The sequence below is a fragment of the Tetrao urogallus genome, assembly GCF_951394365.1.
Source record: "Tetrao urogallus genome assembly, chromosome: 18".
Taxonomy (NCBI): Eukaryota; Metazoa; Chordata; class Aves; order Galliformes; family Phasianidae; genus Tetrao; species Tetrao urogallus.
In genome coordinates this window covers 1960312-2032400 of record NC_136831.1, presented here as the reverse complement: position 1 = coordinate 2032400, position 72089 = coordinate 1960312, and the positions used below count along the sequence as shown (strand labels likewise).

At 40.4% G+C, this 72089-nt stretch overlaps 1 protein-coding gene across 1 annotated transcript; it reads right to left on the bottom strand.

The window, feature by feature from the left end:
- Window positions 1–12455: 12455 nt before the first annotated feature.
- ANKFN1 (ankyrin repeat and fibronectin type III domain containing 1) lies at window positions 12456–65811 on the bottom strand (the record flags this gene model as incomplete). Its single annotated transcript, XM_079544212.1, has 17 exons — window positions 12456–13252; window positions 14458–14677; window positions 16999–17165; window positions 20301–20469; window positions 22196–22346; window positions 24023–24189; window positions 26254–26469; window positions 29254–29370; window positions 29967–30099; window positions 31264–31363; window positions 36866–36973; window positions 40297–40387; window positions 41555–41652; window positions 52848–52961; window positions 54455–54649; window positions 59219–59429; window positions 65626–65811. The coding sequence occupies 17 exons, from the start codon at window positions 65809–65811 to the stop codon at window positions 12456–12458; spliced, it is 3240 nt and encodes a 1079-aa protein (XP_079400338.1).
- Window positions 65812–72089: the final 6278 nt, after the last annotated feature.

Here is a 72089-nt window from a genome sequence, read left to right as displayed (position 1 = left end):
AGGGTGGGATTTTTAAAGCACTCGACTCCAGCTGAGTTCTGCCAACATCTGGCCCTGCCAAACGCAATCCCAAAAGAGCTCTTATCTGTGCTCTTACCAGGGCCATCCAAACTCCAGCACCCTTCACTTCTTTCAGAAGTGATGTGTTGTCTCAACTTCATTTCCAAACACGAGGTTCCGTTTATTCTGTAGCCCTAGAGCTCCTGTCAGTGTTTTTGCCTGTCCCCCATCATTTCACACCAAAGCATCATCAAACTCTGCTTATTTGCACTTTCAGCCTGTGCCTTCTCACCAGTAAGAGTACAGCCAGAGCCGGAGCTGTGTATTTGCTCAAGCTGCACCATTTAAGTCACGATCACTCAGGCTGCCGATAGCTTTCTCACCCCTTCCCACAGGTGTCCTCTGGCTGCTGGCTGCAGTGCACAGCACCAGGGATGGAGGTTTGCTCCACGCACAGCAGGTGAGCGTGTGGTGGTGAGGTCACAGTGCTCACTCTGGAGGAATCCAACCCAGCACAGCTCCTGCTCCTGCACACAGCACTCAGGCTCTGGATTTTTGCAGCCTCTTCCAGCAGAACTCAGCAGACTGAGACAGGGACAGAAAGGACAGAACACATACAGCCCAGCTACACCAGTCTTCCCACAGCTGTTGATTTTTATCACAAGAGGGCAGTTACTATGTGTTATGAAAGTTCAGAAAACACAGTGCTGGCAGTACACTGATGAGCATCACGTGGCAGAATTTGGGGAGTCCGTAACCATTAGGGGTGAATTATGCTTCGTTTCAGTGGCTGTCCACGGGCAGGCTATTGAGACCAGGTAACGGTGTCTGCTGAAATACTTTCTAAATGCATTAAAGCATGGGAGACACCTGTTACATCATCCAGACTTGAACAACCCGTGCTGAACATACCACATGTAGGTATGGCGAACTTACAGGGGAATGGGGACAACTGGTTCTTTCCCCACAGATTTCATATTGAAGTAGGGAACACCTACACAGTATCATCCAGTGTGAAAAAGCATTCTAAAGGTACTTTTAAATTTAAAAACCGCCCCAATGCAAAAAACATCTTCTACAGGAAAATTTGCTATTTCAAATGAGATTGTTAAGCTGAAAACCAGATTATTGCCAACGTGGAAAGCAATCAGGGAGCTGACGCTCGAGACAGCTGACCTGTCTCTACTTTTGTGGCTTCAGTGGACGCTGAAGTGAAGCCTCAGTTTGTTTTTAAAATTAGTTGCCAAAAGGAAAATATTTTTTCTCAGCATTGGTTCAACTGATTTTCTGTAAACAGATTTAACAAATAATATATATAACATGTTGAAAGTAAAATAATAAATCTGTCTGCCATAAAAGCAATGGAGCTCTCACCAGCTTGCTCATTAGCAGGCCCACGAGCATGAAATGCACTGGTTTCATACTTGCTCCAAAGTGAAAGTTATCACGGAGTGTATAAAGGACAGTCTATTCTAGTTCTACTATTGCTTTCTTCAGTTGATTTTAAAAATACAATACTGGACACTGGATGAAAGTGCTACAGAGCACAGATCTGTGCGTGAGACAGCTTTCCTCTGAAACGCTCCTTTTTCTGATACTGTGGGAGTTTGCTAAGATTTACTTAAGGAAAAATATTACCGTTCAAACTCCTGCTGAGTAAATGTGGTTTTAAAAGCCTGTGGTATTAAGCCTTTTATCTTACACTATTTTACCTAAACTCTTACCCAATCCTCTCCTCTCAGACGCAGATATCATAAGAACTGTGCTCGTTGATTAAGTCCAGAACAGCACATTCTCCATGTCAGTTATTTGTATTTTAACAAACAATGCAGTTTCATAGCCCCATCCTTTGAAAGCCTCCAGGTGTTGATGGCGGCACGAAGCACAGCGCAGCACCAGTTCTGTCTGAACTGACACAGCAAAGAGAGCGCCGACTTTTTTGAGGTGCAACGGCTGGATGTGGAGGGAAGTCAACAGCAACGAACGCTGAAGGCACAGACTGCAGTGGTGCGAAGGGTCAGCCGTGAGTCTGACCTGCTGCAGCCACAGCTCCGTAATTTAATTAACATTTACATTCTAAAAAAGCCCAACCCATTTGCAAGTACTAAGTAACACAGTAAATACGGAACAAATTATCGGCAACAGCAGGGGAGATTTAAAATACGCATCTTGAGTTTGGAGCCGCTCAGAAACCCACGGCGACGCGATCCATCAAACACAGCCACCCCGCCAGCACACAGCCACCCCGCCAGCACACAGCCATCCCGCCAGCACACAGCCATCCCGCCAGCACACAGCACCTGGCGGGCGGTGCGGGGGCTGCAGGCCAGCCGCTGCTGCGAAGCCTCGTGCCCGCATCGCACAGCGTCTGGAGCCCGTGGGGCTGCAAAGTGGTGTTTTTCAACTCTTTGGATTCGGAAACCCGCATCCCTTCTCTCAGGAAGGCCGGGCTGCCGGCACGGTGTGTGAAAGGCTGGGAGCTGCGCCTGCCCGGCCTGCTGTCCGCGGTCACACCGCCCGCTGCACCTCACAGCCACCGCCGGCCCGCAGCGCTTACCTGGCGGCAGCGGTCGCACAGCCGAGCTCCTGCGGTGCGGCCCCACACAGCGCGGCCCTCTGGGGTGAGGCCCCGGGACTGGGAAAGCACCTCGGGGTTCCGTCCATCCCACTCATTTACGGACACTCGCGTGTCAGCAATCCCGTGAAGCCCGTGGAGCACACCGATGCCTCAAGGCAACCGCGGGGCGTCTCGGGCCCTGCCCGGCACCGCCGTCGCCTCACGCTGCCCAGCAGGGGGCGCGGCGCGGCTCCAGAGGGCGGCCATGTTGCGCGCGCGAGGCTCAGAGGCGGGAAGCGAAACGGCGGGAAGCGAAGCGGCGGGCACGCGCTGCCGGAGCCGTGCACGCGCTGCACGTGTCGGCCGCAGGGCGGGCGGCTGCTCTCGACGCGAGGTGCCGCTGCGCGCTGCCTGAGCGGCAGAGGCGGCCTGAGCGCAGAGCGCTGTGCGGCGCTGAGCAGCCGGGCAGGGCGAGGTGCGCTCGGACCTCCTCCACGCCCAGAGCACCGCAGTGCCATCTTTGCCTTATTGCTGCCCGTGGGCGCAAAGCACCGAGCGTTTGTCAAGCTGATGTCGGCGCTGTGCGTTCAGGCTGGGACCAAACCCGTACAGGAGCGCTCGTCGCACGCTTCCAACCAAATAAAATGACACGTCACAGCTGAGAACTGTGCGGGGAAACGTCCAGCTCAGTGAGACGCAGCCAGCGGACGGTGCTGCAGCAGAAGCCCGCGGTGATCGTACGTCTGGAGACGAGCGGCGTGCGGCTCGTGGGCTGGAGCGGAGCCAGGGTTGAGCCCCAGTAGTCAAAGCTGGATCCTTGGTAGCACTCGTGATGGGAGGTCAGCGCAATGAAAGGGCCCTAGCAGTTTGAGAAGGAACACAGCAGCACCTCTCCTGATGGGAGGTCAGGCGCAGTGAGCAGGAGGGCCCCCCTCGTGCCGGCAGCTCCGTTCCAGTGCTTGGCTGGGCTCCAGAAGATTAAAATAGAGCCTTAGACTGTCCCCTCGGCAGCACTGCCAGCCAGAGCCCTGACAATCCTGGGGTTGTACTCAAACGTGAGTCCCGTGGGAGCGTGGGCTTTACCCGAACAGCTGAGGCACTGACTGGTCGGAGCAGGCAGGGCTGCTGCTCCTGTGACTCAGAGCGGAGGAAGAGAGGGATCAGGATGGAGCCGCGAGAGAGGGGGGGATGAGAGCGAGCCCACAGGGCACACGGCGGGAAGGAGCGAGTGTGCCCCGAAGAAGGATGGGAACAGCCTTGTTGTGGGGCTGGGTTCACAGCCTGCGTCGCCACGAGAATACATATGCAGCTATTCGAGCCCGGGTCCTGGTTTAGCTCCGTTCCGTCACCCCTTCAGGGGGAAAAAATTGACAAGCAAAAAGGCGACATTTTCATTTCTCAAGCATTTTTAAAGCAGTATGGGAAAAGGTAAAGGCCACGCAGGTTCTCATGAAGAAACTCCATCTAAGTGGCAAAATCACCAGAAATGTCACAGCTGAGGGGAGGCAGAGCCACGTTGCTGTGCGTGTGTGACTGGCTGGTGTGAGCACTGACGGTCAGCAGTGAGGAGTGCTCCAGGCACCCGAGAAGCAGTAGCAGTGGCAGAAGTCAGCATGTCTGACGGGTGGGATTCAGGCCAGCCACCTCTTGTGGGTCTGTTAATGGAGGCACCCACACTGGACAGGTTTTGCTCTTGTATTTTCACAGTGATTACAAGCAGTGCTGACAAACACCATGCTGGCATTGCCTTTTTTTTTTTTTTTTTTTTAAGAAGTCAAATTTGGTTGGCTGAAATAAATCTTGTTGGAAATATCACACTGTTTCAGTCACAAGAACGCCCACCTCACCAAATTCAAAGATTTTCTTTGGATGTTTCCAAGAGAAAGCATTAACATGTACCGGTAGAAAAAGGCTGTCTTGTCTTTAAATGTACTTTAATATTAGCTTATAAAGCTCAGAAGTTGCTGTTCAGTTCAGTGCTTTTTTCCCTGTAAGTAGTAGCAGGTGAGTAGCAGAGGGGAGAATGCAACTTGATTTTTGTCCTGCACATTTGCTATAATAAAAACGTACTTGAAAATCACAATAATTACATGCATTTGCACAGATAAGAAGCAGAAGTCCTGCTGGTTAATTAGAGCTAATTAATTAATATTTATAAATAAAATAGAAACTAAGAAAAAATAAGTATTTTAAGCAGTTCCTTTTGAAATGAGCATGTGATGGTTTGAAAGGAGAGTTTGAAAACTCTTTGGGAGAGAGATTGGAGGAGGTTATTTATAACGGTTTTTTGTGTATTTGCTAAACAAACAAACAAACACAAATCAAACCCCAAATATTTATTTAAAGGCAGAATTAAAAAATACATTAATAGTTTGTTCGGAGAGATGACAGTTCATGTAAGTTAATACACTGGAATGGAACAAGATGGTGATCTTTTGCTGTCAGAAGAACAAGTGAAAAACATGCCTGTAAGAGTTTGCTGCCTTCTTTCCAGTTGGCTTATAAGCATTTCAGTAAAGCAGCGTATAAAGCAGAGGCAGTTATAAAACAGCACTGTCCTTTAGGAACCCATGGCAAACTTGTTATAAAGCTCTGTAGGAATTAGCTGTTCACCTACTTATCTTATGTAAAGAACAACTCTTAGCTCTGGGCAAGCAAAACATGTCAACAACCAGGCCAGAAAAATGCATGGTACATGCAAAGTGCATCAAAGTGAGTACATGCACACAAGAAACCCTTCTTTACCTTGTGCTGTTTCTCCTATTCAATTTCTCAGTGTTACTGCACACAACTAAACACCTGCATGTTGGTTGTTTTTCACTAACTTAGCAAATGTGGTAACAATGTTTTGAAATGAAAAATCAAGGAAGCAGAAGTGACCAACATCGTAAGAGTTACTTTGCTCCATTATTGAACTCCACTTGGGCTGCATTTTGGTTAAAATATTTTCCATGTGTGAAAGTACCCACAGATATTCCAGTTGGAGGCACTGACTTGGCATGTCATGGCTGAAATGCAAACATCCACCATCACTTACATTCCCATATATACCTGTGCATGGATGATGTGGTAAGGATGCTAGCCAGAACATGGTGTCCCTGCTTTGTCACAAGCTCTCTGTGACCTTGGCCATGTCACTTATTCCAATTCTGCCATTATCTGTACAGAAGGGAGAGAGTGCAGGAGGTGTCAGGAGGCTCAGGCAGAATGGCAGCTAAATAAATTCAGCAACCTGTGCATGTTTGAAACAAGGCAAACCCAAAGCAGAATCCCTCCAATTTCCCTTCAGCATTCAAAACAGGCTTGTTCTTATTTCTCCTGCTTAAATACACTAACCCAGATTTATACTAAATGAGAAATTTTGTGGTGCTTTTCTTTTCCTCACATAAGGATATGTGAAAAACAGAATAATAACAGAAGAGTGTGTTTCTCTTTATAAGGTAATTCCTGCAGTAGGTAATATCTGGGGTGTTTCTCGACTACAACCAGATTATATGTACTCTCAATGCAGTGTGTTTACAATGTGGCTTGAAAGCACAGATTCACACCAGGAATGCACAGCGGATTCTGCCTGGCTGTCCCTGTAAACGTGCCCGGTGTGCAGCCCTGGGATGGCTGTGCTGTCACTGCTCTGATGCACAGAGGTGTGCCTGTATGACGGCAACTTCTGCAGGTGTAATGCACCGATGGGAAAGATGCCCTACGAATCTGACTGCCCAGATATCACGCCTGCATTAAGGCATGCACATTTATGCAACGTGATTTTCAATTGCTGCTGTTTTTGCTGGGAGATGACTCTCACACACAGACTCTGGAAGCCATGCCTCTGTCTGGCAGATTTCTGACTATATAGACCACAATAAAAATTTGGAGACCGTATTTGAAAGATTGGCCTTAGAAAAATTCCCTTTCCAATAAAAATAAAAGAATTCAGAGAAGAACACAAACTGCAGTGGGATCTGCACTGACTGTAACGCTGGCATACGTGGATACCCGATGATGATCACACAGAGCCTATTTCAAAAGGGGCTCGAGCACACACGGCGCGTAGGGTGGTGTGAATGCACAGGCTAGCATCTTTTTTGGCTATTGAGGGAGCAGACTTGAAGGACATGATTTCAGATCGTAGGAGCGGTAAGAACACAAGAGCACTCCAGGTCTTCTGAAGTTTAAAAGAGCCAGGTTTCTATGATGGCAGATCAAACAAAAAATTCTGTTAAGAACATTTTTATGACAATGATTCACTTGAATAAACCTAAGACTTCTTTTACCGACCAATCTTCTTTTCTAAAATAGTATTTAATATCTGAAGTTATAAAAAATATTTGTAGTCTTGAAAATTATTTTTATTGTCTATTTTATGTACTATACATGCCTCTTTCAGGAATTATTAAAGAAGCATGAGTCATACGGCACTCATTTACTCTTGGCTCATTGCCATCCTCAACATATATTTTGCTATTTTCAAACCATTTGTAGGTACATATGCATGAAAATATTGTTGCGTCAAGTCCCAAGATCACAGTTAGCGCAGCATACATTGTTCCTCCACATATTTACAAAGTTTTAAAGCACATAAAATTGTGCATTATTATATACCGAAGTTTAAACTTTAACATACGCTTGGTCGCATATAGAGCAACAAGTTACAATAAAAATCTGAACAAAGACAACCAATAAACAGCCAAATTGCTATGTACAAACGAGGCAGGAAGCAATTAAACACCGCCTTGCACATTTCACTTAAATTACTTTTTCTCTGAGGGGAAAAAAGCAAACAACCCCTCCTGCCTCCCTCAGCTCCCCGTAACCCTGAACAGCCTTCATTTCTTAGTGAAACAACTGGAACTCCGGCAGCACTCGGTGAACATGACTTCATTTGCATAATGCGCGAGAGAAATGAGGTCCCTCTCTCAGAGCGCAGCAACGCGTTCTGCCGCACGCTTCCCTCCCAGCAGCACACAGCAGCAGGGTGGGCTCCATCTCTGACCCCTGCTTGGACAACAGCCCCGTTGGCATCCGGGGGAGCGTTCCATGAGAGGAAAACCTTTGTCTTCCTTACACGCATTGGTTTTACACCAGCTAGCTGTGCTGCTGTCGGTGTCCACACGCATCCAGGCCCTCGGCCGGCACTGAGCCGCCTGCAGGCGCGTGGCGCTGCCCACCTCACGGCTGGCTGAGCGGAGTGGAACTGCTGTGATTTACACTGGTGCAAAAGGCCCAGGAGTGAGGGCCGAGGAAAGCAGGATTGGGCCCAGACTGACCTTTATATAAAGTAAAATGCAAAAAGGCTGTGCGTTTAGCTTAAAATATAAATTACCATAGTTCACAGTTGGAAGGTAATTAGTGCTACACCAGTAACTTCCTTTTTTTAATATCAATTTCATACAACCTTAAAAAAAAAAAAAAAAAAAAAAACACACAAAAGAAACAAACAAAAAACCCAAAAAAAAAAATCTCTTCCTATTATTTGACTAGCAAAATAGAAGGCTTTCTGTAGCATAGTGACAGACAAGCTTAATGACACTTTACCCTACTATGGGATGACTGTTTTAAAGGCTAAATCTTGCCCAAGATTTATTACAAAAAGGCTGAGGAAGATATTCTAGCATAGCTCTTATTTCATCCCAAACACACAGTGTGAGAGACAGCCAGCTGGGTAAGAGCTCATCAACATCAATATGGAGAGGAGATGATCTCTGTGCTAGTAGGATCTATGCAGCTTTCAGCAGCACGTGGGGCCTGCTCCAAGGCCTCGTCAAATCAACAGAAAAGCTCCTATTGACTTTGCGAACACTTAGCAGCAGAGACAACTGTAGTTTGTGCCTGCACAAAGGGGGCCAGACTACTGTCCAAAGCACGTTTCCAGAGTACAGCCCTCAGCTCACCTTGGGGAATGGTGCCCTTTTTTGCACAGAATTCTCTGGCCAACAGCTCCGCTTCATACTTCTCTGACATGATTTAGCCTTATGAATTCTCCTTCACGGAATCAAAAGATAAATTATACTTACAAATAAAGTATTCTAGCTATTTTATGTTCTGCTGCAGTGGAAAAATTAGACACCCACCTTGATGAAGTCTCTGTTGCCTGAAAATTCAGTCTCCTTTCTAAAAATACTTCTTGCTGATGGCAAAGTTCAACACCTCAGAGAAATTCAGAGTAAGTTTCCAAGTTGTGTACTGTATTTTCAGATACACTATACCTTTGTTGTTAGTAAGGCTCCATTGAAGTTTTACGTAACAGTCATGAGCCATGAGTTTAAACACCTTAAGAGAGTTGACCAGCAACTTAATGCATTTCTTTGTTCTATAAGAAATGTAAAGATACATCATGTCTCTCCAATACACTACAAAATGTTCAGGACGTAATATTACATCCTCCTCCTCCTCTCCCTTTAACGTTTGTATTTAAAAGTATTCATGCTTCACCAGTGAATTATTAATTATATATTTCTCTGTATGTGCCCTTACTGTGTAGAAAATCTACTTATTTATTAATATCTAGGCAAAGCAAAACATGTACAAGCATAGGAGATAAATGCTTTTGAGCCACAGGTTTCTTCAAGCAAAATGTCCATCTTGCAGATGCAAAGAATTATTAGTGTAGAGCTCGCAGTTCGCCTATATCTAGCATTCTATTAGCAGAAACAGGAATGTTTTTAGACCACAGGGTCCACTGGTTTCTTGTGGGGTCATAATGTTAGAGAGGTATGGTTTTTTTCTGGCCAGTCCAAGTGATGCCTGGAAATTAGAAGGAGCTGGGTTCAGCCTAGGAGAAAATAAACTCCCAGAAAAACACAGGACAGAAGTTCTGTGCCAAGCTGTTAGCTAAGAAAGATGCTATCCAGAAGTTTGCAGAGCCGAAGTACCCACTTCAGATCTGAGCTTCAGCTGATGTACGTGGGTACAGACTCAAGAGATTCTAGAATGTGCTGGGCTATGAAACTCAATACTTCCTGTGTCTGTGCGTGAATCCTCTGAAAGGACCCTCGCTCCAGCCAGAGAAAGGGTTCCCAGTGATTAAAGCAACAGTCTGTGTTCTTAATTTTAATTTGATTTCTTACTGAGCCTTCACTCTAAGGTCTACTCGGAACAGTCACTCAATGCTTCTGTGCTTCTATGAGGTGAGGTAACAGTGCTGTGTTTCTCAGGATTCCTCAAATCGCAGTAGCTGCTTGGGAAACGTGTGAGTGATCTTCCTACAAGAACCACAGAGGTGTTATGATTAGTGTTACCACTATGCTTGAAAGGCATCTCTTTCTACTATTTATCTATCTCTGGGATATCAATTGAGAACAAAGAACAGATATTTCTTTCAAAAGATAACTAAGTGCTTTCTAAGCAGAAGTATTTAAAGTCAGAACTATTTTGACTTTTACAGTTGGGAAAGAACCTCAGTCTAGAGGCAATGGGATCAAGGAGGGATGCCCTGCAGGATGTCACAAAAGCACCACTTCCATATAGCAAACTTAAAATCAAGGTGCAGTAGATTCTGGCTGGCATTTGCACTCCCAGAGTCAAATTCTGCCTTAGCACACACAGGAAGGCAAAATTAGGGAACAGTCAACCTTCTTCTCAGTTCTTTATTAGACACATGACTACTTCTGGAAAAGCCCAGCAGAAGGAGTGGATAAAAGAGATTTTACATCCTTATCTGTCCAGCAGTGTGTACCTGTTCTTCTGCTGAAGGTTTTGCTACTTCATGCCCTCACTGTTCTGTTTGTCCTGAAAAGCCAAAGCAAAGCAAGGTGGGTTTCATTTTAGGAATATCATCATGTTTTGTATCATCACATTTTACAAAAACAGCCTCAGCATACTGTTGTTTTTGTACTTCAGTAAGCAGTTACACAGCAGCTTTGCTCAGAGGCTGAAAAGGTCAGGGGAGCCTGGGCTAGATGCTGTATTCTAGAAAATTGTCTCTCCCTGACAAACTGCCTTCTGCTAACAAACATAATCTAATATAACAAGCTGTTGCTGCCTTCAGCAATGGTAAAACATCACTGTTTGGTTCTATGGTGTGTGAGTCAGGTTTTCCCCATGCAATTTCATGTGGCATACAACATACAATGCATGTCCTTCTAGCTGCAAATTGGCACTGAGACTTTTGCTCCCCCATCTTCTCACCCACAGGAATTTTCAGTATGGGTCTTGTTTGGAGCCTTTGGAAGTGAATGGAAATGTTTCCATCCTCACTGAGGATTGGATCACATTATGAATATCATTGGTGCAAAAAGGTAACTTTCCTCTCCCCCCAAGAAAGAGAAATTACAAATGTAAATGCCTTATAGAAAGTTTCTGCGTTTATATCACTGCTTAAGCTCTTTTTGGCTTCTGCATACTGACCAAGCATGAAATAGTGAATAACATTTATTTTTGAATTTATGGATTGAGTTCACAGGGATTTTAATAGCACTGGGGTTATGGAAGTGCTATTTTAATAAGGACCACAGATCATGGGCCCAAATCCTTACCTTCACCTCAAGGACTTGTAAACTCAACTATTTAACTCAAATCTCTTTATTGGAGGCCTTAGAATGTATCCACCTGGAGGCTGAAAAATTGAAGGGTAGAAGGCTGCGCAAACATGGAGTGAGGGAATTTAACCAGCAGGAATGTGGCCCATAAAATTAAACTTCAAGAACTGTATAAGAAAAATTAAAGCTTGTGCAACAGCTGGGGTTTCTCTTCACGTTCGTTCATTTCTCAGTGACTCAGATGTTATGGTTCTCATTAATACAGATTTCTTTGTTGAGATCATCTTCTGGAGTACTCTAAGTCTTATTCTGGTTGCAAATGACAAAGTTGTGATCTGCCTTTAGACAAATACAGCATGCTAACACTCTTTTGTTAGCTAACACCGCTTTGCACTCTTCTAAGGATGCCAATGTTTATTGGTGACACAAACAAAACACTGCAACTTTAAACTGCACCCCCAAATTTCCCTAATGGCAACTGCCAGAATATCCCAATTTCAGACATAGTGATCAGATACCCCTGAATATACACTGAAAAATCAGGAACAAAAGTAGGTGCATTTTTTTCCAGTGGATGTTTGAGAGTCTCTGCATAAAGAAATGCACACTTGTGTGTGGGTAGAGGACCAAGCTTCTCTTCACTCCTATTCAGACCCTGTGTATATTCATTCTGGAGAGACTAGACTCGTTCTGTCTGCTTGTGACCTCAAAGGTTGACTCCTGTTTAATCCTTTACAATAACCTGCTACTCGTGTCATTTGAAATCTGAGCTTCTGAAAAAACCCTCAAACGCTGTGATAATTTTGTCAGGCTCTGGCAACATTCAGAGATTGTGCATGCAGTGTTAATGATGACTGGATTTTTTAGATACTGAAAGAATGCTCAGTTCTCTATAGTGGCTAGACACTGTGGGATAACTGTTACTAAATCAGTTAGCACTTCAGTGACATGCAACCTTAATCCATTCAAAAGGGCTGAGAAGAAGAAAAATGCATTGGAGATGCTGGAGAACAGGTTCATAGAGGCTTAGGAAACAGTCCTAACGTGAGGACACCAAGGATGGTACAATTTCTGCTACACTGCAGTCAGAACCACTCATGCTTAAAATTTTGCATGCTTAGAGATATCTGGAAATTAAGACAACTGCAAAGACTGATCACTGGATTTGCAGCCACAAAGCGTCCTGTTATGTGCGACCCTCCTTGCAAAACTGCTGGTACAAGTAATACTGCTTGCATCATGGCAGGTACTGCTGTAAGACTGGGAATGTGGCGATGGAGTCAAATGATTAGGATTCTTCTGAGTGACACAAGTTGTCATTTCAGGAGCTGGACTTCCAAAAGTAGTTTTGAAAGTATGGCCCTATATGCATAATGCTCACTACCTCCTTGTGGAGCAATGGGAAGCAAAGCAGAAGTCTGGAGTTACAGTGTGCTGCTGAATACTTCTGAGACAGCAGAACCCACAGCATCATCTGAACCCATTTTCTGTTGCATAGCACTGTGCACATCCTCATTTTCTACAGACTGCATGCTCATTGCCCAGGATTTGCCCTCTTCACTCAGAAATGTTGTTTTATAAGGTTCCACGTGTATCCTATGGACATTTTGCCTCGATTCCTCATACTTGCCTTTTCCATCTTCTGGAAGGCTGGATGCATGAGGTAAGAAAGTGCTCCGTGACTCACCAATGGGAAGCTGTAACTGCTCACTGGAGGTAGGTTCTTGAGATAAATCTGAAGATCTCATGAGATGCTGAGTATACACACCTTCAGACAGAGAGGCAGACTGTGTCTCGCTGTGCACACGCAGCCAACGATGATGCTTGCTGAAGTAGTTGTAATGCTGATGTTTCCCTAGTCTCTTTTTCCCTAAAAAGCTCAATGGCTGCCTGGAGCTAGAGGACTTGTCTATGCTTTTTGATGTGATCCCTGACATCGTTAGATTGCTCATATCCTCTGTGCAATATTCAGCATTAGAATCAAAGGCACTACACTCTGTCAGGCCTTCTTTCAGTGTTAGGCAAGGCTTCACGTCGTGGACTTGGAGAACATCAGGGGCACTACCGCCCAGGCCACTGCCTGCCTGCTGGGATATGTCGTGTGGGGAGGAGTAAATCAAGTCTAATTCTCTGGGGCTTAATGCATCACTGGAATCATAGTCACTGTCAGTCGGAAGGAATACTTCTGAACAGCCTTCTTCATCTGAGCAGGGCTGGGAATCTGCAAAGAGAACTGATTAATAGCAAGAAGACGAGCACAACACAGAAACTGCCTAACAGTTACTTCCTTTTTTCTTTTTTCTTTTGGTCTTAATTAGAATAATATCTGCAATTCTAAAAATATACATTTGTTTCCTCTGTGGAATTTTCCATGGGCCTAGGTGACAGCAAAGACAGTAGTCAGAGAAGATTTACAAATGTGTTAAAGAGGTGGTGGTAGAATTAGGAAAAGCAAAGAGGATTCATTATTCAGTTAAATACAGGGAAGAATTTGAATTGGAATTGGGATTAAGTTCTGAAAGTACCTGTTTTCTTTTACTTTGCTTTCACCAAATTTCATAGAGATGAAGATTTGGGAGAAAGAAAATCTAATCCACTTTCTGTTTTTTATTAAAGATGTTAGCTGAGTTACTACAGACAGATACCCCTGTAACTGTGAGCAGGGTGCAACTGTGCGTGAGGTGAGGCATGGAAGTAGATGAGCAAAACAACCCTTTTCCTTATTGGCTGCATTACTGTGTTCAAATCCAAAACAGATATACTTAATATACTTAATTCAGATTCAAATTTGTTGACCAAAATGCACAGTGGCACTGAAATCACTGCTGTCTTTTGGTGTTTGAAGGATCTATAACAATAGAATGGATTGATGCTCCATGACTGTGCACCATTCATATTAGAAACAAGGAAAAAAGTGGAGATTTTATACCGTGCTGGCTATTCACTTCAACCTAGTGTAAATTACAGTATAGTGCAATAACAATGAAGTGAGCCCATGCAGGGCAAGGTAATGCTCAGGGTTACATGGTGTCACAGCTAAGGATTGTTCTGCATGCATGCTCTGTAGAGCAGGGAAATTTTAGCACAGGGAGAAGAGCTGAGAAAGAACCACTGTACGTAGTAATTCTGGAGGACATGAAGAAATCAGTGGTTTGACTTGTCCCTTTGAACCTGTTCACTAAATGATCAGGAGTGGTGAGGTGACAAAGTTGGCTGCTGATGAGCAATTCAAAGTAAAAACATTATTGTAAAGATTGTAGAAGGATCTTGAGATACCGAGTGGTAAAGGACTGGGAAAATGATTGTTGAAGTATCTTGGCAGGAATGGGAAACATTTAGTCCTTTTATAAAATGAAATTCAAGAACTGTTTTAATTAAAAGTGAATTGAAAGATTTTGCATGATGAACAAACAGAAGTTCTCTTACCGCTTACAGCTTTTCTCCTCTGACTTCTAGCCTCAGGTGAGGAAGGAGGTGAGGGAAGACAATCTAGATGTGAAGACGTTGAACTGACTTTCTTTTGAGAGTGTTCTTCTGAAAGATTCACAAGTTTCTTTATTGGTAGCCCAGCTGCAGGCTGCTTGTACCTTGCGTACTGCAGTGCTTCTGTGATCCATCTCATTTCCCTCCAGATCTCATCAACTTGCTTTTGAGGAAAAAATTAGTGAAAAACTACAGTTATGTCTGCATAGTAATTCTACCTCAGCGTGTACTTGTGAGTACCTAACCAGGTGAGCAGTCGCTGTCATCGGAGAGAAGCAGGTTTTAGTCTGAACTGCCTTTGGTTAAGCGCTTTTTGTTTCCCACTACTGCAGAGTCTGCTTAAGGCCTAGATTTTAAATAAGGTATTTGAATGGAGAATCTGTAGGTAGGAGGGATAAATCTAGGCCTAAGTTCCGACATGGAAATAAATGAAAACTGTCTTTTGATGGAGGATGAAGCTTAATCAGTTTTGTAGCGCACTTGAAAGTTGGTTTCATTCTGCGTTGGGATGAAATCAGGATGTCTCAAGGATTCTTGTGAACCCACAATTCCACTGAGAAGCAAAATGCTCAGATCAAAACCAGTTTTCGAGCAGTAGAAGAATATGTGTGCACGTGTGTGCACATGGGGCATCACAGCAAATCTGTGAGACAAACTGCAGTTTTTCTCCCTTGCTATTCTGGTCTGTATGCATTTTAACAGTATAAATCCACACAGGACAGTTCTAATTCATGCCTGTTGATGGCAATAAGAGACAAGTACGAAAATCAATTGCAGAATAAGGCTTCAAGCATTTAAGCATAGAAAAGATACAATTTAATTTGGGTCTTGCGAGTCTTTCGATAAAAGAACACCGTCAGTGTCTTGCCAGTGAGCTAATTCCAATAGTAACCACAGATGGTTCAGGTGTTTGTTCACAATCCAACTTCATTTCAAGACTTAAGTGTAGCTCCACAAAAGGAATACAATTGCTTGACCAGTTAGTGAACTCCTCATCTGGTTGATTTTGGAGATCTTATATTTTCCTTCTGCCATCCTCCTTCAGCCCTGAACAAAAATCACACTGCTTCCAGTTTGTGGAAATGCAAATCCTCTGAATTTTCTCTGTGATGCCATTCTACAGCATCTCACAGGACAGCGAATCAGTCGTTTTAATGAACTGTAGTTCTTAAATTATTTAGGAATGCTTGAAGCACTGTGCTGTATAAATTACAGTGACTAGATATTTTGTCTTGCTGTCTAACATTCTGGGAAAGATGCTGAGTACCTTATCTGCTGTTGTGTTGTTGTTGTTGAAAAATATTTTTACCTTTTAGCTGCCCCGACTCCTTTTCAGAACTGCATTCACGTAGACTCCCTTGCTCTTTACAATGTTTGGTTTGTGTAGTAACTTCAACACTGTCTTAGATCTAGGATCACACAACTGCTCTCGTGGTTTTGTGGTCACCGCTGAAGATTGTGGTATGTGGTGGGCTGAGATATTTTTGCCAATAGGTGGAATACAGCTGGTTTTCATTTAAGAGGAAACCTGACAAGGCTAATACACTGTCACAATAACTCAGCACAAAACGCGGAAGTTTAAAATATTCTCCTGTATTTTCCCAGCATGATTCTGTGATTTACACGCGACTTAAAGACTCTGGAGAGAAGGAACATAGAACTGTCTAAAAAGTGTGTATGTATTAATATACGTATATTCATTTTTGATGTGAAAGGTAAAAGTTTCCCAGATACTCCAGCACAGTGGGGAAAACCAGATTTTCTGAGTGTGAGAATGGGGAGATGAGGAGGAAGGAGATAGTGGAGATGTGAAAGCACAATGCTATGCTCCTCTCTGCTCCTCTGCAGGTTTCTAACAGCTCCGAAGTAGACTATGCAAAGGGGATCTGAATTCAGAGCAAGGAAAAACAGAAATATTATCATCTTATTCATAATTATGAAGGCCAAATATGTTATTAATGAGATAAGTGATTGCATTGGCCCCTGCTCCAACAGAAGTTGTCTACAATATAAAAACATGGAGCTGTAAACCGATCTGCACTTCACTAGTAGAAAGACAGATCAACCAGGTGCACAGATGTCCTCTGGACAGGGCAAGGGTTTTACCTATGAGTAATCAATTACCAAAATGGTTTGCAAAAGTGCAGAGAAAAACTATTACTGAATAGAATGCCCATGCATGGCAATAGCTTACCTCACATTCGATGGCAGCGTGTTTTACAAGCAGGCTGACACATTTCTGTGTAACAGCCTAGCATGACCGTCATTTGATTTTACCCATAAAAATCCTTGTATAAAAGCAACAACTAAGGAAATCATGTTCTGGGTTAGAATTTCATAAAAGCAGAATTGCGCTTTTGATACAACTACTCTTTTTATGACGTCTGTGAATAATTCTCCATTTAGATTTCAAATTACACCCGATGCAGTTTTTAAGAAAGCCACCTTAAAATCTCCTTGGAATAGTCAGAAACAGACGATTACCTGTATGTAGTCCATAACTTGCTGGTGTCTTTGTTTGGCTGCAGCGACTTCACTGTCTGAAATTGCTTCCCTCAGGGACTGCTGGGTTTTCAGAGAGTCCAGCTCTATGACAGCAGAAAGGCGGCAATACAGGCTTATAAATTTTTCCTTGTAACAGCAAAAATGAACTGTGAAAAGACCAAGTGCAAAGGAAACACTGTTATACTCTGGTTATGAAATATGAAATCCTTAGCTCTCAGAACACAAATTTTATTAAATGTAATTATTAACTCTCTGGATGGGTTACTTAAAGCTGGAAATAAATAATACAGGCTCTAGTTCTCCTCTCATTTACACTGGATTTACTCTGTTACTTCATCAATTTCAAAAGAGTCATTTCTAATTTATATCTATGTGAAGGGATAATCAGGCCCTCAGTATGCAACTCCTGAGGCTGTTTTGCCCTCGATAGCTTTAATCAGAAGGCTCTTTTCTGAGGCTCATCATTTCTTTTATCAAGCAAGCAGTGACATGACTGGAAAACTGAACCCTCTTTTTTCTTTTTAATTGGGTGTTTCAGAAAAAAGTACCATTTTGGAGGATGATAACTTTCTTTCGGCCTAGGCTAACATAAATCAGTAACTCAGATGTAAATGACAGCATTAAAAGCATTTCAATGACATCACAGTTCAGGTGAAACAATTAAAACATTGTTAGTTGTTATCATGTGCTCCCCTCTGAACTGTTGTGCAGCAGGGCAGTGCAGACAGCTCAAACTGACATCTCTGTGCTGTCGGATGCAGTAGCACAGAGCTGGGTGAGCTGCCACTGAAAGAGCCAAGAGATGGAACAGCTACACGGAGCTTCACAGACATTAATTTGCCTGTCCTCTTAATGCCATGTTCTTCCAGAACCTCATGTGCTCAGGCAGAACTTGCCAGTGATCTCTGCAAGCTGCAGTACAGACATATGAAAGTTGCTGAGGGAGAGCAAGTTTTCAACGTAGTTCGCCATCACTGCAAGCATACAGTGTGATCTTGTTATGCAGTGAATGGCAGCTGGCTTAATACTGCTGCATTTCGGGAGGGGGCATGATGTTTTGTAGGGTGTTTCGAGTGCATAATTTCTTCTTATCATAAATAGAAAAACATAAACTGTCATAGATCTATTTATCCCTTACAACCAGCATGATGAGGAAAAGTAATAATTTCTCAAAATGAGAAATCCGATCCCAGAAACATCATGCACGTAACAATGAATGCAGAATCTGAAACAGAAATCCCACCAAAAAAGGTGAGTGAAAAAGAATTCTGCCTTCTGGTTTCCCAATGATGCCTAGATACTGCAGGGATCTAGTCTGAATAGTGTGTGGTCTCACAGCATATATGCCATATGTGATGGACTCTTGAGTGAATTACAGCCGCGGTTTCAGCTTCAGTGCTGAAGTTTCTGGCCTTTGTGGTTTTAAGTCAGACCTTTTAATGTTACTTTAACAAATGTTACTTCAACGTAGTCTTTTGTGGTTATGCAATTATATAGTTGGTAGCCACCAGCTAATGGGGAATGGAAGCTTCTAATATTTGAGATGTGAATCACAGTCACTTCACAGAACATCAGGGATACATATATAACAAGTCATGTAGAAAATGTCATCTGCCCATGGCTAGATGATTGCTTACTTGAATTAAAAAAAAAAAAAGTAAAATTCAGCTTTCCATTCTGACATGAGCTTCTTCCCCACTGCAGCAACATTACTCAGCTGAGGTTTGCAGACAGACTGCTATTTAAGAGATGACTCTTTGCATGTTTATCTGCACCACATCATTCCACTCTGTCCATCGATTTCTCAGCTCAACACAAACTGCATTCCAGAAGCAAGCATAACTCTCACCCATGGTCTGTGTACCACACGATGAGAGTTAAATAGTTTGCAAGACCTGTAGTACAGAGACGAATTTCAGCAGAGGTGAATATACTTCATGCATTAATTTGCACAGTGAATGCAGTAGTCACCGTTCATAGGGAGAAATAATATGCTGAATACACAGAGTCTAACTGTCGACCTCAGGCTGCATGTCAAGAAGACTGTAAATCTGGCTTTAGGGCACTACTGTCACATCAAATGCCACAGCCATGTGACCCAAAGCTCTGAACTATCACTTCTAGTTCAATTACGTTAGTTCTCTGTTGAAGGGGTAACTCTGCCTTGGCAGAATAGAGAGCAGCTCACGTATTGTCTGTTTGTAGCACTCCATAATTTTATGGCAGCTCCGCTGTCATCTGTCCTCCCACAGCCAGCAAAAAACCCAGAGCTGTCATGGGCACCCATCTCTGCGCCCTGGCAGATGTGACATAAACACAATCGTATGCTCCTGCCTGATTCAAGTAAGATTTGTGCTGCTGGATGATGGGAAGTCACCAATCTATTGTGCCTGCAGACCCCCAACCTCAACTAAAAGACCTTCCATTAAATCCAGTTACTGTTCTCCTCCACCAGTGACTGCCAACACCCAGTGATGGCGTATAGGACACAAGATGGTGATAGTGGTGGTGTCTCACCAACACTTGAGAGACACGCAGCACCGAGGACCCGCTGTCATATCACAAAGTGGCTCCCTGTGTACTGCCTCCATCAGTTGTGGCTCTTATTTTTCTCTCTCTAAGGTAGAGGCAAGAAATAATAACAAGCAATTTTACAGGCCAGAAGGAAACAGAAGAGCCTAATGTGTAAGGCTCAGCAGTCCCCTTACTCCTCATATTCCTTCTACGAAGGACTCTAGCATATCTCACGATAGCAGACTTTTCCTGCTGCAGCAGTAGGACTGAGAGTCCCACATTCTTTCAAGAATCAGAAAGAAAAGGATGACTGTGATCTGGGAAACTCCACTTAGACCCTTAACAAAGGTATCTATATGTAAAGGCAGGAGCTGCAAAAATCATCCTCTTCAAAACTGGTTATTCCTGTGGCAATTTAGAGGTATGCTTTTTATTGCGTCTGCTTTGACACTCCAGCATTGCCATGCCATTTTTCTTTTTTAATTCTGATTTTTAAAGAGCATCAACTTCCAAACAAGTTTGAAGATACATTCTGGATACTGTGGGCTTTGCTCTATGCTTTGCATTTCAATAACGATTGCTACAGTATATGCTTTAACCGCTCTGCTCCCTCTGTAACTTGTACACAGTTATAGGTAGTGTTGTTGCCAAAGCCATCATGTGATTTATTGACTCTCCACTGGGACAAGGGGGAAAACAGATACAACTTTGTGATTTTATTATAAGGAGACTGGGTTAATATTTCTAGGTGAAGCAAGCTACTATACCGAGTTCAAACATCTGAAGAGGGAGGTTAAGAAATCCTGAGTGTGGGGTGTAAGGATTATTCTGTCCTGGGGCAGTGCAGACGTCGTCTGAGGCGGGGAGCAGGAGAAGAAAGGAGACATTGTGACCCAGTTCCAACACCTCCTGTGTATACAGACGGAAGTGCTTAGCCTGTAGAGGGACACGCGCGGGGGAAGAAATAGGAGAGAATTACAACATGGCACTTATATAAACAACACCCCAAATGATATAAAACATTAAAGAAAATTTGCACAACATCAAGCTTGGAATTTTTATAAAACATAAATATTTGGGGGGGGGCTCTAAATGTGGGTTCATGTCACTACATAAAATAAAGATTTAAAGCTGCAATGTTCCACGCTAAAACAACACACACAGGCACAGCCCCCCTGAAAACAACATTTATGTTTCTTATTAGGCAGAAAATGATCACATGCCATGTGCTTTTCAAGATTATGATTGCATAATTATGTGAAAACATGAAAATGGATTCAATTAAAAACCTTTAAGATTCAATTTAGGGTTGGTTAAGAGAAATATGCAGCTCTCCCTCAACACAGCACTGAAAAGGTTTAACAAGTGCTGCAGCAGGAGCGAATGGCACACGCAGCGCTTGCCTGAGGCTGCTGCACAGCTGCACTTCTCTCAGGGAGTGCAACAGCACCACTGTCCACGATTCTGCCTACCACAAAGACAACAAAACTGCACAACTGCACCTGTTGAACAAAAAACCCAATTTGGTAACACAGAAGTTCCATCCTGAGTCATCAAAACTTTTATAACTGCGCTTAACTGCAAGGGCAGGTTTACGTCTATCCCTTGTGCTCAGCAGATGAGCTTAAACGCTTTGCTGGGCTGCAGCCTATAGAACAAATTGCACGTTGCTTTCAATATTTTATTCCCTAGCTCAAAAAAAAACCCCAAAAAGGTACAAAAGCTACAACCTCCAAGAAAATACACTGGTGCAGGGACCTGTACAAAGCCCTACCGGATTAGTGGCTGACCACAAGGCAGCACACCACCTGTCTTCATTTTGGATTTACTTGAGCCTTACGTAGCTCTTCCTAGGCTAGAATGTGCAGCACTGATGGATTCCTCTTTAAAATAAAGCCAGAGCCTTTCAAAAACAAGAATTGTTGAGCCAGATTAATTCATTTTAAGGCCACAACTTTTTAGCTGCACAAACAGATTTTGAAGTGAATATAAAGATGATTTACTTCTACCGTAAGCCCTCTTTACCCTTGTAGACCAAAATAAAGTGGAATTTGTGTAAACAAGAAACAAACTCCTTTCACATCATAGATTATCCTCTCTGCCTTCTTTATTTATTCAAATATGCATCTGTTCGTAAACGTAAAGCCAGAAGCCAGATACCTCTCCTCACCCACAGCAATCTAGAGGTCTGAGCCTATGTGTTTTAGGAGTCTTTATTTGTGTGAAAGAACTGCACAGTGCTGAGCCTTCAGTAGCCTTTTGTACACCCTCAGTGTTACCTCCAAAACAACCATCATTTGCCCCTCTTCCCTGCTAAAATACCTGTCTTCCTTTGCCAGCTGGGTAAAGGTGCTCACAGCTACTTGAGTTTCATGCAGAAGTGCTTATTTGCACCTGCCCAAAGTTGTATGCTAACAGATACAGAAATAGGAGCCTTCGAATATTAGTCTCTAAAACCTTCTGCGTTCAAATATCCAGGAAAACAACTAACAACTTGAAGGTGTCTCCCCCCTCAGCTAGAATAATTGAATAGAAAGGTTCTTTGCTTCTCTTTTCTTAGAACATTTACATTTAATTCCTACTCTGAAGTTACATTTTAGCTTTAGCTGTGTTCTTAAGAATTAGTTTTAAAAAGGGTGATAAATACCACAAAGGAAAATACCTGATGCAGAGGTAGATTGATCTGTTTAAGGAGAGCTTTCACTGCCATCTGGAGCTCATACAAGAACAATTGAGTAGGGCAGTCTGAAGTATGATCCATACTTTCCACAGATTCTGAGCCAGAAAGTGTTTGGATCCATTCCCACTCATCTCTGTATGTTGAGTTGAGTTAAAATTAGAAATATAACAAAAGTTCAGTGCACAAGAAGGAATTCAGTGTATGTGCATTCAGGATCTGTTGATAGTTTAATCCTCATATAGCAAAACATTCTAAAATTGTGCAATTCTGATTGTTTGTGGTTGAAAATCTAGCATAGAAAAACTTAATTTTTCTAGCACGTGTACAGCAGGCTGAACGTTCCTTGCGAACGTCTTAAAGTCCGACGGCCTTTGAAATATGTGGCTAAGGCTCCTCACTCCAGGTTTGCTTTTTCACATTTATTTATTTTCCATATATTAATGTGCCCTGGCAGCCCAGACAGCCAACCATGTCCTGGGCTGCATCAAAAGCAGCGTGGCCAGCAGGGTGAGGGAGGTGATCCTGTCCCTCTGCTCTGCGCTGCTGAGGCCTCACCTGGAGCGCTGTGTTCACAGGTGGAGTCCTCAGCACAGGAAGGACGTGGACCTGCTGAAGTGTGTCCAGAGGAGGGCCACAAAAATGATCCAAGGGGGGAAACACTTCTATGAGGACAGTCTGAGAGAGCTGGGGCTGTGCAGCCTGGAGAAGAGAAGGCTGCGAGGTAACCTGAGAGCAGCCTGTCAGTATCTAAAGCTACAGAACTAGAGAGCTACAGAAAGAAGGGGACAGACTCTTTAGTAGGGACTGTGGAACTAGGGGAAATGGCTTCAAGCTTTAAAAGTATAGATTTGGGTAGGATATAAGGAAAAAATCTTTTATAGTGAGGGTGGTGAGGCTCTGGAAGTTTGCCCCGAGATGTGGTTGATGCCTCACCCCTGGAGACTTTCAAGGCCAGGCTGGATCAGGCTCTGGGTAACCTGATCTAGTTGTGCATGTCTCTGTTCTTTGCAGGGGAGTTGGACAAGATGACCTGTAAACGTCCCTTCCAACTCTAAGGATTCTGTGATTCTAGGATATCTAATTCCATATGGAGGTCCCTTCCAACCCAAGCCATTCTATGATTCTATGAGTGACCAGAAGGGGTGGATCCAGGATCCTCCCCTTCCCGGACCTCACTTAAGGGTTGGCAGTGGAGGCAAGAGCATCTCATCTGGAGAGCCCTGTGTACCTGAAGGTAGGCAGCTTTTTTGCCTTTATTTCAGGCCAAACAAAGGTCTGATCTTAAACCTCAAGAGTCAGAAACTATTATAAATCCTTACAAATGGAGAAACATCTTTTCCAGTACTCAGGAGTTCAACAGCTGATAGCATGTCTGAATATGCTGTATATTTGCTATGGATTAGAGTGAAAAAATCGATAATGCACAAGAGAATACACTGAAAAATGACAAACACCCTTTAGTCAATAGAAAGGAGAACACTGAATTTACTGGCAGCTGAATCATGGGCTGCAGACTGTCATCTTTATAAAAGATGTATGGAAGACTGTTCCCACCACGGCGAAATGTGAGTGACCACAGAATACTATCCTTAGAAACCCATGCGCTCATATGTATTTGTTTTGGACAGAACTTCAGAGCTGCTGGAATGGCACCGGTGCACTTGTTTAGTGCAGCACTGATCTCTCTGGTACACACCTGAGGCAGACTTTGCAGGCAGCTACAATTCTTCAACGACAAAATCGCGTTAGACTTAAAAGAAAAGTTCTCTCTCCATATGTGTGTGTGTAAACTCATGTGTATTGACTTACCTGGAGACATTGCTGTTGTCTCGGATTTTGACATGACAGAGGACATTAGGCAACTTCTGCAACACAAGGACTTTGATTTGATCCACAGAACTGCAGAGTTTAAGGTAACCCAGATACAATCCAGGAGGGAGGCGTTGCTGACTTCTTTTGTGATAGCAGAGTATGTCCTGTTTTGAGAGAAACAGTCCTGCATTAAAAGCCTTATCAAAAAGCAACACATGTTTTTATAGCTGTCTTCTTGTGTCACCAGTATTCCCAATTCCCAGTATTTAAGCACATGCTAAAGCATGCAAATAATCTCTGGTAGTTTGGATTCCCTTGGACAACTTCCTACTTAAAGTCATATACAGGTTCACAAAGCTCTCCACATCATGCATATACTGGCACTAAAAAACTGTGATTTCAACCTTCTACTGTTGTATTTAACTTCAATAGCACGCACCCTGCACTCGTCTGATGTCTTTAGTAGCAAGCTGGGGCAGAGAACTGTGTCAGCTGCGAAGCAACTCAGCAAAAAAGCAGCTGTTTTTTAGCCAGGTAAATTCCCTGTTTCATTTCTGGTGTGTAGATACACAGAGAAGGGTGGCATGAGGAAAAAGCTATCAGCTGGGGAAGGTAGGACAGAGAGGCTGCACAAACCAGCACTGGCACCAGAGAAATGCATGTAGATCTCTTGAAAACCTCTTTCTGTTTTCCCCTGCTATCAACAAGAAGATCTCTGTAAGTATGGGAGTTGGTGGCTTGCAAAGATTAATTAATGACTGTGCTTTCTGAGCAAATATCTTTATCAACAAATAGAGCTCAGAAAGAATGAAAACTGATGGCATATTTACTGAAGCCAGGAGAAGTTTTTAAGGCTACATATAGCTGTCCCCAGGAACTATTCTAAAAAGGATATCTGCTGCCATCCTGAGAAATGTGTGCCTCTGCAGTGGGTGAGGATTAAGACACCTGGCCTTACGCCTTTACTCTTGGAACCATCAAATTATCTTCCAGTGCTTTGCTTGGCTCTGACCAATGCAATTAGACCCTCATTTTCACAAGCACTTCATGAACAGAATACCCATTCGATGATTAAACAAGTAATACAAGAAAGGGTGGGCATTAGATAGGAATGTGTAAACCATTAGGGGAACATTTTTTCCACTAGGATCTTTGTGGAAATTTGATCATGGCCTGTATTTTGGGTTTCCTAATATAAAACTTTTGCCCAGATTGACATTTTTCTACACCTTTAACACATTTTAATACAGTAAATCTAACATAGATCAGGTAGGTTTTATTGTCTTTTGGAAATTTTTTAATGTTCCTAAAAGCTGGTAACGTATATTTTGATTCCCTGTCAGTTTCTGGTACCAAAAGCAGTCTCTGCCCAAGAAAGCTCCTCAAATGTGAAAATGAACAATGACAGTCGTTGTCTAGCTGCAGTGACAAAAGAAGGGACTGGGACAATATTTGTCAAGTAGTATTTCAGGTAACTTTGCCACTCATTTGAAGAGAGAGACTGGCTACAGACATTTTCTGAGCAATAAGTTGTTACCTACAGAAAACATGCATTCATCTTTTAACTACACAGATTCAACAGGAATTTACTGAGTCCTGAAGGGCTGGAAACCCCTGGCTGTCAATGATGTCAACTGAGCTGACAACTCTAGCACCTTCTGGGATCAATCCTTACCTTAGTATTGTTCTAAATATGAAGCCTAGGAGTGTGTTATGCAGAATTAAGTAAGGATTATGGTCAGTAAAGAATTCTGTAGCAACTATACCAGGCACTAAGGAACTCTGAACCCCAAAGAACAACTTTATTAAGTAGAACAGTAGATATTATACTTAAATGCAGTGTTCAGGGTTATGTGGAAAAATCTTATGGTGCATAGAAATTGTGTCTGTATGGGTGCTTAAGAACATCCTAGAGAGTTTTAAATGTTTATAGCCCTTGCTAAGGAATGCTATAGCATGGCTTCCCAAAACTGATAGAAACAGCACCATTCTCTGCTAGGACTTTGAAGTAATTTCTTTCTAATCTCACAGATATTTTACATATTAAGGATCTGATCCCAGCCCCACTGGAAGTAATATAAGTCTTTTCTTTCAATGGGAGCCTTGCCACTAGTTTTATTGGGCACTGGACTAAGGCCTAAAATTCTACAAGAATCTTCCAAAATCAGGGCTCTGGCACAGGCTTTACAAAAGCAAATAACATACAGTTAAGAGAGGCAAAGCACTACCTGGATTGTTATAAGCAAAATGTCTAATGCTGTTGGCTCCTCTGGCGTTGAAAGGGATTTCCTCTGGCTTTGTAGTTTGGATACCTGCATCCATTTGCCATTAAAAAATGAATAAAGACTCTCCACTTCTCTTATAGTAACAATCAATATATTGCCATGCCGATCCTTGATTGGCTCATAAAAAACTCTGCCGAGGTTGTGAGTTCCCAGCAAGTTCTAGAAAAGAAGAAAATTATAACATGGGAGTTATTTACTGCATATCAGGAAGGTGCATTTCTTGAAAGTTAACTTTACACTCCCTGACGTCAGACCTATCGACTTCAGTAAAAACCAGTCACACAGCCTTTCTTACGTCCTTGCCCTGCAGTCACATCATGCAGTGGCAAAAGGAGAAGCTACTTTAGCAACTGGTCCAGCAGTGTTCAGTCTAGTGTTTACCAGAGAATGTCAGACTGTCACAAACCAATGCCTTTGTAAAAGGGCTGGCTGCAAATTCACTTCTACCCCCAGATCGCACCCAGTTATGTAAAGGTAAAGGATACTGCCTTCAAAAGCACTCAGTGTTGGTCTAGAGGTGATTCCTTTGGTATCAATGAAGTCCTTCTGCTTAGAACTTACCAAAGAGCTAGATGCATACCTAAATGAGAGATGCAGCACATATCAGTGATACCGAATTCATATTGGAGACTTCAAACGCTTTCTGCTAAGATCATTAACTATAACCTCAATTTATTGTTCTCCGTTTCAAAATGATGCTGATTATTTTCAGCAACAAAAGCAGGAGGCCCTCATATCTGCACTGAATGTAAACAGTTCTGGAGTTGAACTGCGGGCTGTGTTTATGAAGGACCACAAAGGAATTTGAAAAGACACGGACCCTTTTTCTTTTACTTCAGATACCAAGAATGTGCTAGACAAACCAGCAGAAACTAACAAACTACCAAAGCAAAGCTCTCCAGGAAAATATGTGAGGATTAAAGAAAAGTAATTTTAAAAGACTCCACATAAAATACATATTTTGGTCAAAATCCCTTTCCTCACACAGAAAGGCATCTGCTCATAGGTGCAAACATACTCAGTCCAGTCACCAGCCACTGAAGAGATTCCCAGATGTCTTAAAGAAAAATGCCTAACATTTAAAATATGCTCATTACTTCAGGACTTTTCAAGAGCTCTACAGTAAGCAGGGTAGGGATGGGGGTTGTTTAAAATGACAATTCAAATTCACAATCTAGCACACCATATGCTTAAGGAAGTGCTGTAACATAATGGCATTGTAAAGTGATAGACCGCCCTGACATTTTTTTTAATCTGTATGTAGCCAACAATATTTACTTATAAACTTTATTATTGAATTGTTTGCAAACTTTAGATAGTCAGCACGGTGGCTGACCTCTTGGTGACAAAACTCAGCAGTTTTTGCTTTAAGCATCCCTCTCCAAAGCATGCTGCTGGCGCCTGTCCCACATCCTTTTTCTTCACTGTTCTACCTGTTGAGGTGAGCCTCCATCACTGATTACACTGGGTGGTTTTGCTATGCATTTTGTTTGAATCTGTGTGTCCACAGATGGGGCAGATTATTACAGGGAGATGTTTAGCTACCTGTTGTGATGTTAAACTGAGTATAAGAATGTGCCTAAATGGAAACAGATAGATCATTATTGTCACTGATGGCTGTATGCTGTGAATGACATTCCAGCAGAGAGAATGGGGGCACCTACTAATGGGAATTATGGCTAATTCATGCATTAAAAAAAGTTTTGTGTCCACTCTGCATGGCATCCCATCTCTTGAGATTTGTTTGCTTAGTTGTCTAGTGGTAACAGCAGGCAAAATTACAGTCTCTGTTGCCTCTGAATCCACTGGTCCTGTCCCTCAGCAGCTGTGTTATCACTGATCTTTTCCATTCTGTCCTAAATTCCTGTGGAGTCAGACTGTTAACTGCCTCACTAAAATGTATTCAACCGTATAAACTTTACTGAGATCCTTCTATTGGTGGATCCCATTAGGCCACACACTGTTAAAGGCTGGCAGACCCGTGACAATTCCTGTGCTCATCAGGGGACCAAACTAACAGAACAAACGATGAGGACAGTAAAGCTGCCAAAAATCCAACAGAGCAATGTACCTTCTGGGCATATGTGCCATATCTCTGTGCCTCAAGTTCTGTTCTTACCCTCTCTGGTAGCAATTAACACAACGGAATCTTGGTTATCTCAAACTGCAGTCTGTGCACACTAACAATGCTCTCTTAGGGAGGGAATGAAACTGAGCTAACCAAAGGAGCACGCGCTACCTAGGCTGAGCTAACCACACCAGGGGGACCCTTCAGCAGATACAGTTAAAACCGTCTCCAGTGAGAACTCAAAGGACTGGCAAGCAGCTGCTGCTTAGCACAGGTGGTCCTCCAATAAAGGTGCAGCAGGCTGGCATTCCATATATTTCGGGATACTTTGGGGAAATCAGTCAAGACAGGTGGTTGCCCAGGAAGGCTATTCTTCTGTACAGCTTGCTTTGCCAAAAGATGTAAAACAAACCCCACACAGATATTCTTAATAATGGCCACAAAGTATCTGGCTCTCACAGCTGCTATAAAAGCGAGCTTATTGCGTGGACTGGCAACAAGAGAGGGATGGCCGTATTGCTAACGCGTGAGCCAAGCACTGTGAAGATCTCCATTAATGCTGTGACTGTACCACAGTTTTCTGGGTGTTTTTGGTGACGTCATTCAAACAAAAGGTAGGAGAGTGAGGTCTGCATATACTTTTTCTGTAAGGATCATGTCCACACCTTTGTGAATTTCTTTCTTTTCCACAAAAGTAAATATTTAATGACAGCAGTTGCCGTCCTGCTAGAAATGTCACATTACTGCCAGCACGTTCCTCACAAGTTTTACAGTGTCCAAACATTCTCCTAGAGAAATGCTGTAATAAAGAACAATCACTATTGGAGGTTGGAAGGTCATGGAGCTAATAGCTGGAAACAGGCAATGCAACCAACCTGGAGCTGTGCTGCTGCAGAAAGCATCTTTTGCCTGGCTTGAAGTGTTGTTGATGAGGAGATGGATACAGACATATTCTGCCTCAGCCATCTGATATCATCCCACATACAAGACAACTGCAAAAATATGTCTATTCAGTCAGTTTTTGTTCTCAGCTTTTACGAAAGCAGAAATTAAAAGCATTATGGACTTCGAAAAATCAGTAGATGTTCATCTTGAGTTTCTGTGGGTGGCAATAGTTGCCTAGATAAGCATAAAACAGATATCAAATCACACAGAAATAATTCTGTAAACACCGTGCACCTATTAAATCATTTTTTAGACTACTGAGTAAAACTGATTTACTGTTTCCTAGGGAATAAAAAATAGCGTGAAGATACCTTTAATGGCGGCATAACCATTACACCAACTTCAAAACATCTAATGGCTTTTTTCAGGCTCTTCCTCTAAATGTTCATAAAACCTTTCTGTTCCTAGTGAGCAGCCAACAGATGTAGGATCAGACATTTAGAAGAGTTAATTGTGCTGTGGTCAGCGACTCAACCAGAATTTCACCCATACAGATGCTGTTTGAAAATTACATTTTAACATGAGTAAAAGATGAAGCACTTCATCACTTAGCATTTTAATGCGCTCAGAATGATCAGCTAAGGTTTCTGCATGGCTAGCAATGCATTTTTAGAAGCAATATATGAAATTAGGTTCCCATTACCTTTGTGAACCACAGGAAATCCTGCATAATTGAACTACTGTGAGAGTCATCAATTTCCACAATTGGGATCTGATCTTCATTGGTTACCAACAGATTGTCTTTGTAAAAAAATATGACAGATAAGTAGAGTCCCCTAGAGAAAAAAAGAATCCGTGTCAAACAGCTTTCATGTCTATTAACATCTAAGCCAAATTTTTGCTGCTGAATCATAGATTTTAAGTTCTGAGGAGGCAGAACAAATTATCCCATCTTAACTTTTGTGTTTCATAGATCATGCAACTCCAGGTAGAGAATTCTGAAAAATATGTGGGAAGGCTCTCTCTTCAGATGATGTGAGACTACAAGAATTTAAGGAACTATGAATCTGTGCAAGTCACTGACATCAACTTTAGTAAGAGTTTTGCCAGAGTAAATAGTATACAATGGAGGGTTTGTGCTCTCTAGAAATCAAAAATTCTACCAAAACTTTTTATCATTAATGGGCTTAGTTTTGCTCTCATTTACTTCAGAGCAAATCTGAAATAACTCAATTGAAATCAGTAGGGTTATTATGGATTTACATTAGTGTAATTGAGTGTAATTTGGCCAGCATATCTGCAAAACTGTTTATAGAGATCATTCCTTTCAATATTTACCCTTGCAATTAGTTGCATACATTAAGTAGTTGCCTTAGGGAATTTAAAGACTCTGGAGAACTCTTCTGAAAGAATCAAACTCTTATCAAAATACAAAGAAGAAAAAGCAAACTGAATGCTCCTGGCAATGAAAGAAGAAATAACCCAGCCTAAGAAACTTTCATTTGCTAAAATAAACTATCAAGGCAAAGGGTTGTTTGGGTCGTGCTGGGCTGCAAACCTAGCTAAAAACATTAGAAAGTTTTTGACATGCTGCTTGATGCCAATGAGGTATTAGTATCTGCAGAACACGTCATCTGAGCTCTGCATTTTTCATTATGAATGAAATAAATCCCAGTTTCCTTATTGAGCAGCAATGGAGGCTTCACTTAGCAATTCCTCAGTGACTGTACTGTTGTGTTTGCACACAATATTTTCCCATTACAACTCAAACCATTTTCCAAGTAGTAACAATCAAAGATTGCTAACGATTTCAGTAGGAACTGCAGCATTATTTTCCTATCAGATGCATCAGTCTCACACGTATGTAACTGCATCAGGTTTATTCAGACGTTGCTGTTTCACTGGAAGTAGAATTTGCGTACATCTATTTTTAAGGTGCTGTTCACTATTACATAAAAGCAATAACTTGGAATGTTTGGGAGATGAAATGAATGACAGACCGTTTCAGAGTCTTCACAAACTTGTTTGATGAATGAAAAAGGTGCTTCAGGCTTCTAGAGACGGACTGCTTGCGGCCAGTGTTCTGTAATTTGGAACTTTCTAAAATGGAAAATAGAAACAAAACCAAATGCAGCACTTCAATTTGAGATCATAAATCATAAAAAACCTTTGTTTGTTGAATCATACTGATAATTCAGTGCCCACCTTATTCCTTCCAACAGACAACATTCAGAACCATGCTGATTTACACTTGCTTGTATTTTCTTTCTCTTAACAATACTCTTCATCAAATGATTTCTTTAAGTGCATCAAACTCAGACTTGGTGGAACTGCTGTTTTGCACCTCAGACAAGTATAGCTTGAAGCACGTGTTGAGGGAGGATATGAATTTTACACGTGGTCCATGAAATTACATCTCAGCCTTCCAGGATCTGACTGTTTTCTCGTTATTTAAATGAACTACGGATCCCCATCCAGACTCAATTACCAAACATTTTGAGGAACAACCCTCTCCAGTGGGGAAAAATGTGACTCATGAAAGATTCTGAAGGATTTTAAAAGTATTTGCTGCTAATCTGCCTGGCTAAGTGTTTTTGGAGCAACACATTTCCTACTTACCTCCAGTGCAAAATAGAAGGTGTCTATCTGTGTCTCCCTAGCAAGTTCTAAGTTTGAACATTTAAAGAACATCTAAATTTGCTCCTGTCAAAACCCCATCTGTGGAAGCACTCAACATATTTTTAAATGATGAATAAATTTGCACCGTAATTTGCACATAGAAAACTACAAAAAAAAAGACACATTGTTAGCATAATTACCACTTTGCTGAACAGCAAGTACAAAGAGAGCAAGGTTCTACTGGGGCTGAAATCATGCAATTTAGAAGTATGAGACTTATTAGATCACCAAATACGTTGTCCTCCCAGCGCTAACTTACTCTGCATGGCATATTCTGCACTGCAGTGCTCAGTTCAGTTTAAATAGACTCGTCTTAGTCCATGGCTGCTCCTTTGATGCCACTGATCTTTGATTTCTTTTCCATTTGGAAAAACTCATTTGTTTTCCTGCCCACATCTCCTCACTTTTATTTTACTCTGTGCCTTTTTTTTCAGTTTATCATAGTAATGTAAACCAAATGTGACAGGAAAACTCTTGTCTTAGAAATATAAACTTCATCCTAATTATGAAATTCTTATTTTCTTCTACAATTGCAATGGAAGGAATAGAAGCAGAAATTGCTGAAAGTGAAGCAACATAATTCTATATAGAACACCCAAAGAGTGCAGCATTACAATCAGAGGGCACATTACAAAACAAACCTACATTATTGGGCTGTTCAGTGGTTTGGGTTTGGTCCACAATTTTTCAAAGCCCAAAGAAAAAGACGTAATGTAAACTAGATGGAAACTGTAAATTCTCCAATGTTGCTGTCTGCTTTTGTTTGACGTTACAGTATGTCTAGAAGCCAAAAAACATGGAACTGAGATTAGAGGACACTTTGGACCTACAGGAAATGGAACTTTAACAATCTGTTATTTAATTAACTAATAAATAACAGAGCAACCTTTTTACAACAGTGGCAGTAAGAACAAAAGCGGATCCTAAGGAACAATACAATAGAGCTGTGAGCTCTGTTAATAGCTCAGGAGCAAACGTATATTGGCCAAGATCAGAGAATTTCCAGCAGATGGATTTAGATCAGAGCATTCACACTTGGACTGAACTAGGCAATTAACTCTATTTACCACATTAGTTTTTCTCTTCTTAGGTAGGATATATATATGTGTCTTTGCAGTTCACTTAAATTCAACAGATACATGAAAGCAGTGTAAGTTGGTTGTGAGAAATAAGAAAGTTGCATGCTCCCACTGCTAGCATGCATCTGGGGTTTCTGCTCTAGAGGAATGTCTGCTATGCCACGCCATTTCTCTGAGGAGGAAGATCATCTGGAATTCTTTGTCCTATCACTAGACAAGCGGGTGCCTCTCCTCAAGTGGGGCAGATGTGAAGTAAATGGAATTACCTCAGTGCAAAATTATCTGAGGAGAAATCTTAGCCCCACAGATCAGACGGTCTGTGGAACAACTAAATATCACTAATGGTAACACTGAATAATGAAGCAAATTACCAGAAGTGGAGCTAAATCCTATTGAAATCCTAGCAGAGGGCATAAAACGAGGTTTAGAGTTTTTACTAACAGTGGATGAAAATACATCAAATAACTGGAAACTTCCAGAAGCAAATCATACTCGCCTTCAATCACCATAATTTTAGCAGTGCGAACAACTGACTCTGAATAACATGCACAGAGGCAGAATACCATGCAGAAGTTAAAGGCATGCAAAGCCAGCAGATACTTCAGTAGCTTAAGGCCATTACAGATTGCTATTACCTCAACTCAGGATGGGATGTCATCCAAAAGAAAAAACTCTCATGAGGAAGCTATAGCCCTGTCAGTCACGTTACCAGGTGGTGTATTTTGGAGTACAAAGTCAGGCTCAACAGTTGAGATTGGAACTTCTTAAATTTCCTACCCAAACCTCCCAGTCCGTGGCCAAGTTCTCCAGCCTGCTTTGTGTATCCTCACTGCAGTAAAATCTAAACTTTAAAAATGTCCCATGGAATAAGAGATCGTTGTCTTTGTTAAAAGCAATGAAAATGTGATCCCTGGTTGTGAATCAAATTATGATTAGAACATTTTTATTTCAGTCAATCTCTAGTAAAATACATTTCAACCAAATTTCAGAAAGAAGATATCTAGTAAGCATTTTACTGAAGAGTTGGGTTTCTTTCTTAATGAAGCAACACACAATTGCTTAATCCACTCAGAACTGCTTAGGAAGAATGATCTTCAGGAAAAAAAAATACTTAAAAAATACATTTGAAGTGTTGCCAGAACACACAATTGTAGTAATTGGGTTATGATAGTCTGTAGCACGGTATTATGAAGACAAATGGATGACTGTTGTTTGTAATCATCAGGATTTTCCAGAAGATTAAACATATGAAAGCAAAGCTTCCTAAGTAATTCCCTAAGAGATTTCAACATATCACAGAGCAGGTTCAAAAGCAACAGCTGATCTAATTCCAAAAGCTCTTAAACTCACTGTACGTTCCAATGTATTCTTCCTGGTATTTTTGTAAGCTTGTTTTTTTCAGGCCCTGAAATACGAAGCATGGGGCAAAATGCAGGCTTTGGTGCAAAGCCTGAATGAACAGACGTGAGCAAGAGATGTGTGGAATCTGGGCAATTTAACCCTCCCACATCACTAGCATTGGACCTTGTTCTTATATCTCCTTTATATTCTGAAGCTTTTACTCATATCAGCCAAATAATCTCAGCCATTTTAGACTGACTGCCCTTTCCACTTTTTTCACCTCCTTTGCACTCTTCCTCTGCTCTCCTTCAGCCAGCCTCAGCAGCACACCTGGGCAGTCCTGCAGAGGGATCACTTCCAGGAAAGCCAAGGGGACAAGGCTTCAGGTTTGAATTTCACTTCACTTTAATTCACTGTGAATTAGTGGCTGCAAGCAGATTCAGTGGTGTTCTTCAAGCAGTTTCAAACTATTTACTGACACCTCTAAAACAAATGAGGAAAACAGAAGCTACAATGTGCACTTAGAATGAAAGGAATCTGGAAACGAGAAACATGATAAAGATTGCTTCAATGTCAGGCCAGGTCCTCTGCTTAGATACAAAAGCACGTCCACTCTGACTTCTATTCATGACAGTTGAAGCAGGCTTCTGTCTTACGTGCACCAAGTGGAAAAGTTTACTGGGGCTTTTCAGTCATTACCAATAGTTATCTCAGGTCCTTGATGAAACTTCTCAGATGTCGCTGAGATTGACAAATAACAGTCAAATTGTCGTCATAATTCTTAATTTTTCTGCAATTACTTTGTCTTGACTTTTATAATCAAATTCCTGAAATACGAGGGATTGACAGTGTCATATATTTCATGTAAGTTCCAAAGAGTTTTCTCTTATGTTATAGACCTGATTTATCCAAAATACAGTTCTGTGTAATGTTAACATTACAAGCAGTTCTGAGATTCTGATTTAACCAGATCAAGGGCGTTGCTTTTGCTGATTCCATGGTGTAGTACTGCCCTATGGAAGTTCCCACATCCTCTTTCCAACATACAAGAAAATGTTCTGAGCTAAACAGATTCCCTATATTGTTGTCATGTATTATTTGAGCATAAGGAGCTTGGAAATCAGTAACAGAGTTGTCTGTGCTTTGCTTTGAGACTGGAGTTAATTTCTGAAGCAGCGGAATTTTATGAGAACCAGGTACTGGTGTCAAATTCTTAAAAGAAGGGATTTTCTGCATGTTTGTAACTGCTTCTTCTCTGGGCTGGTATGTCAGTAAAACAATTCATTCTAAGAATATTCTCAGATGTTCCATCACTTACTCCCTGTTCACTAGGAAGGTGGCCTGAAAAACCTCAGAAATGTACCAACTTTGGAAGAGAAAAACTGTACCATGGATAATGACTTGAATCACGAAAAGCTATGTAAGAGATGGAATACATTGTTTGTATTTTTACTACCGTGGCCACCTGCAAGTGATAATGTTTGCATGAATTTTAATTAGGGAAACAACATTTTCTTGCAATTTCTCCTTTTCCTTTCCAAGAAACATAGTGGAATAGCTCCAGTTGCTATGGTTACAATGGCTTGTGGCAGACTGTGGATCATCATGATTGTGATGTATTTGCATATAAAGAACAAAGGTTGCATCTTTCCATTTTATCCAGATGATTTGAGCCCTAAGTATTTCTGTGATTTTCAATCAGTTGATGCAGTTTGAAATAACAGTCATACTAAGTGATGAAAAATGAAAACTTCATGGTAGTTCGACTTTTCAGTTTAAAATAAACTCCTTTGCAATGAAGCATTATTCCAGTTAGAAGTTTATTTTAAGAAAATAAATAGCACTTTTCAACAACCCGTATAGAGCACGAGTTTTTATATATTCTTTAAAAAGAATGCCAAGCTGTTGCCTTGGCTCTTGAGCTATTAAAGGCACAGTCTGTTTCTCATGAATGAAGAGCAAAGAGCTGGCTGAGATTCGAACTCTCTCCCAGTTTTGATCCATTCTATTTGAAAATGTAGCAATCTTATCTTCCCACTGCATTGTGCAACTATTTTTCATTATAGATTGGCATCACATCCAGTAGAGTACTTAGTGTCTTCCATTTGGAGGCAGCCAAGTCTCTTTTTTGATCCAAAACAGTTGTTAACTCTCTAAAGTATTTCTTTATATTAAAAAAATAAAAGAGAGACCCTTGAAACATTTTAGCAGAATCCTGCGTAAAACTTACTTGTAGGAAAAAGCACATCAGTAACTGCACAGGGCACAGAGGGAGAAAGGGTGTGTCTGTGCTTGTGTACATTCAAGCTTTCAGATGTTTCCATCCAACTAATTTCAAGGGTTAAGAGCAAGATAGTAAGCTAAAGTGATTCCAGATGGGCCAATATTAATATCTTTCTTTTCCTGATGAATGAGAAGGTATGACCTAGTTAGAAAACTGCTAAAATTACAGGCGCCACAGAGGCTTCAGCTGGTGACCTACCACATAGATATTTATCCTTACCTCTGCAATTATAATGCTGATGAGCTGCTCGAACCTGCTGAAGGAGACGTTCCAGGGCCTCACTATGTCCCCTGTGCCGAGGCTCTCTTCCACTGCAGTCTTTCCAGTCTATTGAACAAAGGAAATAAACAGAAATGAAACACAAAGTAGTAGGAGAAGGTTTTAAAATATTTTCTTGTCTCTGATGTTTCTTGGCTGCAGCGGAGGCTTACATCAGGGCACGCAGGAAAAATGGCAGTTGTTTCAAGGCTGCTGCTGTTGCTTGTACAATAAGCTTCCTTTGCTTTGTGCCAGCTGCATAATTAATCATAATGATGATTAACAAAGAGCTCACAATCAGCTCCCAGAAGCTCCTGTAGTGACTGACGAGACAATGGCTTTTTCTCTTTGGCACATAAATAGCTCCTGCTGCTGTAGCATCAGCGCTGCACTCAGCCTGTTCCGTGCTGACCCTCTGTACCTCGCTAAGATCACAGCCCTGCTCCTCCCGTGTTTTATTGAGGCACCATGAGGCTAAATGACCTTCCTACAGTTACGTAGGAAACTGATGGCAAAGCAGAGGGTGAATGTTTTCCAAGAAGCAGGGGTTTTGTCAGTGGCCTCAGAAACACTGTGAGTAAAAGCACTTCTGAAAACCTCCCAGCACCGAGGCCTGAAGGAAGGCTGGCAATTCCTGCCCCGGCATCATCAGTCTGCTCAGCACTGCACTCATGAGGCAAGAAGCTGTGATTTCTGTCCCACATCCTCTGAACCTTATTTGCCATTAGCTAAAATCTCAGTCTTGATTTTAAAAAGCAGACAACCCCTTCACAAACAAGAGGATGAAACTGTCAGAGAGGAGCTCTTTGATTCCAGATTTGACCCTTCCTCACATCGTTATAAGAAAAAATTATTACACCACAGTTTCCTGAAAGAAAGTAATGATGGATCAGGATATTAAGAGATCTGCCTCCAAGGGAGACACGCTTCCATCTTGCAGGCACAGCAGCCAATACATATTCAGAGCCACCAGCAAACAGTTTGCTCACTCACTGAATATACAGTTCTACTTTCTAGTGCAAGTTCTGTTAAACATTCCTTCCAAAGGACTCACTATGCCAGGAATATAAATTTATGTTTGCTACCATTTAGTATAGCAGCTAGAGTGGTGGTAAGCCCCATAAAGGGTGAGAAGACAATTGCTATCCTGATAGCCTGTGGGCAGTTGTAACAGCTGCAGGCTGGCTATCCTGCATGATGTATGCTTTTGCAGAGATCAAGAGCCAACTGCATTTATAACTCATGTTGGGAGGTCAGTTCTCAGATCTCCTTCGGCAGCCAAGAGGAACCAAATGGAATTCAGCAACACCAAAATGCTCTGGGTCATCAGACCAGGGAGGTTTAGAACAACCTCGTGGTTTCTCTGTCTAGGTGGTTCCCAAACTTTTAGACTCTCCAGTCTGCCGACTGCCTTCAAAACGACATGGAAATCAGACCAGCTTCCCACACTGTCCATGAATCACGTGTCTGTCAATAAGCCTAGAAATTTTACTATCCACTGTGGCTTTACAGAGCAGCTGCAGAATGCCAGCCACAGCTTTCCAGGTAGTTACTGTTTGTGAGAGGGGACAGTGGCAAGCACTCACTCATGCTGCAAGCATGATTCTCTGAGGACATCACTGACTTTTGATGCTCTGGGATTGGACTGGATCCAGATTAGCCCTGGAGCTTTCATTTACCTAGCATATTCTAGCTGCCATCACAAACAACTTTGTACTTAATGTATTCACATTGAATTTTTACCTTAGGGCCATGTTCCTTAATATAACACCGCTGTAATTTCACATCGCTGCCGTCTTGCCAAGCACAAGTCTGCTAGCTTTCAAAACTAATGGTGTAGGTATCTGCATGGACAAGGTTCTGCCCTTGGTACCTGCATCAGTATCTTGTCTCTCAAGCTAAAATTCTGATATTGCTTAGCAAAAAGATTTTATACTTAGTGAGCATCTCACTTGTTGGAAAGCTTGAGCATGTGTCACTAAGGGCATTTCGATGGAAATGCCATACTTGTTGCTGGCTATGTGCAGTGAGCTGAGCCTGTCCAATGTTTCCATGTTCACCAGCAAGGAAAACATACGTACATAGCTACATCCACTGCAATCTGAAGCAAAACTTTCCTCGCAGCTCAAACCTTTGGAGCTGTCATGTACTGTCAGAAGGTTAATAACAATGGACAAGAAATAGACAGGAAAGACAATGCAATGCACTCAAAGCAAATGTTGTATCACACACAGCTACAGCTTGAGATACAACCAGTTTGTCAGGAGTGCTCAATTCTTAGGGGATATTTAGCTGAATAACTGCCAGCTACTGCAGAATAGTCTTGTTTCTCAGCTTACATAAGTTCTGGATTTGTGGGGCCAAATCCTGTGTACTTACTCCTGAGTACAGTCAAGGTAATTGCACGTCACTAAATTATTCAATGCAACTCCACAGTAGTGAGTTATCCACAGAGCCAAGAGTAGAATTTTCTGCCATTACTGTAGCACATTTTTGTTTGCAAACAGAATATTTCTTTAGCCTAGATGCTGGCTTAATTCTATGGTAAACAAGAGCAAAACTGTAGCAAAATAGGATAGTGATACTGCAACAGCTTTGATTATTCCACACTTTCTATTACCACCATTGCTTAATTTTCTCACATTAGCATTCAAGGTTATTAAATTGTTACATTAGCCTAATAAAAGCAAGTGCTAATGCAATAAAATGAAAAATCCCACTTTACTGCACTAATCAATACAAGAGAAGCTGTAATATATTGAGCCAGTTCAGCAACAAATACTAAGTCTGGAAAAGTGACTAACAATAGAATGTGGCTACAGTAGATTAATAACCACAAGTGCAAATTTGCACTGAGCCTGAGAAAACCTGTAAGTCTGAAACAGAAGAAAGGCTTTTGGACACGTCTGCAACATTTTAGTGCTTGCGGGCCAGATCCGACCGACATCTGTGCCACAATACAGTATTCTACATACTGCATGCATCCCATAACTCCACCAACTTCAGAACTGAAAACTACGAGAATGGTTCAGAGAATGGAATCTAGGACACTACAGTCACAATAGAAAATTGCGTATGATAGGTGTAAGTATTTTGGTTTTAGCAGATCAGTTTTGATCCATTCATGTGCTGAAAAATGAAGCTCCATATGCAGAACTCTATTAAAGGAAATGAAGATCAAAGGATAAGAAAAATAAATACACAAATGTGATATTATATATCTTTTTTTGTTGGGGAGGAGAAGTTAAGTTTTATTTATTTCCCTTCTAAGTGACACAGTAATTAAATCATGAACTCCAGTACACTTGTCTTCTTCTGTTCTTTGAAGAGAGAGAAATTCTGAAAAAGCAACATGAATAATCAAACTGGGAGTGCAAACAAGCTCGACCTACTTGAAGGAGAAGCATATGCAGGAGTAGATCCTCGTGGAGGTCCCCATCCTCTCATATTGTATGCTGAAACATGAATGTAATACCTCTGGCCCTACAAAAGGAAACAACTGGAATCAAAACTTGCACTTCACTTGAAATCACGGCTGTAATAACTGGAGAGTAGCCCTTTCAAAATTGCTTTCTTTAAAATCTCTTACGTAGCTTTCAGGGATGTCAAATGATGCCCAATGAACTACTGAAAAACCGCACAATGATTACAGGGCAGGTGATTTGGAGAAGGTCAACAGAAGACATTGATGTGATGTGATTGACAAATTGTGATCTCTCCTATTAAACAATGCTTTTAGAATCAACTTTAAGAATAAAGTCCCATTTCTGCTGTAGTATTAGTCTTGCTATGAGCACAGTAACTGAAGAAGCTCTGCTTGGCCATCACTGACATCAGTCAGACCTTCAGCAAGCATTTTGATGCGTAAATCTAGGCCAATGAAAAGTGCTTCTGAAAGTTTAGCTTTTTGTTTACAGATGTTACATACTTTAGAGATTATGGACAAACAACCCCTAATCACTGCTCCTCATGTGTGCCTAAGAAATAGACTGCGCAAGCTTGCTTGATTTTAACTTAAGATCAGTTACTTTGTTTCGTTGCTGGAAAATGAAGAACAGAGGAAATGCATACCGTGGCTCTTTGTGAATCCAAATTTGCTTGCACAAACAGTGCAGAACTGCCAGTAGGAAGAAGGTGCTCAGACACATGCTCAAAACTATTCTGCTTAAGAATACATGTGAATGTTTATCAATTTTCTCAGTTGCTGACCCAGTTCTTAGCAGTGTAAAACATGTATATGAAAATAAAACAAAAATGAAAATGACTGCCATTAACTACGTGTTCCTGAAATAAGTAGAAGGGAAAGAGCAGTTATTTTAGTTATCTATCATCAGAGTCAGGACTAGAACTTTCACGAGCCTTTGATCTGCACTAAGATTACCCTGCGATCCAGAAAACAGCGGCTTTCATTCCAGTCTTTTTGGCTCCATCCTAAGCATGCCAACTTATAAAACAGTTCATGCTGTCTGTCTGTTCCTTTGTGAATTTCTGATCACGGATACCAGACATATTATGCTTAATGACTGGAACTTGTTAGAAGAAAGGCACTCTGCAGTTGTTACCAACAGCCAAGGATGCAAATTATCAGTGTCTTTTTATCAGTGGGGCAGCAGGGGGCATCAAGATCTAAATGAATCGTTTGGCACTTACTGTTCTGAGACCTGTGATGGTGCATCTCAAAGACTGAAGATTATCCAGGATTATTTCACCAACCAAAGGAGAAAAGTCTTCTGAACAACTCCATTCCACTAGGAAACAAACAGCAGAAGCAAACTGAATCAGATAACAGTCCCACAAAAGGAATAAAAGAACTTCACAGGTTAACTTTTCTCCTAGCAGTTTACCATTCCACGTGGATACTAAAAGTCATGTTTAGCAATAATGTTTAGGAAAACTTTACACAGTAATTAAATTATAACTCTGTGTATGAGAGAGAAAAGCAAAATATTGCTCAAAAGCTTTTCAGGAAAGAATGCTTAAAAGTACCCTGCAATACAAATTACATTCAATCAACATTTGCTCTTAGTTAAACAATTTCCTTTTAAAGAAAGGGAAGCAGTTGGAAAAGAGTAGGTAAAAGATTTGGAGCTGCTAATTCCATTAGGCAGTTTATATATCCAAACCAACAAAAGCACTGCTTTGCAATTGTGTCTGCATATGTAGGCATAGGAAGGGAGTCTTTTGGGCTCCACAGGACCACAAAACTCCAATCACTTAGCTCTGTATAGAAACATCCTCCTTTGACCAGATCCAGCACTCGCAAGAGTCTCTTTATTGATTTCAGTGGGCTCTGGCTCCCTTGTCCGAGCCTGGTTCTGCTGTGGTCATTGAAATCACAGAGCTCCACAAGGACCTATTAAATTTTATCCATTTTTGCAGTGTATTAAGTGGTGCTGGGCTGGCACATCCCTCCCAACCTGTCCTACAGCCTCAATCACAAAGAGTACCTTCACCAAAGCACCAAAGCATTCCCATCAGTTTGTACCAACTGCTCATGTTCCTACTTAACGGGTATGAACTCAGCAATCTTCTTGTATTCTTCCTTATTCATTGCAAAAGTTAATGCAAGAAATGAAAATGGATGCTGACCATGAAAAACTACCACGTGGTTTTAGAAAAAGGGGAACTGATGGCTGAAGATAAGAAAACCACCTTTTGAATTATATGTTAGTAATGACAAGTACTGCAGTGAGAGTTCAGGTTCATCTCAGTCGTACCTGTAGTATTTCCAGACTCAAACTTTCAGGAAAACTTACCAAAAACAGTGAAATTCATTACACATAATAACAAGGGGAAAGCCCACCAATTTTCTGGATTCACAACTAAGCAGAAAATCAACCAATTCAAAATCGGTAGATTCAAAAACTAGCTTATAGATACTTCATTTGCACATTTATCAGAGTTGGATTCCACAGTTGAATGATCAGAAAGTACAGGCACTTCAATTTCAGCCTGTGGATCTTTTATCTTCCCACTGCGTCATACCGGCATTTTCACGTTAAAAGAAGCGATATTTTTGCTCAGCACATACGTTTAACTGCCAACAGGTTTTTCCTAGATTAGCCAAGTATCAATAGCACAACCAACTTTTCCTTTCTCTTCCAAGCCAGTCCTTTCCTTCGACTGCCATTTGTGAATGCAGAGCATGTTCAGCAACGTTTTTGTATTTGCTGAAATGAAAAGGATATTGATTTTGTCTACTGTACCTGAACTTTACAGTGTATATTTTTCTTACTCTCCTTGGGTTTTAAATATCTAATTACTGCCAACCTTAATGGAAGCTATCTCTGTACATTAGTATGAAAATGTAGAGACTGTTACTGTACCATGTTGTAGGTTTTTGTTGACAATGTAATTATAGCAGTGCTTATAAGTGCCATTAAACTTGATGGCCTGTCAGAGTTTCCATTATAAACCATGATTTTTCAGGGCTTATAACTCTGCTCTATTAAATCATTGAGGACATTGTGTACATGCTGCAGACTAAGACATTCTCTATTTTCCAGAAGGATAAATGAGAGAAACCCCTCCTGAAGTGCTGAACATGCTACTAACAGACATGCAGTCATTTCAGATGCCATTCTTCTCTTGGAAGGGTTGTGTAGATCAAACGGTGTCACTCCAGACAGATGCTGTCAGCATATCCTGTCTTCACTGAAATCCTAAGCATGACAGTGTGTTTCTCAGCATGAGGGGCAGGGCTGAGGTTGTGCTTTAGCACAAAACAACAGCCAAGGGTGAAGTAAGCAGCTTTGAATTCCCTTGGAGTTTCTCAAATTTTTAGCTGTTCTATGGACTGAAGAGTATCCAGACATCAACTAGTTCCTTGGACACATCTGAAGCACTGTCATTTTTGACAGCACATCGTTCTCTGACTCATGATGCCATGATATAGGCTGCTGTTCCTTGCATTTTCTGGTTATGCAGAATGCAGAGCTACTCACCCTTGCGATGGACCAGGATCTAAAAACTGTGCAACTTTGTGCAAGAGCAACCCAGCATGGAAACACTGCTGAAGCCTTGCCTACTTTCCAAGAGAGAAAGTGCTGGAAGAGGCTGTTCTGGAAGCAAACAAAAAATAACAGCTCTCTGTGTAACTGAAGTGCTTGGTACTTTAAGAAAGAACAAAAGGCTGGCTGCCCTCAGCGCTTTAGAAGTTCAATATAAAAATACGCAAGTATGAAAACCTGAAGATGAAGAGGGTCCTTTATAAGAGCCCAGGAACAAGAGCTGGTCTTGTAGGCTGTACCAACCGTGCTGCAAAGGACCTGAAAGCTGTTGGGTGAATTAAGGATGGCGCATGTTCCAGTCCTGTTCTGAACACCCCACAGGCCTGCTTTGTCGTGAACGCTGAATGTCTTCGCTGTTGCGGCTTTCCATCTGACACTTCACGTTATGTCAGAGCAGGGCTTTTTGTGTGTTTAATATATTGGTGACTATGTGTTTTAATGAAGGTGCCCTGTATTCCAGAGCTCGCGAATGCACGATGTGTTGCTGCGGTCGCCAAGATAAGTAGTAATTTTTAAATAAACAGCAGTATAAACAGTTACATAAAACTCATGTAAATTGCTGGCACATAATTTTAGACTGGCTTAAGTTATGTAACCTACTTGTGGCCAAGTTGTGTGCGCTTTTTTTTCCTTTTTAATACTCAATTCATACACTTTAAAATAAAGAAGCAAGTTTGTTTTCACCTGTTTCTTTTCTATTCAGACTGAGTACGCCTTAAACAGCTCGCCAGAAAGACTGACAGACAGATAAGGGAAAAAGTGAAGGTGCAAAACACCTCCCAGCTCTTTTGCGGAGTCATTCAGGAAAACACCTTCTCCCTGCTAAAGTAAATAGCTCAAGCCACTGTAGAATTTGTCACTTCTCTTGGCATTTATTTTGCTTGCACTTAAATTATTCACTGAATTGCTGAGTAGATTAATTAGACCCAGGGACATGACTTAGGCTGTTAAGTTGATAGCATCTATTGAATAGTGTGCTGAGCTGCAATTCTGGGTTTTACTCTTGCATTTGCTACTAACTTGTTGTGATTTTGGGGAAAGCATTGTGTCACTATGACTTTTAACCCAGACTCTTAACGCAGCAAGGATTCTTTCTCCTTCCCTTCCTCCCTGTGTCCAGGGCCCAGGCTGAAGGACACTGTGATCCTAGCTTGTGTTCCCAAGGGCCTCCAAACAAATAATTGCATTGTTTAACAGCTTCCTTTGAAATGTAAAACTGAAGGAGAGCCCTAATGCCAGAAATCCCTTCATGCCATCTTTTGCTGCCTGCTATCTTTATGAAATAATTGTAACAATTGACACTTGCAGTGTCTTAGCAAGTTGAGCTAACGAGGCAGTCAGGAGGAACCAGCTTATTGGTGCACACAGCTCAGATAGACACCAATATTCTTGATTTTGTTCACATTTTGTCTGTTTAGTCAGTACCTCCTAGCTGCATTGAGCTAGCCTTTCCAGGTTTAATTTCAAAAAGAACCCAATTTTTGCAGACTTGGCTTCAGGTTTTCTTTATGTCTCTTGTGTTTTGAAATTCTGCAAAGAATGAGAGCAGAAAGACAAGTTATACCAACTGTATAAGGGTGCTTCCATTAGGAAAAAAAAAAGTTTGGCACTGAGGAGTCACTTTGTGTTCCCATGGATCTGGTTTTCTGCATGAAGGATGTAAGCCATCCATTTATGCACATTCAATTGCACCGTCTGAAATAAGAAGAATTCTGTTTGGTTAGAATGTAGGCAGGGACAACATTGGTTAGAAAGCTACAATGCAAACTGGCACTGTGATAACAACCAAGATTTGTGCCTTAGCTTTCCTATGACAACACAGCCCACTCTGGCTGTGGAAAGGAAAGTGAGAAAAATACACACTAGAGCTGTGAAAAGGGAGAATAAATGGGGTTCTTATGCAAAGGCTTCATGTCCTAGGAAGGTATAGCAGGCTTGGCTCTGATCTTATGAATTTCCACTCCCAGTGGATTCGTTCCACTCATGTAATCTGTGTAACCAAAGCCAGTGGGGAGGTTTATGAAAGTAAGGACAACTCATTTGTGTGAAGCATGCATGGCTTAGGCTCAGCTTCTTCCCAAACCATAATACATTAAAAGCTAATTAATAATGACTGGTTGGGCAAATGCAAACAAAAAAGTAATCTATCAAAATGTACAAGACATACTGGAACACTGCATAGCACTGTTAACAAAGAAGGTAAATACACAAACCCTAATTCAATTAATCTGCTTAATGGGATTGCACTGCTTTTCTTCTGGTCCTCCTGTAACATATTTTTAAAGGGGGACATTGTTGAATAGATGTTAATTACTCATATTTATGGCTTTTGTTTCTTTATAAACAAATCTGTACATTAATTTAAAGATCATTCACCTCTCCCGAGCATTAAAGCCCGGTGTCACTTCTTGTTTTTACTTAATTTAATTTATTGCCAATTAATCTAATCACCAATCCAGATTGAGAAGGGAGAAAACATAAGCAATTAAACACTTAACACATACCCTCCTCCTTTCCTAGTCTCAGCTTCCTTTGTTTCTACCAGGGGGTTACTCTCAGCATTGAGGTTCTCTGTTGGTTTTGGAGCTGTCTGAGCCCCAGGCCTCCTCCACCTGTGGGCCTTGGCTAAGTAAGCTGCCCAAATACGCCCAGCACAGTGCTGGAGCTAAGTGAGCGCTCGTGTGTGAACTGACTGGGTGCTGAGATGTGAGATAATAGAGTGCTCAAGCATAAACTGATGGTGTGTTCATGTGTGAACTAACTGAGCGCCCATGCATGAAAACTACATGCCCTGTAATTCATGTTCAGCACACAAGGTAAGAGCTTGCAGAAATCCAGAGACCCTATCACAAATGTGTATTTGTTTATCAGTTCTGTGGGTCCAATTTAAGCACTAGAGTATTATCAAATTCTTGTTGTTCTTGTTTTCAGTCCTTGTAAATGAATCAGAAAAGTCCATGAAGGACCAGAGAAGATTTCAGACAAATAGTGAGCAAAGGCACAAAGTCACAACCTTGTGAACACATTATTTTTAATTATCTATCCTAGTAGTTGATGCCATCAAGTCTCTAGCAAGGAGTATTTCCAAACCTCTGGATCAAAAGATGTGGGAACCTCCCCACAGAAAGAAACTGAAGCTCTTGAGTTCCAGTCCTGTCACACTACAGGAAATTCACCTCTTCTTTGCCCAACATATAAACTGGAAGCTCAAACACTCAGCCATGAGCAAATCATTGGTAAAATTACTTATTAATGCTAGTAAACCAAAGCAAGTATAAAAACTAAAGCAATGTCTAAAAGTCAGCAACATCGTGATACGAGCCTGTTTCTTGGACACCAAAGATGGACAAAACCAGAGCCTATATGTCTGGGTTTTCTCATAGCGTTTCACCTTGGGCTGTTGCTCAAAATCTTTATGAAACAGAAAGCAGAAAGAATTGCTTAAACTGAGTAATTGATGTCTGATCAGCTACATCAGTTAAATACATCATCACTTAATATGTAATTCATGTTCAAAGGTGCTTTTAAATGCCTAGCAAACTTAACATAAAAGATTTTTTTTCCCAGTCCAACACATACTACAGACCTTAACAGGAGCTAGAAATAGAAAGGTTTGTTCCAACATTTATACATTTCTATATATGCAAGGCATAAAAATAGAAGTTGAATTGCACAGTTCTGTTAGCTACCAAAATGTAATGTGCAAATAAAGTGCCCAGGAGACCTAATAAAATGCCATAAATGAAGTACTGTAAAAAATATCAGACCACACCTATTCAGCAGGATAAATTCAAATATCTTACAAAGGAAAGTATTCTCTCTTTCCATTTTATGGAGCAAGAACCATTCCAGGGAAAGAAACAAGGAGTTTCAAAACATACAAAGAAACTTTGAATAATAAGTGAAAAGGGTTTCCAGAGCAAATCAAATGCAGAATACTACATAATTCCACTTTAAACTGGAACAGAATCAAGCAGTGATGCACCATCTACTGTACAAAGATCAATAGGCACTAATGTTAAGGCACCATTTTCATACCTAAGATTCACTGCTACAAGTACTCTTTTCCATAACCAGGATTCTTCTAGAAATCAAAGCACAAGCTTGCTGCTTTCTGCTCTCATACTGCTATGTCAATGGTCAGTTGCCACCAAAGAGGGAAAAAAGTAGATTTTGTATGTATATATGCACTTCAGTCTTCATATAAGCTCTACTGATTAGACCAGTCAATCCTATGTGGAGCCAAATGCACCAAGCAGGAAGCCTGCATGGAACAATACCAAACTTGATCAAACACTGCAGTTCACCCAGATGGACAAACCACAAAACATGCAATGTCTGTGTGTTTGTAAATGTTTACAGGGACAGAGGCCCACACAAACTGATCAGATCGTTTGGTTGTGAAGGCATTACTCTCAAAAGAAAAACAAACGGGATCACACAAAAATCACAGCTGCCTTTCTGTACAGTCTTTGAGGCTTTTCACACAAAAGTTTGTGGTGAAAGACTTCCACTGACACAGCGAGATATCAGAGAATCTCTAATGCTGTGGTTTTTTTTAAATACACAACACACATCCTATGGGCCTGACTTGGCAAAATGCTTCATCTCATGATCTCAGATGCTGACCTGTAATGAAAGGTGGCTCAGTAAATCTGTTAGTTGAGACTTGCAATGAGAACAGTAAATTGCAACAGCTCCTCCTGGATAAAGGTGCTTGTCTACAACCAACACGCTTCATGTGGCCATCCCAAAGCAAAATCCTGAGGCTACTGCATAGCTCACTAGGACTGAACCAGTGATTTAAAGACATTTACATGAATTGCTCCAGTACAAAAAAATAAATCTGAATTGTCTTGGAGGAAAGGAGGCAGGGAGATATTTCTTGTCAAAATCTAAGTAAGGCATAAGTTCTTCTTTCCTGATCTAGTTGCCCACCTCTTGCTTTTTTTAAAGAGCTACACTGACATAGAAAATAAAATCTTTCCATCCAACAGAAATCCTAGAAGGCAGCTGGGAAATCCTGACTACAATGAAATATTCTGTTAAAGTAACTAAAAAAGGTAACAAAAGACTGAAGTGCACCAGACAGGCTTAGCATCCCTATCTGGAAAATAGCTTGGCATCCAAGTCCCCAGCTACATCCAGGGAGAAGATCAGCTCTGTTTGCCACATCAAACATGGATCAGATTTTTTCTTCCTTCATCTCTTTTCAAATATAAACAGTTCCTATCTCTTAAATAAATTAGCTCAGCTTTGGTTATGCAAGCTCTTTCTTTTTCTTCTTCTTTTTTTCCTCCAAAGAGGGATATAGATGTTTGTTGAAAAATTGTATATATATACATATACAATATAAATGCAGATCTTCCATTGCACAGTGGTCCTTCCAAGTAGGTGATGTCCAGCACTCTGTCCATTTTTCTTCCCTTTTCTACACCTGGGTATAAGTGCACAACTATGTCAACTTCTGATGGAAAATTCATGAAAAAATGATATGCAAAAAGACAGAGTTAATGTGTACTTATTCACTGCAAAAGCAAAATAAGTATCAGGATTAAAGTGCATAGAAAATAAGTACAATAAAATTGCTTGTCAACACTCTTTCTTCTTTTAAACAAACAGACTTCTCCATGTACATGCATTGTGTGGAATTTGTGAAACCTAGAAATGCTAATTAGCTAAAGACAACAGGTCTTATAAGACCCAGGGCTCCACTTGTGCTGTTCCCAGGAGTCAAGTAGTGCCCACGTGGATTCCTTGTTGCTGTGACTTTCTGCAACAAGATGGGGACTGCAGAGTAGCTCTAAAACATATAGAAAGGTTCACTCTAGCTTCAAACTGTGGTGTTATTTTGTTTAATAGCACAGAACATTTTGATTGCGTTTACAGAGATGTAAAACAAAAGTAGGTCGTAAGTGCTTCCATGATGGGATGTGAAGTTTGGCTTTAGGACATGATTAGCCAAGGGTATGGGTTTTTCTTCCCAAATTATGGTGATGCTTCACATCCTTCCTAGAACTGGCTGGGGTGAGGTGTCTCTGGCTTTGAATCTTCCTCTAGCACAGAGCAGATTATTACTATTATTATTGATTTATGGCATGCCTGTCTGCTTCCAGCCTCAAAACACTTTACTAAGTTACAATATACATAGGAATCATTTCACATCAGCCACCACCACGTTGTAGCCTTCTCTAGAGGGAAACTGAAGGAAGCCATTAGGATGGTGCCTGCAACATTAAACAACAATCCAGGAGAGGAAGTAGAGAATACTCTGGCTCCTTAAAGCAATGGCTCAACAGAATGCAGTCGCTGAACTGCCATCCAGCTGGGACACCAAAGTCAATACTCATTCACCGTGTGTGGTTAAAATTAAATCTCCTAATGAAGTGAGATGGTTTTAGTGGTTAGAGAGTGAGTGCAAAGTATTATTCTCCTGTATTATTATTTGTAAGTTATACAGCTAACAAGGGAAAAGTCATACACAGGAAAATAGCAGACAGCTAGATAACGTTCCAAGCCTAGTTTCTAAATGACATTTGAGCAAGTAAAGCTTTGGAAAAATATGTTAAAAAAAAAAAAAAAAAAAGGATGACACAGAAGAAAAGGAATTGGCAGCTTCTCGGTGTTTTTAGGGAACAAAACTAGACTGAACAAAAGTCTAGTTTTATGTCAGCTTTATCCTCTGTAATTCAGATCCATATAAAAGAACATTATTAGCTTCTGTAAATGAGCAGGTATTCCCTATACACTGCTACAAATGCTCCTGATCTTTTATTAGAAAAAGAAATGGTAAAGTAACGAGGGAAATAAAGCCTAACAGCTTACTTTCTTCTCTGAGTCAGTAAAATATTTAGATGGCTTTCTGCATAAGTGCTTAATACTTCGACTGAAAAGATGCTCAGACAATGTTATCAAGATCTCCTTTCAGGCTAATTGCTAGCTGGTTCCAATCATTCGTACAAGTGATCATTTCAATGGTTGTTTCTTTTTTACAGCCTCTAAAACTAGCACGAAGAATCTCACTCCATAACGTAATAAGCAGTTCTACAACCAGTGCTTAATTAATTCCCAAAAGTCACCAAAAGAAGCTATTAATTATCTTTCTTTTTATCTAACCATAAATATTCAATTCTCATGGGACAGAGGATTTAAAAAGAACTTTCTGCCAGAACTGTCAACTTGATGTAGCATAAAACGATGACCAACGAGAGTAATTCAAAATATGACAGCAATGCCACCTCGTCTGATTGGAAGTTGGGTCAAGTTGGATCAAATTCTCTTTATGGTGTACTTACCATAACGGGACAGAACTGATAGGTGCAAACCATGCTCAACACAGCCGAGTTAGCAAGATAAAAATACTGCAATCTTTAAAACTAGGAATAATATTCTGATTTAAAAATCAGCTCTATCCGGGAATTGTCTTTACTGTGAAAATATCAACATTTGTTATAATGAGAATCTGGACAACATTTCAGATTTGTTTAAAATCTGCATATTACAAAGAGCAGGCTAATATTTTCAAGAGAGTTAAGTCTTTCAGGAGCCCAAGTATCATATTCACAAGTAAATCAGGCAGTAGGAAGCCTTTAAATGAAATTTAGTTTCCTGGCAACCCAACCCATTGTTTAAAATTCGATTTAGTCTCCTAAAGGTCTTTGATGTTTTTGCAAATAACACTTCCTGCAGCACTGCAAGGCTGACTAGGTGTAATACAGTCATTTACCCTTCTACTGAGGCTATCAGGAATGGAATCACTTTGATTGTTTTAGTGATGTCTGGGAGGTTTTTTTCCTTGCACTATGAAAAAAAGTGTACTGAGCATAGCCAATGATGACTGGCATCTCAAATCAGAAGTAGAGAGGTAAGAAAACATGCCTTTTCCAAAATAATCTCATTTAGTCCTTTGGGTGCTTGTGATGCCACTGAAGGCTGTGCACTGGCGTGTCCCACTCTAGAGGAACTTCATGAGCTGTTGGGCACTTGCCCTACTGCAGCTCTCTGCATATTTCCTGTCGAAGCAATCGCTGTGGCACCTATACACAGAAATAGGAAAGACACTGCCCCAGACCCAGCTATCATAGTTCCTCCTACACGTATCAAAACCCAGTCTAAGAGGACTTTCTGGGTCTCCACTCTCAGCTATTCCCTGGAGCAGTCAAAGGCGGCCTCAGATCTTCAGGAAGTGCTTTTAAGTCCCTTTACCTGTGGAAGGACCCACGTTCCTAGTTAAAACTGGAGGTTGCATATTGCTCCATTAAACATTGAGGAACTCACTGTTCCAATCATTTTAGAGAACCAGCAAGTTCCCTTAAATCAGAACATTTTGATTTCAATCTTTGATAAAACTTTTTTTGTTTGTTTTTAATTGGAATTTCCTATGGAATAGAAATTATTTTCTACTCAACAGAGCTATTCACATGGAAGCATTTTCCTATTCATTCCACTTTGCAGCTAACTGGTGCCACTCCGTATGTATAGCTCTTCCAAGAATGATGTGGCAGCCCTGGAATACCTAATTAGTTGGGCTGTATGATACCTCTGCCAGAAGTTTCAACTTCCAGAGGCATTCCTTTAAGGAACTGTGGTGTGGGTTTGGCATTTACAAGGATACATACAGTTTCAGAAGCCCACAGGCACCAAAAGTTAGTCTGCATTGCATAGCTGACTCACGTCAACCCAGTCACTGAACTTAACTACAGAACATCAAGCAAACTCCTTCAAAGCACTCAAGAAGAAAGCTTCTGTTTGTTGTTTTTTTCTTTTTAAATAAAACTTTGTCTTTAAGGAATCTTAAAAGAACATTCAATTTGTACAGCTATTTCTTATGAAAATAATTAAAGTCAGACATTTCTAGCGAAAACACCTTTTTCACTTGGCCATCAAAGGTTTACAGATTGTTAAGGCAAATGAAAGATATCTAAATCCAGTACCTTTATACTTGGTCACCACAGCTGAGTTGACACTCAGAGGTTCTTGGAAGGTGACAGTGAGTGATGTACTGCTTGTTACCATGAGACAGACATTGGTTGGCGCCTCAGGGGCTCCTGGGAGAGAAGAGAAAACATCAGCTCTTCAGCACAACAAATCCTATTCAAACAATGTTTCTGAGTCTTCAAAGAACCCACTGAAAATCACCCTGCAATTGTGAGCTTTGGGTTGTAGGTGTTTGTGTTCTCTGCCTTTTGAGAATTTTAATTAGTGCCCTGCTAACAATATCCTGCAGACACCATTTGTTTCTATCATGGTTTTTGGCTCCTTTCAGTTAAAAATATCTTCCTGCATATATGTAACCTAATAAAACAGATTCATGCTAATTATGTCAATGAAAAGCCCCTATAAATCTCTTGGGGTGGGTAGGAAGAGAGAGAAAGGACAAAACCACAAAGAGCTAATTAAACTTTTATAGTTTCACTAACAAATTCAAATTTATTAAATGACAGAAAACCTTTTTACGTTATTGTGATTCAGAAATTACAGATTCCACAGATGTTTCAGTGCAGTAGTTCCAAACACATTTGTCAGTTGAGGCCTAATTTTTTTTTACTATTATTATTTTGTTTTGTCGTTGTTTTTTGTTTTTTTGTTTGTTTGTTTTAAAAAAGCTGAGTTCACAGAAAATCAATCAGACTCAATTCAGAAATCAAACATAAAATGTCATGACTTACTGCTGGAACTGATTAAAAAAATCGTTTTATTAACTTACTGCTGTATTGGGCTGTATTTAATATCTAATACAAGGGGCACTACCTCTGTCTTGAAGAAACAGTCTTAGAATACAATAAAATTGAGAAAATACAATAAAATTGAGAAAATTTTTCCAAGTGTATACATATATAAAGGTGGCTGTAAAAATGTTAATGGCAATGATTGTATTTTATTGAAGAGGAAGGGTACAGCTAAAAGATCCAAATATGAAAGCGTTCAGTCCTGCTTATTTCTTTTTTTATTCCCATTTTCTTTAAACAGTTCTGTACCCCAAGTAGCCCAATTTGCAACTATGCTGATGAAATGTCACATGTAGATGTCAACATTAATAATAAGTTAAAAATAAGTATTGATAATTTTTATATGAAAAATCTAAGTTCATTTTTAACCAACTATTAAGAAAAACTCAACTACTTTAAGTCAGAACTATTTAATAGAGTACAACAACAGAAAAAGACCACTGTTCCTCTATTACTTCCTCCGTATTCATATATTCTAATTGTCTTATTTTAAACTCTGATCATATGAAACAACATGCAGAAGTAAATGTGAAGAGACAAGACAGAATCATTAGGTCCTGAACTAAGAATCTGTAATCTCATCTAATCAGTTTTACACTTGCTGCTCTCAGATGCTCGGTCCTTTCTGGAACTAGTATCGGATTTCCTTCTCACTTTTGGGAAGACCATTTAACTGAGCGCCTTATTTTTCCCACCCTAACATTCAACTGCTTCACAGCAGTGCTGTGAGGATCATCTTTGCTCAACAAAGGCAGTTTTTGCCACCATAAGAGTTCTTGTCTTAAACTTTGCAGCTACTTTCTTCTACTTACTAGCATGCTCGTAGCCTGCCTTCATGCGCTTGTATAGCCTGTATCTCCATTCCCATGCTTTTAGTTGCTTCTCTTTTTCTGTGTTGTCTGTACCAAGGCCTTCATTCATCACTTGTGCAGACAATTCAGTAACTCGCTGCTGTGCTTCCTGGACCAATGTACACAGATGCACTGACCTGCTTTCCATGTTAACAACTACCAAGAAAAGGGAAAAGTAAATAATTGCTTCATGGTCTCATGTGACAAAATTCTGGCCTTATGCATTCCAACATAACCCACATAAGGCCAAATCCTTGAACGCTGTGCCTTCCAACAGATACCTTGTCATCAACTTGATTAGAGCCACACCAATTTGTACCACACTTAAGGATCTGGCCACTTAAATGGGATAATGACATGAATAAACAGTAGATTTTATCTTCTGGTGTTTCTCAAAAGCTTAACAATGTCTTAATGAGCCTGAAATTGCTTACATGTTTTAGGTTGATAGAATACTATAAAAGAAGTAAAATAATAAAGAAATTGGTGTCTAACTCTTACTTTGCCATAATACCATATGTTTCATATGTCATATGCATCATATGTCTCTCAGGAAGAAAAAAACAATACACAATATATAAATCTCTACAAGAGATTTAAAAGAGACCTAACTCTAACAAAAGAGACCTAACTGGCAAAGTTAAGAATGAGAGTTTTGTGTTTAAGGGCCACAGCTGAAGTACAGTGATTCTCTTTCCAGTTATCTCTGTGCCTCAGTGTTGCCCTTTACTTCGGCCTGTAATCAGTTCTGACAGACCTGACGGATCGTGAGCTGTTTGACACGTGCAGACTTTGTTAGTCTCAAGTGCTCAGAATGATTTTAATTCAACATTAATTAGTATGAATTGCCTGTATGAAATACTGTGTGCTGTATAAGTGTGAAAAATGACAGCCACATTGGATATAAACTAAAATTCTTAGCCCAGGTCCACAAGACTGCCCTACACCAGCCCTTGATGATACAGAGAAATGTAGTGAATCAAATGCTATTTTTCAGAACTGCTTTTAGCCTGAAATTGTTCAAACTATTAACAGTTTAGAAAATAGGATTTGTAAAGCTGTTTAATCTGAGCAGTGCAAGAATTTATCTGATGTTCAATCCACAGGAAATAACATACAAGAAAAAAAATTCCGAAGTCACTGAAAGCAGCTTTTCTGTGGTGCCTGGTGATTTTGCAGACGAGCTTTGAGACAGTTCTAAACAAAACCCCTTATTTATTTAAAACACTTCACAAGGATTCACATTTATTTAGAATTGGCACAAGATGCTCCTCTTAACAATAATGGAGTGTTGCTGTGTAGGGACAGCCAGCCTGCTAGTCTGCCTGTGTTTTTAATACGAACAGCAGCAGTGTTGCACAGGCTTCACCACCATTTACTTGCATAAGCCAGGAGCAGTATATGGTTCTGACAACATGAAGCTGACGTAAGGGACCAAGGCTGACTGGCTTTTGACATCATAACGAGTGATCATATATGCACATATGAATGTATAGTTCCTAAACTGGAATCATAGGATTAAAGGATAAATTGGGTTGGAAGGGCCTTTCTAATTATCTTGTTCAAAATTTAATGTTCAAGCTTCTTGTTGAAAACAAGATGCAAGTTCAGGCCAAGTTTCTGAGGAATTACCCATCTGGCCTGGAAAACTTCTTGAGATGGAGCTTTACAAGCTCTCTGAGCAATATGTACAACTGCTTTACTGACCTGTGATTGAAAAAGGTGTTTGCTTTATCCAGTTTGAACCTCATTTTAATTTTACCATTTGTCTCGTGTAACCGTATCACCATTGAAATCTATCAGAGTCTAAGTATAATGCTGCACAATAATGTGAAAACTGACAAGGAATCTTTAAAACCACAGGAGGAGAGTGAAGAATTACCCAGCACCTCTGACATCCAAAGGTTGCTTTTGAAGAATGGCTGTTTCTAAGACCTCGCTTTCAGAAGCTGGCCTGTAGCCATTCCTCTTGAAGTTTGATCATTCTTTGTATGGACATCAAGAGGCCAGGCTTACTGGAATCTGCTGGTCCTCACAACTGGCTGTTTACTGAGAGGCCAAAGGTGACAGTTTCCTGGCTTCATGCCTACAATAAGCGTGCAACACATCTGATAGCAAAACAGGACTGAGAAAGGAGATTTTATGTGCCAGAACTTCAGGTGATTGTAGGTTGGCGTTGGTTCAAGATTTCACTGAGGATCTGGCTCTCTCTCTTTCATCACGATTCAGATCCACAGTTGTCTGGTCTTGGAAATGTATCAAATCAGTCGTTGGAAATTTTAATCTTATTTATATTTAGGTTCACATGAACAAACCTAGCCAGACCACAAATATGCGAACAAAAGCAACTGAAAAGATTAATAATGCAGTGGGCTTTGACAAGAGCAAATGTCTCGCTTCCTCCCCACTAAATTAATATTCTAAATGCTGCAATTTCTGATCCTGCTTCATGTTTAAGAAATGCTGGGCTCCTGTTAAGATTTATACAGCCTGAGGTCCATGTGGAAAAGGAGATCAGAGTTTTACTTTCTGTTCTTTTATCTGCTGTTCTGCCTATTCCAGGCAGCTGCAAGCTATCTGTCCTTCAGATCCTCTCTCCTACAGCACTGATGCTGCAGTGAAATTTCAACTTGATCTCTATGTCTGATACAGTAGAAGAACAAGAGTTCTCTCTGTGAGAAGCTCCCTGTGTGCACTTGCGGTGGGGAAATCATTTACCTCAGCTTCTCAAGTGTATGCGTTTGTGCCATGCACCCGCTTACAATCAGATTAAAAGATGTTTGTGTCCTGTCCCAAAATCGGTACGAGTCAGAATCTTACCTTGAAATCCCACCCCTCCCACTTAGCCCAGCAAAGTCTTGCTCAATTGATCACCACAGTGGAATGAAAATGCTCCTGCTGGGTTCTAATCACATCCTTGCAGGCCTAATATCATACAGAATGGGTTTAATTCTAGAAGGCTTGGTTAGGTACAGAAAAGAAAGCAGGAATACTAAGGGGGGGGAAAAAAAGTGACTGCTGTCTGTTCCCCAAGATTAAAGCCTCACAGGAAACTGCTGCAGACTTTTGTTTTAAGTGCTGAAAATAACTTTTTTTTGCATTTTGTTCCTAAGTTGCAACTGTAAACCATTAAGCTGAAAATAAAAAAATAAAACACACCAAAACAGCCCTCTGCTTTTTACTGAGGACATTTTGACCATTATTTCAATCAGAAAAGCTAAAAATCAAGATAAGTGAAGTGGAAATTTGGTGGGTATATTTTGAAATGGAAATGAGGTGGTTATATATTCATATTCTCTGTGTTCATAGGCATGTTTGCATTAATTACAGGAAATGAATACTAATTTATGATTGCCCCTGCTCGCCATCAGACTGCATTTATTTACAGATGAGGTCAATGAAAAATTAGTTTAGTCTTTTTTACTGCTGTTTAGAACACTCAAGACTGTGTTTTCCTCTAGATTTGTCATGGTTAATGAATGTTGCTTCAGCAGTCAATCATGTACTCTAAATGCTGTCACACTTTTTTTTAAAGCCTCAGTCATGAACCATGACAGAAAAATAAACAAATAAATATAAAGCTAAAAAAATCTTTTCACTGAGCAGCTACACTATGCAAAAATCTCCAGGGAAGGTTAAAGGAGGCCAGAATAAATGATAATATAAGTGCTGTGGACATAGAAAAGCAATAAAGGTGTACCAACACTGAGGGTCTGGCAAAAAAAACTCAACATGCACACACACACATGCACACACGCTCTCCAGTGAAAAAACTGGCAATGTTAGTAGCCTCAAGGTGCAATTTCCTGGAGCACTGAGATTGACATGCCAGCACTAAATGTTGTTAATTTAACTAACTTCAAATTAATGGCAGAGTCTGCAGTGGCCGAACCCCTCAAACACAGTCTCATTATAGCCTTGCTGGGAATGTCCTAAATATAGGCATTGACAGTTTAAAACAAATTCACATACATTGGCGTATTTTTAGACATAAGTAAGGCGTCAGAGTTTGTGTCATGGTTTACGGTTGATTAATTGGTTTGGTAAGTCACCCTGCAGCCCACAAATTGTGCATTTAAATGCCTGTGAAGGAATACAAAGGATAGTTCTATAACTACAATACGCAGTTATAAGCAGTGATAGCATTCCAGTGAAGTGTGAAGGTCTGCTTTGTGCTCAGATATCCTCTGCTTCTCTACAGCTTGGAAACTCTCGTTGAGGCTATTTGAAGAGAAGGGCTGAGGAGATAGGAGCAGGAGTCTGAAGTAATGGAGATGATAGATTTCAACACAACCAGCCTTCTGAAGGCAGCATAACCAAGATCAAAATAACCAAAACACACCATAGCCCAGATACCCATACTCTTTTCATTTTTAATGACAACCTCTGTTTCAGACCATGATCACTCCATTCCTGTTTCCATATTTTTGAAGATTTATTTTCAGTATTGATATTAACTCAGCTGCCTCACTGTTTATTAGGTTAGAAGTTCAATCGGATTCATACTTACTCTACCTTACATAGGGAACAAAAACTATCTGCTGAGCACACGTTCAACAAGGAGATAATTCTGCAAATATCCTTCTAGCACTGTGCAGCTATTTCAGGTATAATCAACTTCATGATAAAAAAAAAGTCAGATTTTGTAACACAATTAATTTTCCCAAACAAAAGCAAACCTAATTATTACAGAATTATCTAAAAACATTCAAACTGAATACTTACAGTGTGGGCTTTCTTTTGCCCCAACATGTAGAAGAGTCCTAGCAATAGGGATGTTGTTAGTTAAAACAGCAATATCCAAAGGAGTAAGTCCTTCACTGTTTGGAGTATTCAGGTCCAGTTCCTCTGGTGTGTATTGATAGAGAAGAATCTGAACAGCATCCAGATCTTGCTGTTCTACGGCCTCAAACATAGCTTCATTGCACTGGAAATTCTGTGTACCAGCAAAAACAGAAATTCAGTAGAACTTGAAAATGTTTGAACTTTAGGAAATAAATTACGGAAATGACTTTTGTGACATTACTATAAAATATTGAACCTTCCCATCCTAAGTTCAGCTAGAAACATGGAAGACGTTTGCAGGAAAACTGAGCTTGCTCTACTTCTAGACCTGCGTGCTTGAGCCTCTTTCAGGTGAGATTCAAACCCATCATTCTTTTTTGGACCTGAAATTGACCATATGGGCAACACGGTATGTTTTTGATGTGAGGCTGGACGAAAGACTATGATTTTGAAAGGTTCTTGTACTACTTACTTTTTCATTCTCAAAATTTGCAGTAAAAACCTCAGGTGCACAAACTCAACTAACCAGAAGTCAAATAAAACAATTCTGGGAGAAACCTTCACAGGTGTGGTGTGATCTCGTGCTCACTCCAACATTTCAGTCATTTCTCACTGCTCATATTTTTGTATTTAGCTTGTAGCTAGAAGAAGCTTTGAAATATATAGCCCTTAAATAAAGATGCAGAAATGAGACTGAATGCACTGATCCTCCACTGTGCTTGATCAGAAAAAGACATGTCTGAACAGCAGAGAACATGAGCTCAAAAGTAAGAAAAATCAGGGGCACACGTGATGCCAACTCTCAAGCAGGAGGAGCCACTAAACTTTCTATTCACCAAAGTCAAGGAGGTAAAAGAACTGTGTAATACGAAACAAACAAACAACAACCCAAACAGCTTTCACTTCTTAATAGAGCGGGGGAGAAGGAGGTGCAGGAGGATAGCATGGTCTGAAGGTTTCTGTTATGAGAACATCCTTCCAGAGCCTACAGTAATTATGTTATTTGCCAGGATTCTTTAAATTCTTTCCCAGTGTCCTCTTGCCATAATTATTTATTTTTTTCCTCTTAAGAACGAATCAGTAGAAGCAAGAGGCCCAGCTAAGCAAGGAGGGCTCAGCTTGTGGTCTCATAATGGAACTGAGGTCTATGTAGAAGTACTGTGCCAAAGGACGTACTAAAAATGCTTACGTAAGAGATCAAGTGATGCAGATGGATGTAAACTGGTTTCCTGCATCCCAGAACCCACAATAGAAGAAACACAGTGGCTATTAAACAGCAACTTTTTTGTTACTGTATGAATTAAACAGTGAATTGAAGCTGTCTTCTATTGTGATTAGACATCAACATTTCACCCACAGAAGAAAAATTATTTTTCCTTTTTTAACAGATGCATTTTTAATTTGGAATACCCTTGCCTAAGCCTTCAGTGAAACACCACTTTCTGACAGCACTGATCTGCTGGAACATCTTTCATTTCCTCCCAGAATACACAGACCAATGGTTTACAAGTGGTTCTGAAAACATGAGTACACAGCTACAAGCTGGAACTTGATCTGGCCTTTTCAGTTATGTTTAAACTTAGAAATCTCTTCAAATATTGTATGACCTGACAGAGATCTTTCCGTCTACTGCTTTGGATGCAAAGTATTCATATCATACTAAGAAACTGCAAAGATTATGTTGCCTTTGAAGTTTAAAATGCTGAGTATTAGGAATCAGCAGAACCAAAAGGTTACCCCAGATTTCCAATACAGAGAAATGAGATACTTCAGTTTGATGATTGTATGTGGATGACATGAACTGAGCAACAAGAAAGTAAATCCAGGACAGCAGTGCTGACTTGGAAATAAACCTCTCAGACTATTGAATAGAAAAGATAACTCACTCTGGAGAAATAGTTTATATGTAGATTTCCAAGCAGAATAAAAGACAATACTTACACAAGTGTTTCATAAAAAATGGGTGTCTATCAAGTTCTTGTTTTCAGATTCTTCTCTAGATTCTGGGACTCATATGTCACTTTACTGTCAAATGCTCAGGATCCTACTTCAGTGTTAGGTGGAAGAGAAAAATCTGAGAATAAACTAAATGGTGAGCAGCTAAATTTATCATTCTCTATTTATGCCTCTGTTCAAGGGAAAAAAAAATTGTCCTTCAGGATGTCTACCATCATTAGAGAGGGTACATCCCCAGCGAAGGTTGGAATGGAGGTCAGATATCTATTATTTTAAGTTAAAAATGACAAATTGTTACTGCAATGCAGAAATGTTTTCTTTTATTCCAGTAGTCACCAATCTGCTCCAAGATGACAGATCTTAGCCATATTCTGGTGTTTTCCCCCCAGTCCAAAGAGATGACGTGCACTAGCTAGAAACCAAAAGAGGCTTAGTTTAATTTAATTACAAAATATTTTAATTAATTGTGATATTCTACACGTGCTAAATGGCATCGACTCCCACTCAAGTCAATTCTCTACATTTAACAGCTGCACATCACTGTACTATGGACTCAGAATTACCATAAACAGTGCACTGATTGAAGTAAAAAGGCCATGCTCTTTAGATTTTTGAAATGTCATTATTTCAGTCGAGTAACTGTGAAATGGAAGATTGTTTTTCATATGACTGATTGGAAAAGTAGGTATTTTTGGTGAAATGGTTAATATATTTTATCTACTTTATAAAAGACATTAATTTCATCTCAGCTTAAACTCATTTCAAATTCTTTTCCTACTTACTTTGGAACTTCCCCTGTGCTGTTATTTAAAGAAATAAATGGAATTATGCTTCAGAAGCATCTCCATGCTCATGCAATCAGAAAATAAGCAAGAACAAATTGCTCTTGTAAGTGATCACAGAAAATGAACTTACTTAACAGTTAATTCATAAAGAGCTTATTACAAAGGTGATTAGTTGAACTAAACAGAATGACTACATTAGACCTCATTTCTATTCCTTAAGTTCATTTGAAGAAACACTGGCAATCACTTGGGGAGCAGAAAAGAAAGGCAGAGCTGGTTGTATTAATCAGTGACAGACTTGTGGTACGGATTCAGAACAGGAAACTAGGTATTTCTCCATTCAGATTTTCACTTCTGTGGCTCTGGGTATGTGCACTGTCTCCATTTCTTTCTTAAATCAAAATAGTCCCCTCTTTTCATTGGCCTCGTGATTGTGCAGAAAGGTTCAGTGAATTATCATCTGTAGAATGCCACCGAAAGGGCTGCAGACCATTATTGAGCTTTAATTCCAATTCTGCGTGAAACTCCATCAGTCTGTACTGCATAGCAGAAATTTCTTGCATTACATAAGAACGAACAAAAAGATCTGTTACATAATAAGGAAGATGCCTGCATTCAGTATTGCAGCTGAAATTAACTGTGATGTGGCTGACAGAAGCATCTGGCCTTTTTTGCAAGCTCAGATACGTACTCTGACAAAAGATTTTACCTACCTGAACAATTCCTGTAGAATTATTTTCCAAACTTTGATTTGACTTGTTATTGTTGGATTCATTGTCAAGACTTAAACCTGCATAGATGTCTTTAAAAACGCATCATCAGATTTTCACTTGCCAACCCAAATACCTAAAGTATTTCTGAAGTTTTCTCCTGAAGTCATTTGCCGTACAAAATATAAGCACATGCTTAAGTTAGTTCCTTATAAATACTCTGGCCAGGGAATCTACTGGCACAAACATTCCACCAAAAATGAAAAAAAATACAACCAAATTGCTATTTCTTCATTTCATTAGAAATCGAATTGAAAAAGTTGCACTCGTTTAAACAGAGCATTAAGTTTATAACCTACTTCTTCCAATCCAAATAATTTTCAGACCAAATTGTAAATATCAGGTCTTCCAAATGAACAATTCAGACACAACCATTAGTCTGAAATATGTTGGCGTTTCTTGTAACTTCAGAGATTGTAAAAACATGGAATTATGATATGACATTTCCAAATAGGCATGTATGTATCCCTCATCCACACAGTAGCGTGCATCTAGCCATAATAGACTTATTTCACTCAAAAAAACACCCTGGTGAGACAGTGAAATAACTACCACATTTTCAGCCATGCTAATAATTGTCCCATTTGAAAGCCTGCACTGAGCCCGGCTTTCCAAGCCCAGAAAATGTTCTGTGCTCCTGACCAACTTTTCCACAACTATTTGCTTTCACACAGAAAACAGGAATATACTTGAATATTATATTGTTCTCTGCTGCAGTAAAGCTGATTGTATTCTTATAAAAGTGACTCTAGAATCGCAGCATTGTTCAGATGTTTGCAGTTCAGGGCTAAGAACCTCAGATGGAGGTAAGATGTTAGAAGCACGTGTTCAGTTTCAATCAAACTGTCACTAATATTAACAAGACCCTTCTGATTTCTGCCTTCATTTTCATTTGCTAGATATTTCTATTCCTCTCTGATTAGACAAAGTCACTGAATTCAAAGAGAAACTCAATCCCATTTACAATGATCAGGTAAGGTTTAGAGACATGTCTTTTTCCTTGATGCGGACTTGCAGCCTCTAATCGTTAGCTAGGCAGCTGTGCTATGTGATTAATTTATTTAGGTGTTACACCAGTGCACAAATATATATACTGAAAAGAACTACAGTATTGCTTTGCAGTAAGTAATAACCATGTTCCAGTAAGTGATTCAGGGCTGTTAGTGTTTAGAAATGCAATCTTACGTAGCTTAATTAAAATGAAGTACCCCTTTCAAGATATTTGCTCTAGGTTAGCCTGAAAAAGTCTACTATGTGCTACTGGAGTTGGAAAAAAACATTAAAGTAGTTTCTGCAAAGACTTGTTTTGATAAACATGAGTTCAAGAATAAAGCTATTTTGGGACATTGCTATGTCTGCAGCAAGACAACAATTTACTGAATGGAAAGTGTTGCACAGTAAGAGAGAATGGAAAGAAAACTCTTCACCAGCCAAAACTGGGGAAAAAAAGAATCATCAGATTCTAACAAATGTTACTCACTTGTCTGGAGACATGCTTTTAGTCACTGACTTACCTCTGTACCACAGAAATTCAATGATTAGAAAATACATCAGCTAGCTACCTGGAATATTTCCAGCCCTTAACTGGTGGTTTGCTTGCCATTTATTTCTAGGGAAAACTGTGAAAAAAAACAGGCATAACAGACAGAAAGGGTCCCAAAGCCTTTTAAGTCCAGTGGGAATTTATTCACTGACTCTTGTGGACACCGCTGGTAATATCCAGAGATGCTTACACTCATGGTAGGTCTGCAGTGACAAAAGCTGCATCACTCACACAGTAGTGTAGTGGTTGTGGTGAAAAAGTTAGCTGAAGTCTCTATTGCATTAAACCATCAATATAACAGTGTAAAATTGATTCTCCTCATTAAATTGACTGAATAGGCACTATTCAATCACAGCCTGATAGATCTGCACTGAAAAGGGAGGTAAGTGGGACCACAAGTAAATAGCTCTGTGGATAGCAGAGGATTGAAGCCTCAACAGTGCATTGCTCCTCAGACTTTGGGCTATCTTCATTTGCCATTTCTCATCACCTAAACATGACAGAGGAATACATATTTGAAGGAACATGTAATTAGAAATGTATATTTAGAGATGCACTGGTCAGAAGATAAAGCATCTGCTTTAGTACATCAGAGTAATGGCTCCAAGATGTGACTTCTGGCACATTTGCACACATGTCCTATGTCACTACTATTCACAAGTGGAGAGGATCTCCCTCAAAATCTTTCAGAAGAGAAGATGACAGATGTGTTCCTACTTATGGAAAAGAGAATTATTTTTTTTAAATGGCAATATCAACAGCAAATTTATTTTCCTCCAGCAAATATAAAAGATTCTGTTATGCACTAAGCTTACGCTGTTATTACTTCACAGACATCCCATTCTTCAAAATGCATATGCTGTAGGTTGTTCAGCTTCACCAGCTCTGGCACAAGTAGGAGCACTTGTGAGTACTAAGCCCAGTGGAGACAAACATGCTTTCCTGTTCTAGCACTAGAATGCCTGGCTCTGTTCTGTATGGTGCAGAGCACCCAGGCTACGCTGCTTCCTATGTAATCTTTTTACAGTCTTATCTAGAGACCTTCATCACAGTCTCTGACCAACCTTAATGCTAAGTTAAGATCTTACTCCTAAGATAAAGCAACATCACTGTACGTTGCTTTGGCCTTCAAGAAGGTCAGACTGTATTTTGACATAGAATCAAAAACAGATTTAAGCTTGAAAAGAATATACAGCAGGGAATATTGGTCAGGGAACAGATGAATTGTGATGATGAAAAGCACACAGATTTATAGGAAGGGAACTGACAAGCTGAAAAATGTCAGGTATTTACCATCGAGGTCTTACGGAGACTGAGCCGGTCCGAGCGCGCTCGGAAATACGCTTCATCGAAGGACGTATGGCTCCCCTTCAGCTTCTCTGACAGGTTCCGATACAATCGCTTTGCAGCATTTGGAGAAGATGGCATGCTGTTCTTTTTACTCTGGAGGAGACTTAAATTCTGCATTTGCTGTGTCATTTTCACCTAGTGGTTTCTAGAAGAAAAACAACAGCTGCTCAACAAGGTTTTCTTACACTACCATTGATCAGAACTGTATCATTGGAATATATTGCAAGACTTCTATGGCAAAAATCCCTTTCATGCACAGTTTTAAGTATGTTTATAAAGAAATTTTCAGTATTCCAAAGCCGTTTGATTCCAAATACCACTCAGGTAATAGTAAACTCATGAGAGAGAACAATTTGTATTCACTGTACAAACCCTAATATCATAAAGAAGAGGACAAGAAAAACACAAGTAGATCCAACCAACACTTAATTCAATCCTAGCTTAGCATATTCCACTGTGTTTGCTTTGGGATTTTGTTTTTATACCCAAAGCAGCAGATTCAGTATATCCAACTGTCATGATATTACATTATGGAGAGGTTCCAAGCTTCATTAAGCCTGTAGGCCAAATGGGAAACTTACTGAGAAGCTGTGTAGACCTTTAATAAGTTTACATTAAATAAATTAGCTTTATCCACTTAATAGGACTTCTCAAACCTACTGTGGTATTACTAAAACCAAACAAAAAATACCTGTTATTAAAGTCAACATAACTTATGCCTTTATCAGTCCTCTCTAAAATCTCAAGTTTTTCTTCCATTAGGAACCAGCAAATCTAAGAAGAAACTAAATTCTGTAGAAAATGCAGCTATCCAACAATACAACAGATGGCATCTTTGCTATCCACACAGAATCAGTGCATCAGAAATGACTCAAAAAATACAAATGTGTGTTTGTTTTCTGTATGCTGACACTATCAGAACACTGTAACAATGTGTGGAACAAATGCAGGGAAACAAAGCAACTGCTGGAATTATCTAAAGCAAATTATCTGCATTTTTGACCAGTGAGATGCAAAACAGAACTGAAGATCATCATACTTCACATGTTTTCAAATCACATACAAGGCATGAAATGAAAAAAATGAAAGGTAAATGCAAGCTGCATAGTCTAGAAAACCTCTGTAAGGGGATCTCAGTAAGCTGTTAAAATGACTCCTAAGGGACCAATGGAAATAGGATCAGGCAAAAATAAGTAATAACAAAAACAAAGATCAACTTACATAATTCTGTTGCCTTTTCACTGAACACCAGCATTTCATTTTTATAGATGTAAGCCATTTTGTAAGAGTAAGTTAAGGCTCCAAATTCAGGTCATTTGTGCCCCCTGCTCCAATATGAGGGCACTGTCCTCACATCACCCATCAGGCGTGGGTTTGGATTTTACACTGTGCAGTCTGAAGTAACAACTCTCATTGAAAGATGCTAGACCTGATACATCATTGGGACAACTAATATTGTTACAGCATATCCCAGACTGAAAGTTTAGAAACAGGTGATGTCCAGAATGGACCCAGTGGAGATTTTTACGTACGGACACCTCTGCACATACCAGCATAGGTCAAAATGAAACAAGTAAGGAGATCTCAGCACGGTTCAGAGCAGCCCTGAGTGATCTTACTAGCATTCTTATAGCAAGTCACAAACTACAACAAGCACATTGCAGTGTTTCTTGGAAAAGGGCAGAACTGACCAGGGTAAAAACAGCAGCAGCCCTTCAGTGTGATTTTTGCATTTCCAAGAATTAAAAAAAAAAAAAGCTTATGGCAATGGTTCCAATAATAAATAACCTGAATCTCTGGGGAAACTACCCTGGAATTAACCACTAACACACACCTCATCTTTGTGACTACAACTCTGGTATAGCATTAACCAGACCAGTGGCAGAAGTCTTCATACACACATTCTCACTGCACGTACTGTAGCTTGTTCTTTGTGATCTGATTTCTGCTTTCACATCAAAGCACTGAAGTAACCTTTTATTCCCTAACAGCAGGGTGCTTCAAAGGTCAAATAAAAATGTTATCCCTGTAAAAGCATTTGGGGGGGATTGGTAAATACTGACATAATGTCCTCTTAGGACATCCACGTCCTTTCATATTTCAGAGCAAAAAAAGTACCTAAATTATACATTATGTTCTATGTGGCACAAACTGCTGCACTGTATCTACAGGTAAGCTAGGACACAGCATAGCTGTAAAAGAATTAACTTCAGATCTTAGGAAAACCAAAGCTAAGATACCATTCTGCACTTTACATGCTCTAAAATATGTTCATTAAACAATTTTATACTTGAACTAATAATTAAGAATATATATGATGAAAATTAAACTTGACTTACCAGCTGTTCAAGGCAAAATGTGACCAAATCGGTGGTAATTGCCACTATCTTCACTGTATGAATCACATTGGCTTTGCTGATTTTGCTGGTTCAGCCTCTGGGCAGAATGATAAACCTCTTCCTTACACTGCATGAATGACCAGAAATGAAAAGATTATTAATGGCTATTACTAAAATCCAAATTGACTGATAAGATCTCAGACTAAAACAGGATTTAAAGCAAATAGTTTTGCATCACAGGTCATATCACATTTGGTTCCTTGACTCTGTGATTAACACCTAAAGCTTTTGCTTCCAATCAAAGATGCCATGACCTCTCTCTGCTTTTAGCTTGTTGAATTCCTTAAAATTGATCAGCAGCACAGCATGAAAGGACAACAAATAATTACTGCCAGAGTAAACAAAACTGCAGTTGTCATTAAGTTGCCATAAAATATGACCAAAAAGGCATTAACAGCCATTGGAAAGCAGTTAGTTTTATGTTCAATCAATAAAAGGAGAAAAAAAGAACCGCAGTCCTACACTCTGTCCAGTAATGCATGTTGCACGTGATGTATTGTTTCTTCTATCTTCAGGTAGGCAGCCACTACAGCTGTCTGCAATCATAGCAACAAAAGCAGCAGCCATATCCATAGCTATGGGACATCTGCAAGATCATTTGAAAGCCCCCAGCCGAAGAAGATTATGTTTAAAAATGATGTCTAGGTGAATAAGAAAAAAGATATTTTACTGACGCCTTCATTTCAGCTAAAAGAGATCCTGTAGTGTTCATATCTGCTCTACTAGCTTCCAAAATAGGAAAACAGTGATATTTCAAACTATACGTGTGTTATTATTGTTTTTTTTACTAAAGGGCAAATGGGATTAACACTGGATCCCATAGAAATCCACAATGCATAGTAAGGAATATCCATAGAACAGCCATAGAAATCTAATAGCAATGGAAGTGACAAACAAAACTAAGCAGCAGTTTATGAAATCGTTAGTCTTCCTGAACAGTGCATTGGGCTCATTAATAGGAACGATCCTGTTGAACATCTGGCATGAGAAAAAAATGAGACACTCATTTCTGGGTCTGTCATAGCAAATAACTGTTTGTATCTACAGGAGAGGTGGGGGGAGCAGTCAGTGGGTTTTTTTGTTACAGTTAGTTACTTTTTCAAATTGCTTTTAAAGGGGTACCGGAGCCACTGTTACATTAACAAAATAAAAATAAAAAATCACTGATTTTATTCAGATGTGGTGCTTGGTTTTGGAAAATGTTGGAAGCGTTCTCCCACACTTGAAAGCCTCAGATAAAGGTTCTGAACTTCATTCCAAATAGCATCCGTTTGCAGAAACAGCTGAAGAGAAAACCTAGCCCTAGGCCTGGCACTCATCTGTCACGAGACTTGAACTTATATACTTTCTGTTCTATGCTATTCTATGATATACTTTCTATTCTATGCTATTCTATGATATACTTTCTATTCTGTACTTTAAAAGTTAGTGTGGATATGCTCCAACCCTCTATTTTTTTTTTTTTTTTTTTTTGAGGGATATATTTTCTCAGTGTGTATTTTGTCCCTCTTTGTAAGTATCTGCAAACATGCATAGGTGCACTTCAAAGACTTCTGACGTGGATATCAAATTCAAATACCTGAATGCTTTGTTGCAACTGAGACTTACAGAGCACTCTGAAAATACACATCACGCAGCATTTCCTTTCTGTGCTGTGGAAATCCCAAGCTGTATGTGTGCAGGATTCCCTCCCACCCTGCAGTGCTGGAGGATCGTTACTCAGCAGGCTGCAGACAGCTGACTGAGCTCACTGCTCCTTGCCAACAGGAGAAAGATTGGAAATCTTTCGAAAACCACCAAATACCTCTTTAACACTGGGATTCTATAAGGAAAAAACCATGCTGAAAATCCGAAATTTATGAGCACTAAGTAAAATTACTTACACACAAGCATAAAAATTCTGTTTTCAATGCTGTCCCGAACAGGGATGCTTCTTCTGTGGCAAAATCTGTGATAAAGTTTTTAGGTCCCCATTAGACCCATTTATGGAATATTCTCATGAGGGAATTCTCACTTTCCAGCTGTTTTCAGTACAAAAAGCTATTTTACTAGAACTAATATATTCTTGAAGTCTTTATAGCAGTTTCTCATTGTATACCAACACTCCTCCCTTTCTCTCCTGTGCTACTTCCAGCTTCATGGAAAGCAGACCTTTTGCAATTGCCTTTTCTATTTTTAAGGCTCTTAGTACTTCTCTATTGCTACTCAAATACTGTTTAATAGAACTGAATTTTCTTTAACAAAAAAAACCCCACATTTTCTTGCCCCAGCTAGTTCTTGAAAAGATAATTAGTTTGTATATACCAAGAAAACATTACCACTAATCTTCTTGTCATAGAGATTTAAGTTCACTCTTAAACTGTTCAAAAGACAAAAGGCAAAAAACACTCAGTAAGGTAAGGGAGGTAAACATAAGTCTACCAAATGATGAAACATGAAACTAATTACCAAAAGCGATGATGGTGTGCAAGTCCAGTGCACACCTAGGCTTCATTCTGGAAATGGAAAAGCCTCAAAGACTCACAGACAACAAAACGCTGTGCTTGTGATAAAACACACACAAGCAGACCTGTTTGTCTGATCCTGCACAGAAACCCACGTGAGCACGGCCTTCAGTGAGTCCGTGAGACGACTCAGATGTCAGCCATCTATTATTCCACTTATCTATATCTCATATGTAAATACTGAATATTTACAGCTGAGCAGAAAGTTTTCTTTGTTGTACTGAAACTACTTCTTTGAACAACCTGTTGTGACCAACTTGCATTCCATGTTTGATCTCCAGAAGCTCACCTACCTGTAGCACACAGCAGGAGCCGATTGCAGAAGCTATTATTATTATTACATCACAAAGTCTGTATATTATTACAAAGATGCGAGTTTAGAAATACGTTTCATGTAAATCAGCCAGTTTGGGTGGCCTCTTAACTGACACGTTTACCAAAATATTTACTCTGGATTAATCTCAGCTTTACGCACAATAGATATTTTTAGTAGCAGTACGTTTTATTGGCCAATAATTCCATTTAGCGAGTTGTTTGTTTCTTCTGGGTCCAGGTGACACTTCTGGAATGAGGGAGGATGTTTTCCCGTGGAAGATGATAAAACCGCAGCCAGTTGTGTACAAAGGCTCAGGGCGGCTGGGCGGCGCTCCTTTGCATGGCGTCAATCAATAGGTGGCAGCATTCACCCAGTTCTTCCGACGCCTGATGTGTCCACAGCAGCCACGCACGGTTTCGCATTGTCCCAAGCAAACGCTGCCCTGTTTGCTGCAGGCGGTATTTCAGTCGGAACACATCTCCCTGCACAGCGTGCAACGTCTCTCCCTTCTCGTCACCCTGTGCTTCTGCTCCACGGAGCCGCTGAGAGACACCCAGCAGATCCAGCAGCCGTGCGGGAAGAGCTGAGAAACGCACTCAAACATTTGGACTTTTAAAGCTTCGCATGAAGCTTGATTTTACTTCCAGTCACTCAATGGAAAAACTGTTATCATCTTTAACGACAGCGCCGTGTTTCAGGCTGTTAATAAACCTCCGTCATCAGTTCTGGTTCCCACACATCTCCATGTGGGGTCATGCATTAGAGCCGGGCAGGCTGGCTGCCTGGCACGGGGATCATCACCTCCTCCCTCCGCATGCAACGCAGCCAGGCCTGCTCTGCCTGGCATCTGTCTGTCCTCTCCTGTCAGAGATCTGTGACAAGGAAGGTGGCTGAAGTGCTCTTGAAATTAAATACTGAGGATATCTGCACCCCTCCTCCATGCAACCAAAGGAATACAGTGGGAAGGATAACCTCCCATCCTCCAAACAGGCCAATAAACGCATCTTGCTCTGCTTCTTCACATATTCTTTCCTTCAATCTTTCATATATATATAAACTACTGTAGTAAATTCCAGCTCTGGTTTTGGCAATTTCTGCCTCCCTGGCTCCATGTTTACCTATCATCTTTCACACTTAGTCTTTTGCCAATTTGTTAATTCTCTGTCCTATTCCCTGGTTTCTTGTGTT